The sequence below is a fragment of the Medicago sativa genome, chromosome 4 (assembly GCF_051527215.1).
Source record: "Medicago sativa cultivar Bolivia chromosome 4, Bolivia_mono, whole genome shotgun sequence".
In the NCBI taxonomy this organism is placed as follows: Eukaryota; Viridiplantae; Streptophyta; class Magnoliopsida; order Fabales; family Fabaceae; genus Medicago; species Medicago sativa.
The window spans coordinates 47,820,262-47,892,350 of record NC_140752.1 but is presented as its reverse complement, the minus strand read 5'-3'; the positions used below and the strand labels follow the sequence as shown (position 1 = coordinate 47,892,350).

The window sequence follows — 72,089 nt, the reverse complement described above, 5'->3', positions numbered from 1 at the left end:
AAGATCTTTAACTGAAAACTTTTATATGAACACTTGAGTTTTAAAATACTTTACAGAATCAGCCATCACATATCAGAGCACACAACATGACCAAATCAAAGCGCTTAATTACCAAAACAAATCTTTCGCATGGAATATGTATTCAATTCTCACATCAATATAGCAACAATGAGTCAAAATAGACTTCTACAAAAAGAAAAAGATAAAAATTTAAAACATTCTTAAGTTGAACATTCTTTTCTTGATAAATTATCTATTCTTTTGGATCAAGTTGAACACTCCACATTTTAAGTGAAACACAAATTAAAGTTTTATTAAAATGCAAATAGTAGAGAAACATGAATGCTTACTTCATATAAGTTGAAAGTTAAACATACTGATGCTTATAAACCCCAAAAAGCAGCAATATCTTTTACACTATTTTATTAGACATGTCACAAAAGATACAAATATCTAATGTCATAACCATAGCACCAATGATAAAATATAAAACACTTATGCAGAAATTTCCTCATAAACCATTCACTTCCACAAAATAGACATAAAAATAAATATGCTTAAAAACCATTTACAGTACTTATATTTTGATTAAGCATACCTCATTCTTAATCATGCTCCACTTGTTTTTCTTAAGCCACTTCATCAAAATGTCTCTTTTGCAACAAAGACCTACATAAATAATTCTTGAAGGTCCCATTCACGTAGCGTAATTTCCACTTTCAATGTGAATTTGAGCCCTACATAACAAAACAAAACATGACAATTACGAAAAGAGAGTTTGACCTCTCATGTAACAAATGTGAAAACTATAAGATTTGGAATGATTATTAATATTGAGAGTTATGAGTCAATTATAGTAAGATAAACCCACATACAAAAAAAAAATCATCTAACACCAAATACCTTGACATGAATCTCTACCATCTAGGAATACACAATTTTCTGCACTATCTTCCAAACTTGCAATCAGAAGTGGTAAAATCAAAAGCCTCAATTAGAAAATCTCAAAAATAAAAACTGATAAAAAATTGAGAGGGGACTTATAGAGGGAAGACATAAACACAACAAATAAAGAGCAGAAGAGAATCAAGTCTGATTCCATCCAATTCCTCAAAATGGACAACAATCATTCATTATAAGAACCAAATGTACCAAATCAACATAAAAAAAACGATTAAACGACTTTTTAAATTGCATATCAAAGTAAATTTTGACTTTTAAGCTACCTAATTGCTATAAATTTGCACTGCTTTATAGCTTATAGAGCATCCTCATTGACTACCAAAGAACTAACCAAACATGATTCTTTTATTTACTTTGTGAGATTGCAATAAAAACATGAAAAAGAAAATAAAACTATAGCAACAACAATGGAGAATGATTTATGCAATAATTGCGGCATTGGAAAGAAAAACATAAGTACATGATTGGAAGCCAAATCGAAATCAAATCAAAATCTAAATTGAAACTCCAAAATAGTGAGTTAATTTCAAAACCACAAATTCATAATCATTCGCGTGTTTCACTCACGAACGTCGGTGCCACTCTCGTCAATTTTGTACGGCAAGAACAACAAAACTTCCAATTCTCTCCTTCTATGCTACTGCCTTGCCTCCGAAAAAATTTGTGGCAAGATGGGAGTGATGGAGGCAGTGCCAATGGAGAGTTGGCTAATTTGCGGGTGGATTTATTTTTCTAACAAAAAAAATATCACATTTCCATCCAGTCAATAATTAAATGGACAAAAATAAACATGAAAATCGATAAACTTACCCAGCCAGTCCATAATTAAGAGGACAAAAAAACCTTTATATAAGGCCTCTATTTTGCCACGACCAATGTCTGCGACCTTTATATAGGGTAAAAGTATTGAAGTAGAAAACGGACAATCGATTAGCTGATATCATGTATAGAAAAAAACACAAATGATATCTATATATGATTTAGACCTGTTAGAATAAAGTTGATCAGTCTGTTATAACTATTTATGTTTTTGAAGAGGATCAGTCAGTTATAACTTCTCAGCATGGAATATATTGATTTTTTTTTGAAAGAATGGAATATATTGATTTGATAAAACATTTATAAACTATTTTCAAGACATGGAAGCTAAAAACTCAAACCATAATTGTCATACCCTTAAATTAGAACATCAATAACAAATTTTCATTCACTTAATTAGAAAATGCATTTCACACGTCTCACCTGTTAAAAGTCTGTTTATAACAATTGATCAATCACCACAGCAGCTTCCAATTTATTGCACGTCTAAGTCAAATAAACCAAAAACATAAATAAACCAAGTTACAATAAAATTAACATAAAAAAAGACCAAAAAATTGAATGGTAAAATTATAAAATTGAGTACATCAATCGCGCAAAATCAAAGTTCATAAACTAAAAACATTTGACAGGGTAGAAAAAATAATATTATTGGAACAATCCCAACTAATAAATCATTGATAGAGAAGAGAGTATGTATATGTAAAGTGTACAAATGAAAATCACACCCTACATATCCCAATTGAAGCTATGCATTTTGAGCAATTGTGATTAATCACTAAGGCAGAAACAATATGAACAATATTTGCAATTGAAAACACATTTGAAAACTTAAAATTGTCATGGCGCACCAAAAATACGGAGGTAGGATTTACCCTTCATCAAAGAGGCATACATGTCAATGAAAGGTGCATAGTATCTGTTTATCGGCAAGAAGAAAGGGTTGGGGTTGGAATCAGCACTGGCTGCGGAGGAATCAACACCGGCTGCGGATCGGCCATAGTATCTGTTTATCGGCAACTACCTGCGATAAACCGATTGAGCAAGAAAAAAATTATCAATCAAAGAAAAAAAATCAAAACCGATTCGGCAACAATAACATAACAGAAATCTCAATCGACTAAAACGAAAAGCAGAAAAATAATCGATTATGTGAATAGCATGCATATATTCAGAATCAAATTAGGGATAGAAGAGAAATTAGGGTTAGAGAATAGGAGTTGAAGACTAACAGTGGTGAGATCGAGAAGAAGATGAAATTGTGAGGAGGAGATTGTTTGAGAGAAAGCACAGTTCAACGACTTTTTTAGGGGAAGAAGAAGAAGAATCGCGTGAAAAAAAAGAAGAATCGCGTTGAAGAAGAAGAAGAATGGCGTTTGTGTTGTGTGTTCTGCGGTTTTTTTTTTATTATGTTTATCGGTTTAATTGTTTTGGTTAGGGTAAAACAGTAATTATATTGATTAGGGCTTAGGAAAAATTAGGGCTTCAAAATTGGCATGGGTTAACTTTTATATATAGATAGATAGATTAGGGTAGAAAATATTTGCTTCATAAAAAAAAAAGGCAGGAGGATAGGAATAAAATTGGTGCGATGCATTTTTTTAGATGGAATTTGTTATGTTAAATAATTGCAAACCTAAAAGTGTAGAAAATATTTGCTTAAAACAAAAAGAAGGATAGGAATAAAAAAAAAAGGAGGATAGGAATTCAAACAAAAAATAATAATGATTCGGCCGGCCAAAAGGAGGATAGGAATAAAAAAAAAGGAGGATAGGAGTTAAAAAAAAATAAGGATTTGAAAAAAAAAGGAGGATAGGAATAAAAAAAAAAGGAGGATAGGAATTCAAAAAAAAATAATAAGGATTCGGATGGCCAAAATTATAGCAAACTTGATAACAAAATTCGGCTGGCATTAATTAAGTAAGATGATCAATGGCTAAAATTGAATGACGCCTAAATGTGCAAGATCCAATGGCTCAGAAAAGTGGAGGGAGAAATGGGGGGAAAATATTAGGGTTAGAAATAGCTTTAGGGGTTAAGCTTTATTATATAAGATGGATAAGATGGATATATTAAACTTAATCAATAAGGAAAATAAATTTACAATAATTTGTACTTATATATAATAAAAACGGAAACGAAGAAAATAAAAGCTAAACAATAGATATTTCTATAGTATTTAAAAAAGAGTTATTTATAGAGGTTGAGATTTACAGATTTTAAGAATTAAAATTCATCCATAATTGACAATAAACTAAATATATATGGGAACTTCTACAATACACCTAACAAATTGAGGTGTACCGGTACTCTTGCTTCATAAATTTATAAATTAACAATCATTTTAGGTGGCATTTCACATGGGAAAGGCTAAAACCTTCCCACCATGCGAAAGTTTATTTTGACCTTTAGATCAATCAAAGACCATAATTTTACAATAGACTCTCAACATCAAATCTAACTACCCACACCCTACAACCCATATCTGACTTGCATCCATCTTCTCACTCTCTCTCTCCACAGCTTTCTTCATCTTCATTGCACTCATAACCCCCATTCTAAGAAAATCAACGAAAGAAAAACAAAACCTTCGATTAATTAAATCCTCACACTTTCAAATCCATTCATATTCACTGTATTTCTTGCGTGTAAGTTAAAATTTACATTTGAACCATAATGAGACTAACCATAATTTACTACCATAATTGTTCAAAGATATATTCATATTCCTAATTAATGAAAATGGTAAAAGAATGTTTGCTGGATTGAAACTGTACAAACATGGTTGACAAAACATCAATTTTAGAATGTTGTTACCAATTTTTTATTTTATTTTTACAAATCCTAGTTGTTTGCTTTTTCCCTGACGTAAATCCTTGTTAATTCTTAATGGTCCATTTATTTAATTTAAATCCTATATGTTCAAAGAAAGCCTTAAAAATTGGGGTTGCGATTCTCGGTTTGTTCTCCAATTTTGCAGTAAACTTCTAACAGTGAATTTCATTCATGAACACAAAGGAAAACTAACAACAGTGACCCATTTAACACTAAAAATTGAAGTGAACAAGGTAGAAAGAGAGAAGAAAAATATTGAGAGCATTTTGTGAAGCTTTGTATGATTTAAGTTGTTGGAATGGTAGTCACGGTTGGTCCGATCATACGATATACAAAACTGGTTGCGGGTGAGTGTGTCATGAAGGAGAGAAGAAAAAAAATCTGATGTTGAAAGTCTATGATAAAATCATGGTCTTTAGTTGATCTCATGGTTAAAAAATAGTTTCCTTTGGTGGGAAGATTTTAGCCTTTCCCATGTGAAATGCCACCATCATTTTATGAAATAAAAAGTTATTTGTTAAAATTTGTACTTTAGAAAACATCATTGCATAAGAAAAAACATCATTTCATTGTTTACAAGAATCATATTGAATTTTTAACATTTTCTCATAAAAAATAATCAATATTCTTTATTATGAGTAATTAAAATTCGAAAAACGTAAATTTTATTTTGTCGAAGCTTTTGGTAAATAAGATTTAATTATTATAATTGTCAATGATAGAAAATAATTCTTTTTCTTCAAAAAAAAACAACTCATTTAATTATTAATTTAACGATTTGGTGTACCGGTACACTCAAATTTTAGGGTGTACCATAGAATTTGCCTATATATTATCAGTTTTTGTGTAATATCATCTTCCTTTAAACCAACAAAATTGTTTGGAGTAGACAAATAATATATTAATGAGATAGATACATATCAAATTATACTAGTTCTTTAAGTTATTTTTCTTCTTTCACTAACCGAATATTATCAGGACCTAATATTGCTATCACTAACCGGATGCTTATATCTTGATATTTATATCCCTTTACTGATAACTATCTGAACCGTCAATATATTCCTAAAGACTAAGAAGACCTCCAAAAGGGCTTTTAGACCCTCCCATAGGCCTCAGCGCCCTCAATAAGGGCCTTAAGGCTCAAAGACACGTTTCCCCCAGGACAATGCCTCTATTTCGCTTCCAGAAGCCTCTAGAACGAGCTTAAATACCCAAAACACCCCCGTTACTTGCTTCCTAAGTAACCACAAAACAGTCCCATAGAAGGCTATAAATACCACCCTTGGGAGCAATCTCAATGCGTCGAATAAACAGTCTAAACCCTAGATTCTATCACCGTACTTTTGCAAGTATAGTTGGCGCCCTCTATAGGAAAAGGTAAAATTAACCTAGACCACTCCTCTGAATCGCAAATCGCGATTTAGAAACCCATAAACCAAAAAAACTCTGAATCGTAGCCGTTGTAGCTGCGATCAGAAAACCTTTCACATCTAAACCCTATATCTCCCCGATTTAGGAATTCACTCACGCCATCCTCATGGCAACCGCTGAAGAAGTCGAGACGTTGAGAACCCAAATTGCTTAACTTATGGAGCAGAACGAAGCTCTGCACGCCTCAATGGAAACTATCCAACAGAAGCAACAAGAGGAGAGAGACGAGTCTCATCATGGCGATATGGATGATCCCGAGCCTCAACCCCTCTTGGCTGAAGTATGGAACGCACCAGTCCCGGAGAACTTCAAACCGCTTCACATGTCACCCTTCGACGGGAAGAGCGATCCTGTAGAGCACATCACAACTTTCAACACTCGTATGGCCGTCGTTGGAGCCATTGACTCCCTCAAATGCAAACTCATAGTCGGAACCTTCACTGATGTTGCTCTACGCTGGTACATGAACCTCCCTCGTTTCTCTATCGTGGGCTACATCACCAGGAAACTCATCCAACAATTCTCTGCAAGTCGACACTGGAAGGTTTTCTGACCAGCTTGTTCATTGTCCGACAAGGACAGAATGAATAATTGCGAGACTATCTGGCTAGATTCAACGATGCCACCATCAAAGTTATCAATCCAAATCAAGAAGTATTTGTAGGAGCTTTTCAAAATGGTTTAAGGGCTAGATAGTTTAATGAATCTCTGGCTCACAACCCTGCAGACTCCATGGATGAAATCATAGCCAGAGCCGAATGTTACATTAAGGCCGAGGATAGCAACGCGGAGGAAAAAGCCAGAGACTTGAAGGAGCGCAACACCAACAACTTAGAACAAAGAAACTACTACCCGCCAGTAAACAAAGATCATGCGACTTTCAGGAAGCAGAAAAGGCGACCTTATGAACCCTATAGCACCAGGTCACGCCAAGACGATTTCACTCCGTTGAATACTCGCCCATAACGCATTCTCAAGGAAATTTATCATTCAAAGCTAATTCCAGATGTACCCAATCCACGAGGCCCCACCATGGGAATAGACAAGGATGGATGGTGAAAATACCTCAGGATTAGAGGTCATGACACCGACTCCTGTATTCACCTCAGTCAAGAAATTGAGAAACTGATACAAAGTGGCAAGCTCCGAGGATACACCAAGGAAACCAAGGGCGAGGACAAGAGGAACTTAGAAAAAGACCAAAAGGCGAGGAAGGAAGGACAAAATGAGGAACAGAGGCACACCCTTCACACTATTCCAGGTGGTTTCGCCAGAGGAGGAGAATCAAGTGCTTCCCGCAAAAAAAAATGTGCGACAAATGATGCTATGTCAGAGGGATAATAATCAGGGTTTGGAGCGCAAGCCCGATAACACTTTTTCACCAAAAGATTATCAAGATATCATGCCACACGACGATGATCCCATGGTCATAATTCTGTAAATCTTTAAGTGGTATGTAAAAAGGGTGTTGATTGATCCGGGAAGTTTAGCTGATATCCTTTTGTTAGCCTGTAAATCTAACAGGCTCATTTAATATGGTCAACATTTGTTTGACCTTTAACTTTGCAGGACTCGAAGGCTTTCTTATTTTAAGTTGAGGATTTTGACAAGATAGCAAGCTAGCGCGCGTGACTTGAAGTTCGATAGAACAAAGCTGAAGGAAGATCGCGTCGAAGTCAAGCAATGAATGCGGGAAAGCACGATTTCAAGCTTGGAAACAGTTTCCATAGTGGAAACGTGGGGGCAAACGGTTGCCCAAGATGGCGGAAGTGTTGATCATGGGATTAGTGGTTTTCCAGTTATTTATTTTAGTATAAATAAGTGTTTCCAAGCTGGAAAATGGGTCACAAATCATTTATAGAATTCTACAACACTCAAACTACCGGCGTATAGGGAAACAAATTATACAGAATGTATGTAAACTGATTTGTAGACCACCTTTATTTTAATGCAATGCATTTTACCTTTCCTTTAAGTTTACATGCTTAAAACCTTTACCTTTTCATTTAACTTTATATTGCTTTTGTTTGCTATCTCAAACCTGTCGAGAGACAGTGCCTTTTTTGTTTATAAAACCGTCCTGCTCTCTAAGTAACCTGAGTGCATCTCGTGGGCCTTTTTCAAAACTTTTTTTGATTAAAACCTTTACACAACATGCTCCTGAGATCTCTAGTTTGGTCTCACTTGTAATAATCAAAACTAGCCCGTAGTTTGCCGAAAACAGTGGCAAACACCTTTATTATGACACATTCGAAAGAATGGGCCTCGATTCTGAACAGTTGCAACCTTTCAAAGGAACTTTGGCTGGGTTCACGGGGGAGCAAGTACACGTATGCGGATACATCACCCTGAAGACAACTTTTGGCATCGGCTCTCAGGTGAAAACAATTCGAGTCAGGTACCTTGTAGTGAACTCGCCCAACTCATACAATATAATTATTGGGCACCCTGCTTTTAATCTCTTGGGAGCATTCCTCTCCACCAAGTTTTTAGTAATGAAATATCCTCTATACAACGGGAAAATAGGAACCATCAGAGGCGACCAGAAAGTCACCAGGGAATGCTATCACAACAGTTTACGTCTACAGAAGGGGGAAGAAGAAAGCAAGAAATGTGGAAGGTCTTAGTGTGAATATGATTGATTTAGATCCCAGAGAAGAATTCCAACACGAACTCCTTGAACCTACTAAGGACCTTAAAGAAATCGACACAGGCCCTGAAACCCACCAAACCATGAAGATTGGGATGTCCTTAGATCCAATGGAAGAAGCAGCCCTTACAGCCTTGTTAAGAAAAAACCTTGATTTATTTGCCTGGCAACCTTCTGATATGCCTGGGATTGATCCAGACGTTGTATGCCATCATCTGTCTGTCAACCCTGGTGGCAAACCGGTATTACAGCGTAAAAGAAAGTTAGGCGAGGAGAGAATAAAAGTTGTTGAAGAAGAAGTAAAGAAGTTGGTCGACGCCCGCTTCGTTAGTGAAATCAAATATCCAACCTGGTTGGCCAATACTGTCTTGGTAAAAAAAGCATCAGTAAAATGGCAAATGTGTGTAGACTACACATATTTAAACATGGCGTGCCTCAAAGATCCATACCCTTTGCCTAACATTGATTATCTCATCGACACCACATCAGGATTCAAAACTCTCAGCTTCATGGACACATACTCCGGTTATAATCAAATAAGGACGGACACTTTGGATGCACCAAAAACAGCATTCATAACCAACAACAAGAACTACCACTATGAAGTCATGCCTTTCGGCCTCAGAAATGCAGGCGCTACTTTTCAATGATGCATGGACACAACCTTTGCTCAACAAATCGGGCAAAACCTCGAAGTATATATGTCATACCCTAATTTTGGACCTAAAAATACTAACTCAATTCTTCTTATCTTGCATTTCAAGTCATTTGATTTGTCTCTGATCAATCACATCTTTCTCTGCATTTTATTTCAATAATTACTTGCAAAATTCATATAAAAGGGTATTTTAGTCATTTCCTGTGTCCAAGCTCATTTTAATCTTTGAAAAATTGTTTGAGTCTTTTCAACTGGTTTGAATAAGTCCTTATTTCAATTCTATGTCAAAATCCCTTTTAAAAATTGCATTGGAAGTCATTTTGAGTCAGTTTAGCCCCTAGGGGCATTTTAGTCTTTTCAAGTGTTGAAGCTCTGTTTAATCTCTTAAAATTGTCTCTGAGTCTTTTAATTTGCTTGTATAAGCTCTTGCTTCAATTCCCTGTTAAAAATCCATTTTAAAATTTGCATCTGAGTCATTTTTAGTCGTTTTAGCCCCAGGGGCATTTTGGTCATTTCACATGAAATTTCGGCAGAGAGAGGTTACTTTAAAGTACCTCATTTAAGTAATTGGTTCCTTTTAGTCCATTTTGTCATTTTTAATTGTTTCACTTTACGTTATTTCCAAATTACGTTTTTTACCAATTTTATTATTAATTACTTTTTAGTCCTTTGTGTCATTTTGCATTTTAGTCCCCAATTTTTAATAATTGCAGATTTGTCCAGAAAGTTTGTTATGAGTCCAAGTCCACGTGTCATCATTTTACTGGTCCAGGTCCATACATGTGTCAGCCTATAAAAAGGCCCAGTCATCACATACACTATTCATTCTGCCAAATCATCACAAACAAAATTCTCATTCTCTCTCCTCCATTCACAAGATCAAAACCGAAAAATCAGTAACAAATTCTGGAAAAACTCAAGAACAATATGAATATTACATGAATCTCCATGAATATTCATACAAGCTCTTCCAAGAACTCATCTCAAATCAATGCAATTTCACCTCAAATCATCACAATTTCATCTCAGGATATCATAATTAGCATGGTTCTGCACTGAACCTTCCTCAACAACAAGGGATTCGACTTGTTTTCAAACAAGCCAGCAACGCGGTGCAAAGAGGAGGAAGAAGAGGCATTTGATTCCAGAAGCTCTTCCGTTTCAGATTCAAAGAAACGAACAAGACTACGGTGAAAGGATCTCGTATCGAAGCCTTCTGACTTCGTCTTCTCCGAATCTCCAATTCAAGACACGGTACGTAACTATTTCGTTTCTTCTTTGTTGTAAAGATTCCGATTGAGTGCATGTGAAAAGTGAGAAACACTTCGAGGCTTTAAAACCCGATCTACTCCGATTCGAGATGTTTTTGTGAAAATAAACTTTGAATTTGGAAAGAGCATAACAAGAGGAATCTAACGATGTAAGAACTTTCGAGATCGGAGTAGAACGAAGTTTGCCGGCGCCGAAAACCACCATCGGAAACCGCCGCCGGCGCTCAAAGCTTCGTCGGAGAAGAAAGGATATATTGCAGAGTCTCTCTCTCTAACTTATGTTAGAGAGAGAAGTGATTTTGATTGTGTGTTAGTTTCCCTTTGGCCAAACGTATATATACCCCCTGTAATCACACGCACGCGCGTCCCTGCTCCATACTGTGTTCTCTTGTGTTTTGACCGTTGGATGAGATGTTATGCCATGTGTATGCTGTTGATCCATTATTTCCATGTACCTGTTGTGCTTTATCATGTGTCATACGTTTTCAACCACTGGATCTAGGGTTTTGGAGGGATTGGATCAATCTAACGCCTCTGAGGCATTTGGATGATCCACATCCAGCATCAACTCTGGGCTTGGGCCTACATTTGTTATGGATTTCGTTTTACCCTATTTTCTTGCTATTTCAACACTGCTTTTAATATTTGCACATCTGTTTCATCAAAAAGGTCCTTTAAAAATTCCTAAAAAATTCCTATGTGTTCTTGATCATTTTCTTGATATTTTTGTGATGTTATTATGTGTTAAATCTTGATTAGAAAATGTGTGGTATTTTCTTGTTAATTGTTTACTATTTTTTGTTAAAAATTGTGAAGTTTTATATGTTCTTGAGTCTAAAAATCTTTTAAAAACTCTAAAAAATTTCATGTATATTTCTTGTTAATTTTGTGGTATTTTTGTGATGATTTTTGCACTTTAAAACTTGATAAAAAATAATATGATGCTTTTCTTGCTATTTTGTGATGTTTTGTGTTAAAAAATTTGTGAAAAGTACATGTTCTTGATCCCTAATCATGATACATGATGTTTGATTTGTGGAGTATGAATTTGCAATGGATTTTCTTGCTGTTTTGAAGTGTTTTAATGCATGTGAATATATTGTGTGAGTTTACTTGTCTTACAAGTTATGTGAATATTGTTTGTGAAAATTAAATGCCAAATATGCCTAAAATATAGCATGATTCTTTGACTTGAATGTGTTCTTGTAATTCTCATTTTGTTGATTGTGATAAGAATCTTTGAACATTGTCATGATATGGGAATTATAGGTCATACACTTGTCTTGTTATCATGATAAATTTTAGGCATACTTTGCTAAGAGTTTAGTCACCTTTTTTAGTTTTTTGCCACTTTGTTTAATGTTCCTTTTGCTTATAATTTTCATGCTATTATACCTTATCCTACTAACCATTTCATTTCATGTTTCATTCATTCATAAGCATTCCTCATCTCACTTCATTTCTATAGCTTTAAAGACTTAGTATGTAAAACCTAGGAATCTTTGTATTTTACTTTTATGCAATTTTAATTTCTTGCAAGACCATAGAATGTATCTAGGCCAATGATGTAAAGGACAATGGACTCTAATGATGTACACCGACACAAGCACCGACACATGCACACACATCACTTTAGGTATATGGCTAGGATATGCATGTTTAGATGTATGTTTAGGATTGTATGCTTAGATGAATGCTTAGGATTTACACTTAGAAAAACCTCTTTTCAAAAAAATATGAACAAACTTCACTCAAATCATTTTCTTAATAAACCTTGGGATCAAAATCCCATTGTATTCTCTTTTATTTTCTTAATCAAAATTTCAATGAATCTTAATCATACTTGACTTTTTTTTGCAAAATAACTAATTCCACCTCACTTTTTTTTCCAATCTTATGCCCTTGAGGCCTCTTTTCCTCATTCTTCAAAATCCCATTTTCAAACTTAAAATCAACCAACAAAAACAAAAACATTTTTGGAAGAGAACTACGGTGGATTTGATCCCTTAAACGGGTACGTAGGCAAGGAACAAAATTCCTTCAATTCAAATAAAATAAAAATTCAAACACTTTCTTCTCCCTCCAATTCTTCACTTAGAATATTCTTAGGTTTAATATCACTTTTCAAAATAGCATTTAAAAATAAAGCGCGCGCGTAGAAATTAAAGACGGTTCCTATAGGATACTATAGTCGTTATGGGTGCCTAACACCTTCCCGTGGCGAAAACAACTCCCGGACCTCGATTCTCAAGGGTTTTGCTTACTTTTTCCCTTCCCAAGAAAAAATAAGATATCACCGGTTAAAAAGGTTCAAACGTAATCAATGTTTGACCCCCGAAAACCAAGATAAAATAGCTGGCGACTTCACTGGGGACATTCGAGAGTTACGCCTAGTCTTTATTTCCACGCTTGCGCTCTTTTTACTTGTTTCTTTTACTTGCTTTCCTATGTGAATAAATGTTTAATTTCTTGCAAACGTGTGGGGTGAGAATATCAAAAGTCCTGCACCCGGGCTGAGTGAACTTAGGATTTAGGAGGGATATAATCGACAATTCATTCCGGGGGTTGCCTCGTGTTTTGGATTATGCGATCAATCCCACATAGCTAAGGCATTTTGGGGGTGATGTTGTCGGCGCGTGTTGTCGCGTTTAGGCACTTTACTTCTAATTGTTCTATGACGCTATGAACCGTAGATAACCGAACCCATCCATGGCCATTTTCTAGGACGTAGTGCGGAGGCTAAACCGAGTGTTGTCTCGAGTTTTAGTCGTCACGCGATACTACACTCAAGTTAGACCTTCTTATGTATAATCATGGAGCGAGTGTTGTCTCGTGACACCATGATATACGTCGGAGAGGTTGCAACTTGGGAACCTTTTAAGAACCCGGTTACTATTTCCTAAAGCCTTAGTTTCACCGGACGCCGTGTCCACCCATGACTCCTCGACTTTGAACTTCAACCCACCATGTTTTCTCCGAACTTGAACATAATCATGCATTCATGCATACATGCATACATGCATAAACTTTTTCCATGCATTGTTATCGAAAGGCTTAGACAAGTTGAATTTGTAAACATTGTAGGAATGGGGAAGACTAAGTCCTACAAGTTCAAGGAAGTGGATTTGGCTAGTTTAAGAGATTTGGCACTCAAGGTTGAGGATCCGACTGGTTTCCGACATCGTTACGGGGCTTTACTTACTATTCTCCAGACTAATGTGGATGAGAAGCTTGTGCACACTCTAGTGCAATTCTATGATCGGGAGTATCGGTGCTTTACTTTCCCCGACTTTCAGTTGGTGCCTACTCTAGAGGCTTATTCTCACTTGATGGGTCTATCTATTGCTAAGGGGGTGCCCTTCGCGGGACTTGAGAATCCTCCTACTCCATTGGTTATTGCTAAAGATCTCTATCTCAAGACCACTGATGTCTCCAAGAATCTTATCACTAAGGCACGTATCCGAGGGTTCACTTCAAAGTATCTTCTTGAGAAAGCCAACCTCAATACCACTTGTCAGGACACTCTTGAGGCTATTCTTGCACTTCTCATCTATGGGCTTATTCTCTTTCCAAATCTTGATGACTTCGTGGACATGAATGCTATTATGATCTTCCACTCCAAGAATCCGGTTCCTACTTTACTAGCTGACACATACCATGCTATTCACGATCGATTCGGCAAGGGTCGTGGATACATTCTTTGTTGTGTGCCTCTCCTCTATAGGTGGTTTATTTCGCACCTTCCGAAGTCTTTCCACGACAATCCGGAGAATTGGTCTATTTCACAGAGGATTATGGCTCTCACTCCCAATGAAGTGGTTTGGCTCACTCCCGCTTCTAGGGTCAAGGAAATTATCTTTGGTGGTGGAAAGTTTCTTAATGTACCTCTTCTTGGTACCCGGGGTGGAATCAACTATAACCCGGAGCTCGCTTTGCGACAATTTGGTTTCCCGATGAAAGAAAAGCCCATCAATCTTGCTACATCTCCTTACTTCTTTCACTACTCCAATGCACCCACAGGAATAAGAGAGGATTTCATGGAAGCTTGGTCCAAGCTTCGGAAGAAAGAGGTGAAGCATATGGGTGTAAGGTCCGGTGTTGCTCATGAGGCCTATACACAGTGGGTGATAAACCAAGCTGAGGAGATTGGTATGCCTTACCCCTCTATGAGATATGTGTCTGCATCTGTTCCTACCATGCCTTTGCCTCTACTCCCACCTACCCAGGAGATGTATCAGGAGCATCTAGCTATGGAGAGTCGGGAGAAGCATCAGTGGAGGGCTAGATACTATGAGGCTGAGAACTTGATCATGACTTTGGATGGAAAGGATGAGCAGCAGACTCATGAGGTCTTGACACTGAAGAAAGAGTTAGCTAAGGCTAGGAGAGAGATTGAAGAGAAGGATAGATTGCTTATGAGGGACTCCAAGAGGGCTAGGGGTGCCCGTGACTTCTATGCACGATACTGTAGCTATGAGTCTGGGTCTGAGTCCGAGGATGATGCTTCCACTTCCTATGCTTGAGGATTTCCATTTCCCGTTGTTATTTCCAGTTGTTATTGCTGCTTTACATTTCAAAGTCTATCCCTTGGCTTAGTATTTCAAAGGGAATTATCTTGTAACACTTTATGATGTTTGATTGTTTCAATTGTTTAGTAATGTTTACAAATTTCTAATTTGTCTAAAACCCTTCGATAACATAAAAAGAGTCGTTTTGCATATGCATTAACACATTTCATGCATCATAATACATTCATCGGTCACAAAAGACTTCTCTCATGCTCATTGCCTCCTGGTTTTGTCCGCCGCAGTCTGAAAAGTGGCTCGTGTTCGCAAGATTTACCAACCAGACAGAGTTCATCAAACAAGATTTCACAAGAGAAGGATCATGGCTAACTTTGAAGAGGAAAATGCTCAGCTCCGTGCCGAATTGGCTGCTATGAAAGAAGACTTGGCTAAGGCTCATGACGCTATGTCCACTATGATGGCTGCACAAGAACAACCAGCCACATCTGTTCCAGTTTCTTCTGAAGGGATTCCCTCTATCCCACTGTCTACTGTGGCTACTGATGCTCAGTTTGTTATGCCCAATGGGCGTCCTTATGGGCTCTCAGCTTACTATTCTCCTAATACTGTTGCTGGTGTCTCTGGTTTTGCTGGTCAAGGACAGATTCCTGTATCCACCTCTATGCCTCAAGTGACTACCGTTGTACCAATCCTATTGTCCACACTGTGCAACAGGTGATTGATGTCGATACTCCGCGTGGACAGAACCCTGCAATGGAGGCTATGAAACAACAGTTAAGGGAATTGGCTGGAGAACTCCGCGAGGTCAAAGCTAGTCGTGGAAACAATGTCTCTGCTAAGGCTTGTGATCTGTGCTTGGTATCCCGATTTGAGATTCCTAAGAAGTTTAAGGTGCCAGATTTTGACAAATACAATGGATCTTCTTGTCCACATAGCCATGTCATTCGGTACGTCCGAAAGATGGCCAATTATGCAGATAATGATGCACTGATGATACACTGCTTCCAAGACAGCCTAGCAGAAGATGCGGCAGATTGGTACACTGGTTTGAGCAAAGACAATATCCATACTTTCGAGGATCTTGCTGCTGCTTTTGAAAGTCATTATGAGTTCAACACCCGTCTGAAGCCAAATAGAGACTCTCTTAAGTCTTTGTCTCAGAAGTCAGATGAAACCTTCCGTGAGTATGCCCAGAGATGGAGAGGGGCAGCTGCCCGTGTTTCCCCTCGAATCGATGAGGAAGAATTAACACAGACATTCCTGAAGACTCTGAAGAAGGAATATAAGGAAAGAATGATAGTCTCTGCTCCAAACAACTTCTCCGACATGGTTACTATGGGAACTCGTCTAGAGGAGGCTGTCAGAGAGGGTATCATTGTTCTTGAAAAGGGTGAATCTTCAGCCAGTGCACCAAAGAAGTATGGTAATGGCCACCATAAGAGGAAAGAATTTGAAGTAGGGATGGTATCCGGTAATCAGTCTATGCCTGCTAATGCTACTCAGTTACCTTTGCCCTACCAATACATGCAGTACTCTCAACATCCTTTCTTCCCATCATTCTACCAGCAATATCCTTTGCCACCGGGTCAACCACCAGTGCCCGTTAATGCCATTGCTCAACAAGTACAACACCAGCCTCCTGCTCAACAACAACAGCAGCAACAACAGGGTCCTCGGCCCAAGACTTATTTTCCACCAATACCTATGCGGTATGCTGAGCTGCTCCCTACCTTACTTGCTAAAGGACACTGCGTCACTAGACCAGGCAAGCCTCCACCTAATCCTTTGCCTCCCAGGTTCCGACAGGATCTTACATGTGAATTCCATCAGGGCGCTCAAGGCCACGATGTTGAAGGGTGCTATGCTCTGAAGTATATTGTAAAAGACCTGATAGAAAAAGGACGGTTGACTTTTGAAAATAGTGTTCCTCATGTCCTTGACAATCCATTTCCAAACCATGCTGCTGTTAACATGATCGAGGCTTTTGAAAGAGCTCCTGTTCCTCAAGAGGATCCCATGTTGGATGTCCGTAATGTTGTTACTCCCTTGGTACCGCTACATGTCAAACTTTGCCAGGCTTCTTTGTTCAATCACGATCATGCTTCTTGTTCAGAATGTCTCCAAAATCCTATGGGTTGTTGTGTGGTGCAAGATGATATACAGAGCCTGATGGACGACAAGCACTTGATTGCCAGTGATGTATGTGTGATTGTGCCAGTGTTTCATGATTCTCCTGTTGAAACGGTATCCCAGACAAGGAATGTTGAGCCCTTAGTGATCAGGTTACCTGGTCCAGTATCTTACGCCTCTACAAAAGCAATCCCTTACAAGTACAATGCAACCATGATTGAGAATGGAGTGGAGGTGCCTCTGGTATCCCCAGCTACAGTTGATAATGTTGCGGGAGAAATTACAGCCCTAAGAAGCGAAAAAGTCCGTCCACCCTTGTTCCAAAAGAAGGTGGTTACACCTATTGCCACAGTAACTCCACCAATTGCTCCTCCTGTTGACAAAAGCCCCGGCCCATCAGGCCAGTCTATTGAAGAGTCTAATCTGGACGAAATTCTGAGGCTTATCAAAAAGAACGACTATAAAATTGTTGACCAGCTGTTGCAAACTCCGTCAAAGATATCCATCTTGTCTCTGCTTATGAGCTCAGAGGCTCACAGGAAAGTGTTGATGAAAGTACTGGAACAAGCTTATGTTGATCATGAAGTCTCTGTGGATCAGTTTGATGGAATAGTGGGTAACATTACTGCTTGCAATAACTTGGGGTTTGGTGACGATGAACTCCCCGAAGCAGGGAAACACCACAACTTGGCTCTGCATATCTCGGTACACTGCAAGTCTGACATGATATCCAATGTGTTGGTGGACACTGGATCATCCTTAAATGTAATGCCTGAATCTACACTAAGGCAGTTGAGTCATCATGGAATTTCTCTGAGGGGAAGTAGCTATTTGGTTAAGGCTTTTGACGGATCTCGCAAAGATGTTCTTGGGGAAGTAGACTTGCCAATCACCATTGGTCCTGAGACATTCCAGATCACTTTCCAGGTCATGGACATCAATGCTTCTTACAGTTGTCTCCTCGGAAGACCGTGGATTCACGACGCTGGGGCAGTAACTTCTACTTTGCATCAAAAGCTCAAGTTTGTGAAGAACGGTAAGATTGTCACTGTGCATGGTGAAGAAGCATATCTGGTTAGCCAAGTGTCATCTTTCTCTTGTGTTGAAGCAGGGTCCGATGAAGGGACGTCATTTCAAGGCTTGACTGTTGAAGGTGCGGAGCCTCAAAGAACTGGTACTGCTATGGCTTCATTGAAAGACGCCCAGAAAGCTGTTCAAGAAGGGCAAGCTGCTGGCTGGGGCAAAGTGATTCAGATTTTGGAAAACAAGCGTAAAGAGGGCCTTGGATTCTCCCCAACCTCTGGCGTTTCAACATGAACTTTCTACAGTGCTGGGTTTATCAATGCTATTGCTGAAGATGCTGCTGAGAATAGTTATGTGCCTACATTTGTTGTACCAGGAGGCACCGTGAGAAATTGGGAGGCCATTGATGTTCCTTTAGTCATGCATGCTTCCATGTAATGTGTCTTGTTGCTCATGTTTTTCTTTGTTTTCAAAATAACAATCCTTTCACTCTGCCCAAGGCGAAAGTGATATCATTGTAAGGGCATGTTTGTTTCGGCATTGCCGTTATCAATAAAAGTTGTCGTCTTTCTCGCGACTCTTTGTTTCTTAGTTTTTAGTGCATTTTCTTGGAAATAATGGTAATGCCAGAAAAAACCAAAACATCTATATTTTTCTTATTAATTTCAAAAATCTACATGAAAAAACATTTTTCTAAAATCATCCCAATCATATTATGCAGATTGAACCATAATAAACCCGTTGAACGCAATGACCCTATGGTTCCTCCAAATTTTGAATTCCCTGTATATGAAGCTGAAGATGAGGAAGGTGATGAAGAGATACCGTATGAGATCACTCGACTACTTGAGCAAGAAAGAAGAGCCATTCAGCCTCACTAGGAAGAGATTGAGCTCATCAACCTGGGTACTGAAGAGAACAAGCGAGAGATCAAGATCGGTGCTGCACTCGAGCCAGAAGTGAAAAAGAAGATTACTCAGCTTCTCCATGATTATCCAAATGTCTTTGCATGGTCCTATGAAGATATGCCGGGTCTAGATCCCAAGATTGTGGAACATCGGATACCGACAAGACCTGAATGTCCTCCTGTCAAACAGAAATTGAGAAGGTCTCGTCCAGACATGGCTCTTAAGATCAAGGCTGACGTACAAAAACAAATTGATGCAGGTTTCCTCATGACAACTGAATACCCTGAGTGGATTGCCAATATCGTACCAGTACCAAAGAAAGATGGGAAAGTTCGAATGTGTGTTGATTACAGAGATTTGAATAAAGCCAGTCCGAAAGATAACTTCCCACTGCCTCATATTGATGTGCTTGTTGACAGTACTGCTCAATCCAAAGTGTTCTCCTTCATGGATGGTTTCTCTGGCTACAACCAGATACGGATGTAACCTGAAGATAGAGAAAAGACGTCCTTCATTACTCCATGGGGAACATTCTGTTATAAAGTGATGTCGTTTGGCTTGATAAATGCTGGGGCTACCTATCAAAGGGGTATGACTACTCTGTTTCATGATATGATTCACAAAGAGATTGAAGTATATGTTGATGATATGATTGTGAAATCAAGTGATGAAGAGCAACATGTTGTAAAAGATGTTTGAAAGACTGAGAAAGTACAAGCTGCGGTTGAATCCTAATAAATGCACATTTGGTGTAAGATCTGGAAAGCTGCTAGGCTTCATTGTTAGCCAGAGAGGCATTGAAGTTGATCCTGACAAAGTCCGAGCCATCAGAGAGATGCCGACCCCTCAAACTGAAAAGCAAGTCAGAGGTTTCCTCGGACGGCTGAATTATATTTCAAGATTCATATCTCACATGACTACTACCTGTGGACCAATTTTCAAATTGCTCAGAAAGAATCAACCTGTGGTGTGGAATGATGAATGCCAGGAAGCTTTTGATAGCATTAAAGAATACCTGTTAGAGCCACCTATCCTTGTTCCGCCAGTGGAAGGAAGGCCTTTGATTATGTATCTATCAGTGTTAGATGATTCAGTGGGTTATGTTCTCGGTCAGCAAGATGAGACTGGTAAGAAAGAGCATGCTATCTACTATCTGAGCAAGAATTTCATCGACTGTGAGACTCGGTATACAATGCTTGAAAAGACATGTTGTGCCTTAGCTTGGGCTGCCAAACGCCTGCGTCATTATATGGTGAATCATACAACTTGGTTGATATCCCGAATGGATCCAATCAAGTACATCTTTGAAAAGCCTGCTGTTACTGGAAAGATTGCACGTTGGCAAATGCTGTTGTCTGAATATGATATTGTGTACAAAGCTCAGAAAGCAATCAAAGGAAGCGTCCTTGCTGAGCATCTTGCTTGTCAACCTCTTGATGATTACCAGCCAATTAAGTTTGATTTCCCTGATGAAGAGATTATGTATCTGAAAGCAAAAGACTGTGAAGAGCCACTGATCAATGAAGGGCCGGACCCCAATAGCAAATGGGGATTGGTGTTTGATGGTGCTGTTAATGCTTATGGTAAAGGAATTGGAGCCATCATTGTAACTCCGCAGGGGCACCACATTCCTTTCACTGCTCGAATAACTTTCGAATGCACAAACAACATAGCTGAATATGAAGCATGCATCTTGGGCATTGAAGAAGCCATTGATCTGAGAATTAAGCACCTTGACATCTATGGAGATTCTGCGCTTGTTATTAATCAGATAAAGGGTGAATGGGAAACTCATCATGAGAAGCTGATCCCATACCGCGACTATGCAAGACGTCTGTTGACATACTTTACCAAGGTTGAGCCGCACCATATCCCTCGGGATGAGAATCAGATGGCTGACGCTCTTGCTACTTTGTCTTCCATGTTTCGTGTCAATCACTGGAATGATGTGCCCGTAATCAAAGTGCAGCGTCTCGATAGACCTGCACATATGTTTACTATTGAAAATATGCCGGATCAGGCTGATGAAGATGTGAATGATAAAAGGCCTTGGTATTACAACATCAAACAATTCTTGCGGAATCATGAATATCCAACTGGTGCTTCCAACAGGGATAAAAAGACTTTGAGAAGATGGGCTAGCAGATTCCTTCTGGACGGAGAAATCCTATACAAGAGGAACTATGACATGGTCTTGCTGAGATGTGTTGATAAGCAAGAAGCTGAGAAATTGATGCATGATGTACATGATGGTACTTTTGGAACCCATGCTTCGGGCCACACCATGTCAAGAAAACTGTTAAGATCCGGCTATTACTGGATAACTATGGAGCGTGATTGCCACAAACATGCTAAGAGATGCCACAAATGTCAAATTTATGCTGACAAGATTCATGTGCCTCCACATGCCCTCAATGTTATATCTTCCCCATGGCCTTTCTCTATGTGGGGCATTGACATGATCGGAAGAATTGAACCAAAAGCTTCCAACGGACATCGTTTCATTCTAGTGGCAATTGACTACTTCACCAAGTGGGTTGAGGCTGCCTCCTATGCAAATGTGACCAAGCAAGTGGTAGTGAAGTTTATCAAGAATAACATCATCTGTCGATATGGTGTTCCCAACAAAATCATCACTGACAATGGCTCCAATCTGAACAATAGCATGATGCAAGCTTTATGTGAAGAATTCAAAATTGAACATCACAACTCTTCTCCTTATAGACCTCAGATGAATGGTGCAGTTGAGGCCGCTAACAAGAACATCAAGAAGATTGTTCAGAAGATGGTCACTACTTACAAAGACTGGCATGAAATGCTACCTTTTGTCTTGCATGGTTACCGTACTACAGTGCGTAGTTCAACTGGGGCAACTCCTTTCTCTCTTGTGTATGGCATGGAAGCAGTTCTCCCTCTGGAAGTGGAGATTCCATCTCTTCGAGTAATCATGGAAGCAAAATTAACTGAGGCTGAATGGTGTCAAAGTCGGTACGATCAATTGAATCTGATTGAAGAGAAACGTATGGATGCTATGACTCATGGACAGTTGTATCAAGTGCGAATGAAGAATGCTTTTGACAAGAAAGTCCGACCTCGAGAATTCAAGGAAGGCGAACTTATGTTGTCAAGAAGGCTTTCTCTGGTGGTGCTTTGATTCTTACACACATGGATGGTGTTGAACTCCCAAATCCTGTTAATGCCGATATAGTCAAGAAATACTTTTTCTAAAAAGAAAAGAACAGCGTGGTAGGTCGAAAACCCGAAAGGGCGGCCTAGGCAAAAATGCGCTTCCCGGTGGATCGAAAACCCAAAAGGGCGATCCAGGCAAAAGTTAGGGACAAAAAAAATGAATATGAACAAGCTCGCTGAGACTATACGCAACTCAGGCAAGAATGAGTGCCTCGATGAGCCGAAAACCCGAAAGGGCGGTTCATGCAAAAATGAGGTTGACAATAAAAGACAAGTAACTATATCTGGCAAATCACCATCACTCCTTGGAGCATCTGCAACTGTCAATGATCGTCTTCATCAGAAGTTTCTGTACTTGTGAATTCAAAATTTCTATGAAATGTAGCGGTCATCGTGTTCAATGTATCACCAACCAATAAAGATTACCATTTTCCAAGCTTTGTAAATCTGTGAAGTCATGCCCTTGGTTGACTCTCACTCTTATACATCAATTTGAGCCTGTGTTATTTGTTTGAAACTCTATTTTTCTTTCTACTTTCAATGCTATATACAAAATATTTCCTTTCTATTTGATAATGTCAATGCCTGAAGCAAACATTTTTAAAATTGAAACACCTTTTCCTGTCTATTTTGAAAGCAAACCTGAGCAATAGGGTACATTTCAATGAAACATGCATGAATGAATGAGTAACAATGTCTATTTCAATACATGTTACAAGCAGGTTACTCCCCAGGATGATCTGTGGTCAATGGCAAAAATGAAAAAAATGAAAAATTGAAAAATGTAAACAAAAAGCTCGCTAAGTTGAAAACCCGAAAGGGCGACTTAGGCAAAAATGAGCACCCCGCTGATTGACAACCTATGAAGGCAATTCAGGCAAAAATGGGGCAATGAAAAGAACTTTATTCCCTGGTGAATCGAAAACCCGAAAGGGCGGTTCAGGCAAAAATGGGATTGAAAAATGAAAAATGAAAATGATATGAAAAGCATTGACCACAGATGCGAACATCCAATGTTTACCCAGCACTGACACGCCTAGCAACGGCGACCTGTATCTAAGAATCTTCCAAGGCTACTTTCTCTACAAGTTTCGTTGCCCTCAGCCATGGTCTTGATACGTCTCTCAACGACGATCTCTCCAAAGAGGATTTCTATGTGAATACGTTGCAGCACGAGCCACTACGTGCCCAATCTTCCAATGTTTTATCTATCTCTGTGAAACTTTCTTGTCAAGTTATAAACCAATCATGCATTTCGAGCATTCATACATGCATAATCATGCATTTTATGTGCTCATACATTAAATAATCTTGTTATACCATACATACATGCTGCATTTCCAATTTCGAATTTCAACCCAATCTCAATTTCAACTCAATTCCAATTTCAATTCAATCTCAATTTCAACTCAATCCAATTTCAACTGTCAAATTCAATTCCAATTTCAACTGTCAAATTCAATTCAATTTCAACCTTCAATTTTAATTTCAACTGTCAAATTCAATCCAATCCCAACTTTCAATCCAATCTCGATGTCAATTTAACACAATCTCAATTTCCAATTCAATTTCAATCTCCAATTCAATCCAATTTCAACTTCCAATTCAATTCAATTTCAATCTCCAATTCAATTCAATTTCAAACTCTCAATTCAATGTCTATGTCTATGACTCTGATTAGTTTCAACTTTCAATCTCTCTTTCAATCTCAAACTTTCAATCCAATGTCTTTGTCAATATTAATCAACTCTCAATTTACTCTTGGGCCAACAAAATGGTCATGTCTACTTTCAAGTCAAGTCAATATCAACTTACTCTCAATTTGTATCTTTCCAAATCAAACTTCCAATACATATCTTGTTACCGGTCAAGTGGCTAGTTCGATCCAAAGAACAACTTGTACCTGCTTATATACCTATACTTCCGGACAAACAACATGTTCGATCCAAAGAACAGTTTGTACCCAGCTTATGCTTTGTTATCAGTCAAACGACAAGTTCAATCCAAAGAACAGTTTGTACCTACCCACATGATGTGGTGATGATCCAACGGCAAGTTTGATCCAAAGAACAGTTTGTATCCACCCTTTTGTCTATATCTCCAACCAAACAGCCAGTTCGATCCAAAGAACAGTTTGTGCCTGTTTATCTGTTTGTATCTTCGATCAAGTGTCAAGTTCGATCCCAAGAACAGCTTGTACCTATCTCTTGTTTTGTATTCCTTGGTCAAGTGGCCAATTCGATCCAAAGAACAGCTTGTACCCTATTTTCTATCCCCTGGTCTGTCTACCCTGTCAATGTCCACCTGAATCCCCAGTGACATGACATGCTCCATAGACTCCAGTCGTTTGTCTTGTATCCATAATCAAAATATTGCATGGCATTCATGATTCTGAAAATCCGAGAGCGTATTTTTATGTCCAAAAACAGTGCAAATGTTAATATTTAAGTATCTTCGTCCCGTCAAATCAAAGACTTCGTCTCTTGACTCTCCGGACAAAGAAACTTAAATAGGGGCAGCTGTCATACCCTAATTTTGGACCTAAAAATACTAACTCAATTCTTCTTATCTTGCATTTCAAGTCATTTGATTTGTCTCTGATCAATCACATCTTTCTCTGCATTTTATTTCAATAATTACTTGCAAAATTCATATAAAAGGGTATTTTAGTCATTTCCTGTGTCCAAGCTCATTTTAATCTTTGAAAAATTGTTTGAGTCTTTTCAACTGGTTTGAATAAGTCCTTATTTCAATTCTATGTCAAAATCCCTTTTAAAAATTGCATTGGAAGTCATTTTGAGTCAGTTTAGCCCCTAGGGGCATTTTAGTCTTTTCAAGTGTTAAAGCTCTGTTTAATCTCTTAAAATTGTCTCTGAGTCTTTTAATTTGCTTGTATAAGCTCTTGCTTCAATTCCCTGTTAAAAATCCATTTTAAAATTTGCATCTGAGTCATTTTTAGTCGTTTTAGCCCCAGGGGCATTTTGGTCATTTCACATGAAATTTCGGCAGAGAGAGGTTACTTTAAAGTACCTCATTTAAGTAATTGGTTCCTTTTAGTCCATTTTGTCATTTTTAATTGTTTCACTTTACGTTATTTCCAAATTACGTTTTTTACCAATTTTATTTTTAATTACTTTTTAGTCCTTTGTGTCATTTTGCATTTTAGTCCCCAATTTTTAATAATTGCAGATTTGTCCAGAAAGTTTGTTATGAGTCCAAGTCCACGTGTCATCATTTTACTGGTCCAGGTCCATACATGTGTCAGCCTATAAAAAGGCCCAGTCATCACATACACTATTCATTCTGCCAAATCATCACAAACAAAATTCTCATTCTCTCTCCTCCATTCACAAGATCAAAACCGAAAAATCAGTAACAAATTCTGGAAAAACTCAAGAACAATATGAATATTACATGAATCTCCATGAATATTCATACAAGCTCTTCCAAGAACTCATCTCAAATCAATGCAATTTCACCTCAAATCATCACAATTTCATCTCAGGATATCATAATTAGCATGGTTCTGCACTGAACCTGTCTCAACAACAAGGGATTCGACTTGTTTTCAAACAAGCCAGCAACGCGGTGCAAAGAGGAGGAAGAAGAGGCATTCGATTCCAGAAGCTCTTCCGTTTCAGATTCAAAGAAACGAACAAGACTACGGTGAAAGGATCTCGTATCGAAGCCTTCTGACTTCGTCTTCTCCGAATCTCCAATTCAAGACACGGTACGTAACTATTTCATTTCTTCTTCGTTGTAAAGATTCCGATTGAGTGCATGTGAAAAGTGAGAAACACTTCGAGGCTTTAAAACCCGATCTACTCCGATTCGAGATGTTTTTGTGAAAATAAACTTTGAATTTGGAAAGAGCATAACAAGAGGAATCTAACGATGTAAGAACTTTCGAGATCGGATTAGAACGAAGTTCGCCGGCGCCGGAAACCACCACCGGAAACCGCCGCCGGCGCTCAAAGCTTCGTCGAAGAAGAAAGGATATATTGCAGAGTCTCTCTCTCTAACTTATGTTAGAGAGAGAAGTGATTTTGATTGTGTGTTAGTTTCCCTTTGGCCAAACGTATATATACCCCCTGTAATCACACGCACGCGCGTCCCTGCTCCATACTGTGTTCTCTTGTGTTTTGACCGTTGGATGAGATGTTATGCCATGTGTATGCTGTTGATCCATTATTTCCATGTACCTGTTGTGCTTTATCATGTGTCATACGTTTTCAACCACTGGATCTAGGGTTTTGGAGGGATTGGATCAATCTAACGCCTCTGAGGCATTTGGATGATCCACATCCAACATCAACTCTGGGCTTGGGCCTACATTTGTTATCGATTTCGTTTTACCCTATTTTCTTGCTATTTCAACACTGCTTTTAATATTTGCACATCTGTTTCATCAAAAAGGTCCTTTAAAAATTCCCAAAAAATTCCTATGTGTTCTTGATCATTTTCTTGATATTTTTGTGATGTTATTATGTGTTAAATCTTGATTAGAAAATGTGTGGTATTTTCTTGTTAATTGTTTACTATTTTTTGTTAAAAATTGTGAAGTTTTATATGTTCTTGAGTCTAAAAATCTTTTAAAAACTCTAAAAAATTTCATGTATATTTCTTGTTAATTTTGTGGTATTTTTGTGATGATTTTTGCACTTTAAAACTTGATAAAAAATAATATGATGCTTTTCTTGCTATTTTGTGATGTTTTGTGTTAAAAAATTTGTGAAAAGTACATGTTCTTGATCCCTAATCATGATACATGATGTTTGATTTGTGGAGTATGAATTTGCAATGGATTTTCTTGCTGTTTTGAAGTGTTTTAATGCATGTGAATATATTGTGTGAGTTTACTTGTCTTACAAGTTATGTGAATATTGTTTGTGAAAATTAAATGCCAAATATGCCTAAAATATAGCATGATTCTTTGACTTGAATGTGTTCTTGTAATTCTCATTTTGTTGATTGTGATAAGAATCTTTGAACATTGTCATGATATGGGAATTATAGGTCATACACTTGTCTTGTTATCATGATAAATTTTAGGCATACTTTGCTAAGAGTTTAGTCACCTTTTTTAGTTTTTTGCCACTTTGTTTAATGTTCCTTTTGCTTATAATTTTCATGCTATTATACCTTATCCTACTAACCATTTCATTTCATGTTTCATTCATTCATAAGCATTCCTCATCTCACTTCATTTCTATAGCTTTAAAGACTTAGTATGTAAAACCTAGGAATCTTTGTATTTTACTTTTATGCAATTTTAATTTCTTGCAAGACCATAGAATGTATCTAGGCCAATGATGTAAAGGACAATGGACTCTAATGATGTACACCGACACAAGCACCGACACATGCACACACCTCACTTTAGGTATATGGCTAGGATATGCATGTTTAGATGTATGTTTAGGATTGTATGCTTAGGATTTACACTTAGAAAAACCTCTTTTCAAAAAAATATGAACAAACTTCACTCAAATCATTTTCTTAATAAACCTTGGGATCAAAATCCCATTGTATTCTCTTTTATTTTCTTAATCAAAATTTCAATGAATCTTAATCATACTTGACTTTTTTTTGCAAAATAACTAATTCCACCTCACTTTTTTTCCAATCTTATGCCCTTGAGGCCTCTTTTCCTCATTCTTCAAAATCCCATTTTCAAACTTAAAATCAACCAACAAAAACAAAAACATTTTTGGAAGAGAACTACGGTGGATTTGATCCCTTAAACGGGTACGTAGGCAAGGAACAAAATTCCTTCAATTCAAATAAAATAAAAATTCAAACACTTTCTTCTCCCTCCAATTCTTCACTTAGAATATTCTTAGGTTTAATATCACTTTTCAAAATAGCATTTAAAAATAAAGCGCGCGCGTAGAAATTAAAGACGGTTCCTATAGGATACTATAGTCGTTATGGGTGCCTAACACCTTCCCGTGGCGAAAACAACTCCCGGACCTCGATTCTCAAGGGTTTTGCTTACTTTTTCCCTTCCCAAGAAAAAATAAGATATCACCGGTTAAAAAGTTCAAACGTAATCAATGTTTGACACCCGAAAACCAAGATAAAACAATATATAGATGATCTAGTGGCAAAAACCAGAGAAGGATCCAACCATGCAGATGATTTGATAGAAATGCTGGGACAGGTGAGAAAATATAACATGCGTTTAAACCCAACAAAATGCTTGTTTAGGGTGCAAGCACAAAATGCGTTTAAATTAATGGGGCTCAGAGCCATAAATACTATACATCTACTCCCCCTTTTGTCGTCAACAAAAAGATACAATAAAGACAAAACAAAGGGATGAGAAAAACATAGTGAAAAAATTCTATATATATAAGACAATTAAAGTTAGTTCAGAGGCAAAATATGATGATCAGAAGCATAAACAATGTCAGAGGCACAAAATATTCAGAAGCACAAACATAAGACTAAACAAGCTAGAAAATGGTGTGTGCAACTAAGGCTTGGCTTGTCTCTGAACCATGTCCATCAGATCTCTGATTAAGCTGTTTGTTGTTTCTGATTGCTTCTACATGTCTTCCTTCATTTCATTGTAACTCTTTATCAGATTTTCCTCTCTGATTCTTGCTTCTTCCTGCTGTTCAATCATCTTTCTTTGAAGTTCAGCAGCAAGTAATTTGTGCTCAAAGAGTTCTTTCTTCAACTGCTTATTTTCCTTCTCCAATTCAGAAACTCCTTTTAGCTTCTTAAGGATAGGAGCATCAGTTTGGATCTTCAATTTTGTTAACCAGTTGAGATCAGGTTCATTAGCTTGAACACCAACAGTGATAATGCTAGAAGCATCCAAGAAGATAGGTGCATCAGAGATGTATAACTTGATATTTTCTTCATTCCTCTTGATTTCCACTTCCTTCATGCTATTCACAACTTCCTTGAACCAGTCATTAAGAGTGCGTTGAGCTTGATTATGTGCTTCAAGAGAAGTGTTCTGAAGTTCACACATGACAAAGTCTACTCTTTCTCTCAGCTTTGCCCAACTGTTGACATACTCTTCTTCATGAACAAAGTTGTTCCTTGTCTTAACTAACTTGTTCAAGTCCTTAAAAATATTCTCACACACCTCTTTTAATATAATAAAATCTAGTAAAAGGGTAGGTGGGAAAGGAATATTTGTGGTTTGGACAGGTGGACAGGTTTGATTGGAGAATGAAGGCAAGTATAAGGACATGTTGTCAGCAGGTTGTATAAATTCAGTAGTTAAAGTGGTTGAAGTACTGGCTTCAAAAGCAGGAACAATGTTGGAGATAAAGGGAGGATCATCAACACGTTCTAAAACATATGGTAAAGATGGGTCTAAACTCATTCAAGTTTGAATAGGAATCCCATCTTCAGCATTTAAATTAGATTCTATGACAACAAGAGATGATGTGCTTGATGATGGATTCAAAAATCCAGGTTTAAGCCATTGATTAGGTTGTTCAGGTTCATGAGTGACTTCTGAATGTAAAACTACACTCAAAGGGTGTACAACAAGGATTTGTTCTTCTGATACTGAAGAGTCAACATCAGTCAAAGATTGATTAGGGTGATGAGATAAGTTGGGTGAATATGGTCTTTGTTCAGGTTGTTGTTGGGGGTTTTCTGAAACAATTTCATCAGAAGCAATTTCAGAGGCTTTCTCTAGATTAGGTTCAAAACCTGGTAATTCACTTGAGTAGTGATTAGCCAGTTCATCCAAAACAGATGGATCAGAAGTTTGGGTTGCTGGTTGAGGTTGAGATGTTGATGTAGAAGCAGGGATGTTAGAATCAGGCACTGCTTGCTCTCTTTCAACTTCTGCATCAGCAGGAATAGATTGAAGAGGCTGAATAAATGGTGGTTGAAAAGGGTGTTCAGCAGGCAATCTAGCACAGACATCAATTCTCATTTGAGCCATCTCAAATATTCTCGCTACAATAGATGGGTACATTGGCATAAATTCATCAGCAACAGGATTTTTCTGGTGCTTGGTAGATGATGATGGGGATAAGGCTTTTTGTACATTTGTGTAGACTCTATTCAAGGGAATATCATCTATGTTTGAAGAGGTTGAAAGTGTGTTTGAGGTAGGACTAGATTCTATTTCTATTGCATGATTAGAAGTAGTGTGAGAATCAGTGTTACCTCTAGTTGCTTCTGAAGCATCAGCTTCTGAACAAGTAACTTCTTTCCTCTGAACATCTTTAGCAGTATTCAGTATCTCATCTGCCACCACCAGCTCTTGTAGACTCCCAGTTAGCTCAACTACTTTCTGAGCAGATTCAATTGTTGATTGCTTCATCAATGATTTAGCAGGAACCACAATTTCTCTGGCAATTGCAAGTGCCTTCTAGAGAGCATCTACATCAGCAGCTTTCTTCCTTCTGACTTCTCTAGTGACCAACTTAGTTGAAGCTTCTACTTGGTCATCATCTTCCACCACATATGTTGATTCCTTCAACTTCCTTACATTATGTTTCCACTTATTCTTAGGAATTGATGGTTGAGGAGGTTGTGATTGTGAAGAGCCAGCTGTCTTGCCACTTCTAGTTCTTTTGTTCAGAACCTTATCAGATTCTAAGTCTAGAATTTCTTCTTGAATAGTTGGTACGTCCGAACAAACTCTTTGAGCACAAGATGCAACTTTTTCTTTCTTAGCCCTCTTTGGATTTGGTTCAGAAGCTTCTTCATCATCATCAGCTTCTGAAGTTGCTTTCTTCTTTGATTTCCTTTTCCTTGCAACAGGAAGAGCACCACCATACATGGTTTCTGGAATTTCATCAAGCTTGATGGTTTCTCCAGTTCTTTGATAGTGCTCAAGGATGAAGTTAACTCTTACTTCAAGAGGATCTTGCTTGCAGATTAGGGGAAAGTTATCCATTAAGTTAGATACAGTCCAAGATTCCTTCAAGTCAGTGCTCAACTCCTTGAAGTCTTCTTTCTTGATCAGATGCATATTTCTTAAGGTGTGTCCATTGATGATTTTTCCAGTTACTATGCCCAGTTGTTTATCATCTGCAATCTTGGATGTTCTGATAGCTTCCAGAATTCCTCCTTGATAGAAGATTTCAGACAGCAATCTTCCCTAAGGAACCCAGCTTCTATTGCTAACTTGACTTTCCTTCAGAGCCCACATCATATGGTTGAAGATGTACTTAGGGATGTTAGCCTTCTCTTTAGTCATGACAAAGTGTAGAAAAACTCTGTGATCTAAAAAGGGTTGATCTCCACCACCACCCTTTGGTAGAAGATTCTCATTTTGGATCTTCAAAAGCAACTTGAAGTCCATTTTCAGGTCACATTACTTCACTTTCTTAGTACTGTTGAACATAGTCATGTTCACCACCTCATTCCAGGGGCTTGTCTTGTTGTTGTCCAGACCTTCTTCAAAAGAACCTTCAGTTGTTCTTCTGATTGCTCTTGCAATAGTTTCTTCAGAGATAATAATGGGGATTCCCAAGATGCTTGAATGAATCTCTGTACAAGTGAAGGGCTTCAAACCAAGTTGTTCTCTTGTTTTCCCTGACAGACTAGGATTGATCAGCACTTTCTCGTGCTCTTCCATCTTAGCAGCATGACTGTCGTAGATTTCTGCCTTAACCTAGAAGTGCTTGATCAGGTTTAAGTATGATGGACCATTCAGCATGAAGAAGTAATCATCTATGTCCTGAGCTTGATAGTAGACTCTGAGCTCGCAACCATGATAAGCTAGAGAAATAAAATCTACTGGATTCTCCGCTTGAACATTTAAATCCCATTCTTCCAAAGACATCGTTCTTGCTTTGATTTGATATGATTCACCAGTAGCTACTTTCAAGGAGGTTTCTTGATTTGATTTGATTTGATTTTGAAGAAGATGAAGTTTTTGCAGAGAATCAGTCTAAAAACAGAATGTGTAGGTTGTAAAGTGAGAAGTGTGTGTTTTTGTCTAAGTGATTTAAGCAAAAATGATTGCAATTCAGAAGGGGACGAACAAACACAAAATTAATGACTAGGGGGCAGGAGATAGTACATTCAAAGCATAAAACATCATTGCCCTCTTACGTTATACACCAACACACTTAAGCCACGTCAGAATTTTTCAGAGTAACTGCCAAGTTAGTGGGACAGGTGCTACCAAAAAGTAACTTCCAACGTTTCCACTAACTCTACTATCCAGGAGCACAAAATCCATCTTCTGGAGTTCAGATGCTGATGTCATCTTCAGAAGCACATTTTCCTCAAAACCTCAGTGAAGAGCTTCTGATGGACTATAGCTTCTGAACGACTTCATGACCTAAATTCCTATTCAGAGACAAGAAATTTATTCAGACACAAAGTGCATGTTCAAATTTTTCTTTATAAAATCAAATCTTTCAACAGTTAAAGGCTTAGTAAATATATCAGCCCATTGATGTTCAGTATCAATGAATTGTATATCTAAAATTCCTTTTTGAACATAATCTCTAATAAAGTCGTGTTTGATTTCAATATGCTTGGCTCTTGAATGTAGAATTGGATTCTTTGACAAACAAATAGCAACATTATTATCACAATAAATGGGAATACTGTTAGCATTAATTTGATAATCTTCCAACATATGTTTCATCCAAAGTAGTTGTGTACAAAAACTTGCAGCTGAGATGTATTCTGCCTCTGCTGTAGACATAGCAATAGTTACTTGTCTTTTGCTAGCCCAGGAGATCAGATTCTCACCCAAAAACTGGCAATTGCCACTGGTTGATTTCCTTTCAATCCTGTCACCAGCAAAGTCAGCATCACAGAATCCAACCAATTTATAATCTAAGGATTTCCTATAGAGGAGTCTAAAATTTGTTATTCCTTTTAGATACCTGAAGATTCTCTTAACAGTAGTTAAATGAGATTCTCTAGGATCTGATTGAAATCATGCACACAAACATACACTGAATAAAATATCTGGCCTAGATGCAGTGAGGTATAACAAAGAACCAATCATACCTGTATACAACTTCTGGTCTACCTTTGTTCCATTATCTTCTTTGCTTAAGGTGCAGGTTGGATGCATTGGAGTGTTCATCACTTTTTCAGTCTTCCAACTTGAACTTCTTCAGAAGCTCCTTTGTATATTTTGTTTGATGAACATATACTCCATCTTTGCATTAATTGATTTGAATTCCAAGGAAGAACTTTAACTCTCAAATCATGCACATTTTAAATTCATCCTGCATTAACTTGGAAAATTCCTTGCAAACAGATGCATTAGTAGAACCAAATATTATATCATCAACATATATCTGCACAATAAGAATGTCATTCTCAAGAGTCCTTCTGAAGAGTGTTGTGTCAACCTGACCTCTTTTAAAATTATTTTAATCAGGAAATTACTCAGTCTATCATACCAAGCTCTGGGAGCTTGTTTAAGACCATATAGTGATTTCTTAAGTTTGTAAACATGGTTAGGATGCTTAAGATCCTCAAAACGAGGAGGTTGTTTGACAAACACTTCTTCTAATATTACTCCATTGAGAAATGCACTGTTTCCATCCATTTGATATAATATAATGCCATGGTTTACTGCATAGGATAGAAGTAACCTAATTGCTTCCAATCTTGCAACTGGAGCAAATGTTTCAGTATAGTCAATGCCTTCTTGTTGACTATAACCTTGAGCAACAAGTCTTGCTTTGTTTCTGACTACTTCACCTTGTTCATTTAACTTGTTTTTGAATACCCATTTTGTTCCAATAATGTTCTTTTGTGAGGTTTGGGTACCAGATCCCACACATCATTTCTCTAAAATTGATTGAGTTCTTCTTCATAGCTATTATCCATCAATCATCTGAAATTACTTCATCAACTGTAGTAGGTTCTATCAATGATAACAATCCTATCATTGACTCTTATTGTCTGAAATATGATCTTGTTCTTCTAGGACTTTCTTTGTTTCCAATGATTTCATCCTCAGGATGTGAAGACTTGTACTTGAATGTATTCTTGGATTGATTTGCTTGCTGAGAACCATTTTGAGCTTCATAATAAGCTTTTTCATCTTGAGCTTCTAGGGTGGGTTCAGCTTCTGGACTATCTTCAGATTCAAAATTTTTAATCAGGTTCTGAAGTATCTTTAGGCACCTGTATATCTTCAAAACTTTCACTTTGCTCTAGAGTTTCATTTCCAGGCTCTTTTTCATCAAATTTAATGTCAATTGATTCTTCAACACAGAGTGTCTCTGAATTATACACTCTGTATGCCTTTGACCTTTCATAGTAACCTAAAAAGATTCCTCTTTGGGCCTTGGTATCAAATTTCTTTAGGTAGAGCTTGTTATTTAGATTGTAACAGGTACATCCAAATTGATGAAAGTAAGAGATATAGGGTCTTCTTCCCTTAAAGAGTTCATATGCTGTTTTCTCCAAGATAGGTCTGATATAGATTCTATTTTGGACATAATATGCTGTATTCACTCCTTCTGACAGAAATGTTTAGCCAAATTATTTTCATGAATCATGGTTCTTGCCATTTCCTGTAAAGTTCTATTATTTCTTTCTACAATCCCATTTTGTTGTGTAGTTCTAGGGGAAGAGAATTCATGGATGATTCCATGTTTTTCACAAAAGGTTTCAAATGGATCATTTTCAAATTCTCCACCATGATCACTTCTTACTTTTAAAATCTTCATTTCTTTTTCAGACTGTATTTGAGTGCAGAAGTTACTGAATACATCATATGCATTATCCTTACTTTTCAGGAATTTAACCCAAGTCCATCTGCTATAATCATCAACAATGACTAATCCATATTTACTTCCATATAAGGATGCAGTGCTAACTGGTCCAAAAAATTCAATATGGAGTAATTATAAGGGTCTGGAGGTTGAGACAATGTCTTTAGTTTTAAAAGATGATTTCACAATCTTCCCTTTCTGGCATGCACCACAAAGTGTATCTGAATGATAGTCAATGTTAGGTAAGCCTTTGACAAGTTGTAACTTGCTAAGCTTAGAGATTAATCTCCAGTTAGCATGCCTCAACCTTTTGTGCCACACCCATTTCTTATCATTCACTAATAGAAGGCAAATTACCTTCTTATCAACCAGTTCAGAGAAGTTGATTTTATAGACATTTTCAGTCCTCTTTCCCTTGAACATTATGGAGTTGTCATCCTTGTTAATTACTGTGCAGTTGGTCTTACCAAAAATCACATCATAACCATTGTCACAAAACTGACTAATAATCAAAAGGTTATGTTCAAGACCATCTACCAACCACACATTATTAATAGAAATAAAGGAGTTACCAATAGTTCCTGTACCAATGATCTTGCCAGATTGATTGCCTCCAAACGTCACATTTCTTCCTTCTTTCATTGTGAGGGTGAGGAACATAGACTTCTCCCCTGTCATATGTCTTGAGCAACCGCTGTCTAGGTACCATGATTTTTTCTTTTCCTTTGCTCTTAAGCATATCTGCAGTATTCACAATTTCATATTTAGGTACCCATTGTTTTATGGGTCCTTTGATGTTAGTACTAGAGGTTTTACTTTTCACTTCTTGTACCTTGTGCTGTGAGTTTGACAACTTCTGTTTAATCAGTACCTTGGGTTTAGCACCTTTTGGTTTTGATTTACAAGAAGTAACAACTGTCTTGTTCTCCTGAACCTTAGACTTTAAGATACCAGACTCTGATTTCAACAGACTCAAAGGGATGAGAAAAACATAGTGAAAAAATTCTATATATATAAGACAATTAAAGTTAGTTCAGAAGCAAAATATGATGATCAGAAGCATAAACAATGTCAGAGGCACAAAATATTCAGAAGCACAAACATAAGACTAAACAAGCTAGAAAATGGTGTGTGCAACTAAGGCTTGGCTTGTCTCTGAACCATGTCCATCAGATCTCTGATTAAGCTGTTTGTTGTTTCTGATTGCTTCTGCATGTCTTCCTTCTGTTCATTGTAACTCTTTATCAGATTTTCCTCTCTGATTCTTGCTTCTTCCTGCTGTTCAATCATCTTTCTTTGAAGTTCAGCAGCAGGTAATTTGTGCTCAAAGAGTTCTTTCTTCAACTGCTTATTTTCCTTCTCCAATTCAGAATCACCTTTTACCTTCTTAAGGATAGGAGCATCAGTTTGGATCTTCAATTTTGTTAACCAGTTGAGATCAGGTTCATTAGCTTGAACACCAACAGTGATAATGCTAGAAGCATCCAAGAAGATAGGTGCATCAGAGATGTATAACTTGATATTTTCTTCATTCCTCTTGATTTCCACTTCCTTCATGCTATTCACAACTTCCTTGAACCAGTCATTAAGAGTGCTTTGAGCTTGATTATGTGCTTCAAGAGAAGTGTTCTGAAGTTCACACATGACAAAGTCTACTCTTTCTCTCAGCTTTGCCCAACTGTTGACATACTCTTCTTCATGAACAAAGTTGTTCCTTGTCTTAACTAACTTGTTCAAGTCCTTAAAAATATTCTCACACACCTCTTTTAATATAATAAAATCTAGTAAAAGGGTAGGTGGGAAAGGAATATTTGTGGTTTGGACAGGTGGACAGGTTTGATTGGAGAATGAAGGCAAGTATAAGGACATGTTGTCAGCAGGTTGTATAAATTCAGTAGTTAAAGTGGTTGAAGTACTGGCTTCAAAAGCAGGAACAATGTTGGAGATAAAGGGAGGATCATCAACACGTTCTAAAACATATGGTAAAGATGGGTCTAAACTCATTCAAGTTTGAATAGGAATCCCATCTTCAGCATTTAAATTAGATTCTATGACAACAAGAGATGATGTGCTTGATGATGGATTCAAAAATCCAGGTTTAAGCCATTGATTAGGTTGTTCAGGTTCATGAGTGACTTCTGAATGTAAAACTACACTCAAAGGGTGTACAACAAGGATTTGTTCTTCTGATACTGAAGAGTCAACATCAGTCAAGGATTGATTAGGGTGATGAGATAAGTTGGGTGAATATGGTCTTTGTTCAGGTTGTTGTTGGGGGTTTTCTGAAACAATTTCATCAGAAGCAATTTCAGAGGCTTTCTCTAGATTAGGTTCAAAACCTGGTAATTCACTTGAGTAGTGATTAGCCAGTTCATCCAAAACAGATGGATCAGAAGTTTGGGTTGCTGGTTGAGGTTGAGATGTTGATGTAGAAGCAGGGATGTTAGAATCAGGCACTGCTTGCTCTCTTTCAACTTCTGCATCAGCAGGAATAGATTGCAGAGGCTGAATAAATGGTGGTTGAAAAGGGTGTTCAGCAGGCAATCTAGCACATACATCAATTCTCATTTGAGCCATCTCAAATATTCTCGCTACAATAGATGGGTACATTGGCATAAATTCATCAGCAACAGGATTTTTCTGGTGCTTGGTAGATGATGATGGGGATAAGGCTTTTTGTACATTTGTGTAGACTCTATTCAAGGGAATATCATCTATGTTTGAAGAGGTTGAAAGTGTGTTTGAGGTAGGACTAGATTCTATTTCTATTGCATGATTAGAAGTAGTGTGAGAATCAGTGTTACCTCTAGTTGCTTCTGAAGCATCAGCTTCTGAACAAGTAACTTCTTTCCTCTGAACATCTTTAGCAGTATTCAGTATCTCATCTGCCACCACCAGCTCTTGTAGACTCCCAGTTAGCTCAACTACTTTCTGAGCAGATTCAATTGTTGATTGCTTCATCAATGATTTAGCAGGAACCACAATTTCTCTGGCAATTGCAAGTGCCTTCTAGAGAGCATCTACATCAGCAGCTTTCTTCCTTCTGACTTCTCTAGTGACCAACTTAGTTGAAGCTTCTACTTGGTCATCATCTTCCACCACATATGTTGATTCCTTCAACTTCCTTACATTATGTTTCCACTTATTCTTAGGAATTGATGGTTGAGGAGGTTGTGATTGTGAAGAGCCAGCTGTCTTGCCACTTCTAGTTCTTTTGTTCAGAACCTTATCAGATTCTAAGTCTAGAATTTCTTCTTGAATAGTTGGTACGTCCGAACAAACTCTTTGAGCACAAGATGCAACTTTTTCTTTCTTAGCCCTCTTTGGATTTGGTTCAGAAGCTTCTTCATCATCATCAGCTTCTGAAGTTGCTTTCTTCTTTGATTTCCTTTTCCTTGCAACAGGAAGAGCACCACCATACATGGTTTCTGGAATTTCATCAAGCTTGATGGTTTCTCCAGTTCTTTGATAGTGCTCAAGGATGAAGTTAACTCTTACTTCAAGAGGATCTTGCTTGCAGATTAGGGGAAAGTTATCCATTAAGTTAGATACAGTCCAAGATTCCTTCAAGTCAGTGCTCAACTCCTTGAAGTCTTCTTTCTTGATCAGATGCATCTTTCTTAAGGTGTGTCCATTGATGATTTTTCCAGTTACTATGCCCAGTTGTTTATCATCTGCAATCTTGGATGTTCTGATAGCTTCCAGAATTCCTCCTTGATAGAAGATTTCAGACAGCAATCTTCCCTAAGGAACCCAGCTTCTATTGCTAACTTGACTTTCCTTCAGAGCCCACATCATATGGTTGAAGATGTACTTAGGGATGTTAGCCTTCTCTTTAGTCATGACAAAGTGTAGAAAAACTCTGTGATCTAAAAAGGGTTGATCTCCACCACCACCCTTTGGTAGAAGATTCTCATTTTGGATCTTCAAAAGCAACTTGAAGTCCATTTTCAGGTCACATTACTTCACTTTCTTAGTACTGTTGAACATAGTCATGTTCACCACCTCATTCCAGGGGCTTGTCTTGTTGTTGTCCAGACCTTCTTCAAAAGAACCTTCAGTTGTTCTTCTGATTGCTCTTGCAATAGTTTCTTCAGAGATAATAATGGGGATTCCCAAGATGCTTGAATGAATCTCTGTACAAGTGAAGGGCTTCAAACCAAGTTGTTCTCTTGTTTTCCCTGACAGACTAGGATTGATCAGCACTTTCTCGTGCTCTTCCATCTTAGCAGCATGACTGTCGTAGATTTCTGCCTTAACCTAGAAGTGCTTGATCAGGTTTAAGTATGATGGACCATTCAGCATGAAGAAGTAATCATCTATGTCCTGAGCTTGATAGTAGCCTCTGAGCTCGCAACCATGATAAGCTAGAGAAATAAAATCTACTGGATTCTCCGCTTGAACATTTAAATCCCATTCTTCCAAAGACATCGTTCTTGCTTTGATTTGATATGATTCACCAGTAGCTACTTTCAAGGAGGTTTCTTGATTTGATTTGATTTGATTTTGAAGAAGATGAAGTTTTTGCAGAGAATCAGTCTAAAAACAGAATGTGTAGGTTGTAAAGTGAGAAGTGTGTGTTTTTGTCTAAGTGATTTAAGCAAAAATGATTGCAATTCAGAAGGGGACGAACAAACACAAAATTAATGACTAGGGGGCAGGAGATAGTACATTCAAAGCATAAAACATCATTGCCCTCTTACGTTATACACCAACACACTTAAGCCACGTCAGAATTTTTCAGAGTAACTGCCAAGTTAGTGGGACAGGTGCTACCAAAAAGTAACTTCCAACGTTTCCACTAACTCTACTATCCAGGAGCACAAAATCCATCTTCTGGAGTTCAGATGCTGATGTCATCTTTAGAAGCACATTTTCCTCAAAACCTCAGTGAAGAGCTTCTGATGGACTATAGCTTCTGAACGACTTCATGACCTAAATTCCTATTCAGAGACAAGAAATTTATTCAGACACAAAGTGCATGTTCAAATTTTTCTTTATAAAATCAAATCTTTCAACAGTTAAAGGCTTAGTAAATATATCAGCCCATTGATGTTCAGTATCAATGAATTGTATATCTAAAATTCCTTTTTGAACATAATCTCTAATAAAGTCGTGTTTGATTTCAATATGCTTGGCTCTTGAATGTAGAATTGGATTCTTTGACAAACAAATAGCAGCATTATTATCACAATAAATGGGAATACTGTTAGCATTAATTTGATAATCTTCCAACATATGTTTCATCCAAAGTAGTTGTGTACAACAACTTGCAGCTGAGATGTATTCTGCCTCTGCTGTAGACATAGCAATAGTTACTTGTCTTTTGCTAGCCCAGGAGATCAGATTCTCACCCAAAAACTGGCAATTGCCACTGGTTGATTTCCTTTCAATCCTGTCACCAGCAAAGTCAGCATCACAGAATCCAACCAATTTATAATCTAAGGATTTCCTATAGAGGAGTCTAAAATTTGTTATTCCTTTTAGATACCTGAAGATTCTCTTAACAGTAGTTAAATGAGATTCTCTAGGATCTGATTGAAATCATGCACACAAACATACACTGAATAAAATATCTGGCCTAGATGCAGTGAGGTATAACAAAGAACCAATCATACCTGTATACAACTTCTGGTCTACCTTTGTTCCATTATCTTCTTTGCTTAAGGTGCAGGTTGGATGCATTGGAGTGTTCATCACTTTTCAGTCTTCCAACTTGAACTTCTTCAGAAGCTCCTTTGTATATTTTGTTTGATGAACATATAATCCATCTTTGCATTAATTGATTTGAATTCCAAGGAAGAACTTTAACTCTCAAATCATGCACATTTTAAATTCATCCTGCATTAACTTGGAAAATTCCTTGCAAACAGATGCATTAGTAGAACCAAATATTATATCATCAACATATATCTGCACAATAAGAATGTCATTCTCAAGAGTCCTTCTGAAGAGTGTTGTGTCAACCTGACCTCTTTTAAAATTATTTTAATTAGGAAATTACTCAGTCTATCATACCAAGCTCTGGGAGCTTGTTTAAGACCATATAGTGATTTCTTAAGTTTGTAAACATGGTTAGGATGCTTAAGATCCTCAAAACGAGGAGGTTGTTTGACAAACACTTCTTCTAATATTACTCCATTGAGAAATGCACTGTTTCCATCCATTTGATATAATATAATGCCATGGTTTACTGCATAGGATAGAAGTAACCTAATTGCTTCCAATCTTGCAACTGGAGCAAATGTTTCAGTATAGTCAATGCCTTCTTGTTGACTATAACCTTGAGCAACAAGTCTTGCTTTGTTTCTGACTACTTCACCTTGTTCATTTAACTTGTTTTTGAATACCCATTTTGTTCCAATAATGTTCTTTTGTGAGGTTTGGGTACCAGATCCCACACATCATTTCTCTGAAATTGATTGAGTTCTTCTTCATAGCTATTATCCATCAATCATCTGAAAGTACTTCATCAACTGTAGTAGGTTCTATCAATGATAACAATCCTATCATTTACTCTTATTGTCTGAAATATGATCTTGTTCTTCTAGGACTTTCTTTGTTTCCAATGATTTCATCCTCAGGATGTGAAGACTTGTACTTGAATGTATTCTTGGATTGATTTGCTTGCTGAGAACCATTTTGAGCTTCATAATAAGCTTTTTCATCTTGAGCTTCTAGGGTGGGTTCAGCTTCTGGACTATCTTCAGATTCAAAATTTTTAATCAGGTTCTGAAGTATCTTTAGGCACCTGTATATCTTCAAAACTTTCACTTTGCTCTAGAGTTTCATTTCCAGGCTCTTTTTCATCAAATTTAACGTCAATTGATTCTTCAACACAGAGTGTCTCTGAATTATACACTCTGTATGCCTTTGACCTTTCAGAGTAACCTAAAAAGATTCCTCTTTGGGCCTTGGTATCAAATTTCTTTAGGTAGAGCTTGTTATTTAGATTGTAACAGGTACATCCAAATTGATGAAAGTAAGAGATATAGGGTCTTCTTCCCTTAAAGAGTTCATATGCTGTTTTCTCCAAGATAGGTCTGATATAGATTCTATTTTGGACATAATATGCTGTATTCACTCCTTCTGACAGAAATGTTTAGCCAAATTATTTTCATGAATCATGGTTCTTGCCATTTCCTGTAAAGTTCTATTATTTCTTTCTACAATCCCATTTTGTTGTGTAGTTCTAGGGGAAGAGAATTCATGGATGATTCCATGTTTTTCACAAAAGGTTTCAAATGGATCATTTTCAAATTCTCCACCATGATCACTTCTTACTTTTAAAATCTTCATTTCTTTTTCAGACTGTATTTGAGTGCAGAAGTTACTGAATACATCATATGCATTATCCTTACTTTTCAGGAATTTAACCCAAGTCCATCTGCTATAATCATCAACAATGACTAATCCATATTTACTTCCATATAAGGATGCAGTGCTAACTGGTCCAAAAAATTCAATATGGAGTAATTATAAGGGTCTGGAGGTTGAGACAATGTCTTTAGTTTTAAAAGATGATTTCACAATCTTCCCTTTCTGGCATGCACCACAAAGTGTATCTGAATGATAGTCAATGTTAGGTAAGCCTTTGACAAGTTGTAACTTGCTAAGCTTAGAGATTAATCTCCAGTTAGCATGCCTCAACCTTTTGTGCCACACCCATTTCTTATCATTCACTAATAGAAGGCAAATTACCTTCTTATCAACCAGTTCAGAGAAGTTGATTTTATAGACATTTTCAGTCCTCTTTCCCTTGAACATTATGGAGTTGTCATCCTTGTTAATTACTGTGCAGTTGGTCTTACCAAAAATCACATCATAACCATTGTCACAAAACTGACTAATAATCAAAAGGTTATGTTCAAGACCATCTACCAACCACACATTATTAATAGAAATAAAGGAGTTACCAATAGTTCCTGTACCAATGATCTTGCCAGATTGATTGCCTCCAAACGTCACATTTCTTCCTTCTTTCATTGTGAGGGTGAGGAACATAGACTTCTCCCCTGTCATATGTCTTGAGCAACCGCTGTCTAGGTACCATGATTTTTTCTTTTCCTTTGCTCTTAAGCATATCTGCAGTATTCACAATTTCATATTTAGGTACCCATTGTTTTATGGGTCCTTTGATGTTAGTACTAGAGGTTTTACTTTTCACTTCTTGTACCTTGTGCTGTGAGTTTGACAACTTCTGTTTAATCAGTACCTTGGGTTTAGCACCTTTTGGTTTTGATTTACAAGAAGTAACAACTGTCTTGTTCTCCTGAACCTTAGACTTTAAGATACCAGACTCTGATTTCAACAGACTCAAAGGGATGAGAAAAACATAGTGAAAAAATTCTATATATATAAGACAATTAAAGTTAGTTCAGAAGCAAAATATGATGATCAGAAGCATAAACAATGTCAGAGGCACAAAATATTCAGAAGCACAAACATAAGACTAAACAAGCTAGAAAATGGTGTGTGCAACTAAGGCTTGGCTTGTCTCTGAACCATGTCCATCAGATCTCTGATTAAGCTGTTTGTTGTTTCTGATTGCTTCTGCATGTCTTCCTTCTGTTCATTGTAACTCTTTATCAGATTTTCCTCTCTGATTCTTGCTTCTTCCTGCTGTTCAATCATCTTTCTTTGAAGTTCAGCAGCAGGTAATTTGTGCTCAAAGAGTTCTTTCTTCAACTGCTTATTTTCCTTCTCCAATTCAGAATCACCTTTTACCTTCTTAAGGATAGGAGCATCAGTTTGGATCTTCAATTTTGTTAACCAGTTGAGATCAGGTTCATTAGCTTGAACACCAACAGTGATAATGCTAGAAGCATCCAAGAAGATAGGTGCATCAGAGATGTATAACTTGATATTTTCTTCATTCCTCTTGATTTCCACTTCCTTCATGCTATTCACAACTTCCTTGAACCAGTCATTAAGAGTGCTTTGAGCTTGATTATGTGCTTCAAGAGAAGTGTTCTGAAGTTCACACATGACAAAGTCTACTCTTTCTCTCAGCTTTGCCCAACTGTTGACATACTCTTCTTCATGAACAAAGTTGTTCCTTGTCTTAACTAACTTGTTCAAGTCCTTAAAAATATTCTCACACACCTCTTTTAATATAATAAAATCTAGTAAAAGGGTAGGTGGGAAAGGAATATTTGTGGTTTGGACAGGTGGACATGTTTGATTGGAGAATGAAGGCAAGTATAAGGACATGTTGTCAGCAGGTTGTATAAATTCAGTAGTTAAAGTGGTTGAAGTACTGGCTTCAAAAGCAGGAACAATGTTGGAGATAAAGGGAGGATCATCAACACGTTCTAAAACATATGGTAAAGATGGGTCTAAACTCATTCAAGTTTGAATAGGAATCCCATCTTCAGCATTTAAATTAGATTCTATGACAACAAGAGATGATGTGCTTGATGATGGATTCAAAAATCCAGGTTTAAGCCATTGATTAGGTTGTTCAGGTTCATGAGTGACTTCTGAATGTAAAACTACACTCAAAGGGTGTACAACAAGGATTTGTTCTTCTGATACTGAAGAGTCAACATCAGTCAAGGATTGATTAGGGTGATGAGATAAGTTGGGTGAATATGGTCTTTGTTCAGGTTGTTGTTGGGGGTTTTCTGAAACAATTTCATCAGAAGCAATTTCAGAGGCTTTCTCTAGATTAGGTTCAAAACCTGGTAATTCACTTGAGTAGTGATTAGCCAGTTCATCCAAAACAGATGGATCAGAAGTTTGGGTTGCTGGTTGAGGTTGAGATGTTGATGTAGAAGCAGGGATGTTAGAATCAGGCACTGCTTGCTCTCTTTCAACTTCTGCATCAGCAGGAATAGATTGCAGAGGCTGAATAAATGGTGGTTGAAAAGGGTGTTCAGCAGGCAATCTAGCACATACATCAATTCTCATTTGAGCCATCTCAAATATTCTCGCTACAATAGATGGGTACATTGGCATAAATTCATCAGCAACAGGATTTTTCTGGTGCTTGGTAGATGATGATGGGGATAAGGCTTTTTGTACATTTGTGTAGACTCTATTCAAGGGAATATCATCTATGTTTGAAGAGGTTGAAAGTGTGTTTGAGGTAGGACTAGATTCTATTTCTATTGCATGATTAGAAGTAGTGTGAGAATCAGTGTTACCTCTAGTTGCTTCTGAAGCATCAGCTTCTGAACAAGTAACTTCTTTCCTCTGAACATCTTTAGCAGTATTCAGTATCTCATCTGCCACCACCAGCTCTTGTAGACTCCCAGTTAGCTCAACTACTTTCTGAGCAGATTCAATTGTTGATTGCTTCATCAATGATTTAGCAGGAACCACAATTTCTCTGGCAATTGCAAGTGCCTTCTAGAGAGCATCTACATCAGCAGCTTTCTTCCTTCTGACTTCTCTAGTGACCAACTTAGTTGAAGCTTCTACTTGGTCATCATCTTCCACCACATATGTTGATTCCTTCAACTTCCTTACATTATGTTTCCACTTATTCTTAGGAATTGATGGTTGAGGAGGTTGTGATTGTGAAGAGCCAGCTGTCTTGCCACTTCTAGTTCTTTTGTTCAGAACCTTATCAGATTCTAAGTCTAGAATTTCTTCTTGAATAGTTGGTACGTCCGAACAAACTCTTTGAGCACAAGATGCAACTTTTTCTTTCTTAGCCCTCTTTGGATTTGGTTCAGAAGCTTCTTCATCATCATCAGCTTCTGAAGTTGTTTTCTTCTTTGATTTCCTTTTCCTTGCAACAGGAAGAGCACCACCATACATGGTTTCTGGAATTTCATCAAGCTTGATGGTTTCTCCAGTTCTTTGATAGTGCTCAAGGATGAAGTTAACTCTTACTTCAAGAGGATCTTGCTTGCAGATTAGGGGAAAGTTATCCATTAAGTTAGATACAGTCCAAGATTCCTTCAAGTCAGTGCTCAACTCCTTGAAGTCTTCTTTCTTGATCAGATGCATCTTTCTTAAGGTGTGTCCATTGATGATTTTTCCAGTTACTATGCCCAGTTGTTTATCATCTGCAATCTTGGATGTTCTGATAGCTTCCAGAATTCCTCCTTGATAGAAGATTTCAGACAGCAATCTTCCCTAAGGAACCCAGCTTCTATTGCTAACTTGACTTTCCTTCAGAGCCCACATCATATGGTTGAAGATGTACTTAGGGATGTTAGCCTTCTCTTTAGTCATGACAAAGTGTAGAAAAACTCTGTGATCTAAAAAGGGTTGATCTCCACCACCACCCTTTGGTAGAAGATTCTCATTTTGGATCTTCAAAAGCAACTTGAAGTCCATTTTCAGGTCACATTACTTCACTTTCTTAGTACTGTTGAACATAGTCATGTTCACCACCTCATTCCAGGGGCTTGTCTTGTTGTTGTCCAGACCTTCTTCAAAAGAACCTTCAGTTGTTCTTCTGATTGCTCTTGCAATAGTTTCTTCAGAGATAATAATGGGGATTCCCAAGATGCTTGAATGAATCTCTGTACAAGTGAAGGGCTTCAAACCAAGTTGTTCTCTTGTTTTCCCTGACAGACTAGGATTGATCAGCACTTTCTCGTGCTCTTCCATCTTAGCAGCATGACTGTCGTAGATTTCTGCCTTAACCTAGAAGTGCTTGATCAGGTTTAAGTATGATGGACCATTCAGCATGAAGAAGTAATCATCTATGTCCTGAGCTTGATAGTAGCCTCTGAGCTCGCAACCATGATAAGCTAGAGAAATAAAATCTACTGGATTCTCCGCTTGAACATTTAAATCCCATTCTTCCAAAGACATCGTTCTTGCTTTGATTTGATATGATTCACCAGTAGCTACTTTCAAGGAGGTTTCTTGATTTGATTTGATTTGATTTTGAAGAAGATGAAGTTTTTGCAGAGAATCAGTCTAAAAACAGAATGTGTAGGTTGTAAAGTGAGAAGTGTGTGTTTTTGTCTAAGTGATTTAAGCAAAAATGATTGCAATTCAGAAGGGGACGAACAAACACAAAATTAATGACTAGGGGGCAGGAGATAGTACATTCAAAGCATAAAACATCATTGCCCTCTTACGTTATACACCAACACACTTAAGCCACGTCAGAATTTTTCAGAGTAACTGCCAAGTTAGTGGGACAGGTGCTACCAAAAAGTAACTTCCAACGTTTCCACTAACTCTACTATCCAGGAGCACAAAATCCATCTTCTGGAGTTCAGATGCTGATGTCATCTTCAGAAGCACATTTTCCTCAAAACCTCAGTGAAGAGCTTCTGATGGACTATAGCTTCTGAACGACTTCATGACCTAAATTCCTATTCAGAGACAAGAAATTTATTCAGACACAAAGTGCATGTTCAAATTTTTCTTTATAAAATCAAATCTTTCAACAGTTAAAGGCTTAGTAAATATATCAGCCCATTGATGTTCAGTATCAATGAATTGTATATCTAAAATTCCTTTTTGAACATAATCTCTAATAAAGTCGTGTTTGATTTCAATATGCTTGGCTCTTGAATGTAGAATTGGATTCTTTGACAAACAAATAGCAACATTATTATCACAATAAATGGGAATACTGTTAGCATTAATTTGATAATCTTCCAACATATGTTTCATCCAAAGTAGTTGTGTACAACAACTTGCAGCTGAGATGTATTCTGCCTCTGCTGTAGACATAGCAATAGTTACTTGTCTTTTGCTAGCCCAGGAGATCAGATTCTCACCCAAAAACTGGCAATTGCCACTGGTTGATTTCCTTTCAATCCTGTCACCAGCAAAGTCAGCATCACAGAATCCAACCAATTTATAATCTAAGGATTTCCTATAGAGGAGTCTAAAATTTGTTATTCCTTTTAGATACCTGAAGATTCTCTTAACAGTAGTTAAATGAGATTCTCTAGGATCTGATTGAAATCATGCACACAAACATACACTGAATAAAATATCTGGCCTAGATGCAGTGAGGTATAACAAAGAACCAATCATACCTGTATACAACTTCTGGTCTACCTTTGTTCCATTATCTTCTTTGCTTAAGGTGCAGGTTGGATGCATTGGAGTGTTCATCACTTTTCAGTCTTCCAACTTGAACTTCTTCAGAAGCTCCTTTGTATATTTTGTTTGATGAACATATACTCCATCTTTGCATTAATTGATTTGAATTCCAAGGAAGAACTTTAACTCTCAAATCATGCACATTTTAAATTCATCCTGCATTAACTTGGAAAATTCCTTGCAAACAGATGCATTAGTAGAACCAAATATTATATCATCAACATATATCTGCACAATAAGAATGTCATTCTCAAGAGTCCTTCTGAAGAGTGTTGTGTCAACCTGACCTCTTTTAAAATTATTTTAATCAGGAAATTACTCAGTCTATCATACCAAGCTCTGGGAGCTTGTTTAAGACCATATAGTGATTTCTTAAGTTTGTAAACATGGTTAGGATGCTTAAGATCCTCAAAACGAGGAGGTTGTTTGACAAACACTTCTTCTAATATTACTCCATTGAGAAATGCACTGTTTCCATCCATTTGATATAATATAATGCCATGGTTTACTGCATAGGATAGAAGTAACCTAATTGCTTCCAATCTTGCAACTGGAGCAAATGTTTCAGTATAGTCAATGCCTTCTTGTTGACTATAACCTTGAGCAACAAGTCTTGCTTTGTTTCTGACTACTTCACCTTGTTCATTTAACTTGTTTTTGAATACCCATTTTGTTCCAATAATGTTCTTTTGTGAGGTTTGGGTACCAGATCCCACACATCATTTCTCTGAAATTGATTGAGTTCTTCTTCATAGCTATTATCCATCAATCATCTGAAAGTACTTCATCAACTGTAGTAGGTTCTATCAATGATAACAATCCTATCATTGACTCTTATTGTCTGAAATATGATCTTGTTCTTCTAGGACTTTCTTTGTTTCCAATGATTTCATCCTCAGGATGTGAAGACTTGTACTTGAATGTATTCTTGGATTGATTTGCTTGCTGAGAACCATTTTGAGCTTCATAATAAGCTTTTTCATCTTGAGCTTCTAGGGTGGGTTCAGCTTCTGGACTATCTTCAGATTCAAAATTTTTAATCAGGTTCTGAAGTATCTTTAGGCACCTGTATATCTTCAAAACTTTCACTTTGCTCTAGAGTTTCATTTCCAGGCTCTTTTTCATCAAATTTAACGTCAATTGATTCTTCAACACAGAGTGTCTCTGAATTATACACTCTGTATGCCTTTGACCTTTCAGAGTAACCTAAGAAGATTCCTCTTTGGGCCTTGGTATCAAATTTCTTTAGGTAGAGCTTGTTATTTAGATTGTAACAGGTACATCCAAATTGATGAAAGTAAGAGATATAGGGTCTTCTTCCCTTAAAGAGTTCATATGTTGTTTTCTCCAAGATAGGTCTGATATAGATTCTATTTTGGACATAATATGTTGTATTCACTCATTCTGACAGAAATTTTTAGCCAAATTATTTTCATGAATCATGGTTCTTGCCATTTCCTGTAAAGTTCTATTATTTCTTTCTACAATCCCATTTTGTTGTGTAGTTCTAGGGGAAGAGAATTCATGGATGATTCCATGTTTTTCACAAAAGGTTTCAAATGGATCATTTTCAAATTCTCCACCATGATCACTTCTTACTTTTAAAATCTTCATTTCTTTTTCAGACTGTATTTGAGTGCAGAAGTTACTGAATACATCATATGCATTATCCTTACTTTTCAGGAATTTAACCCAAGTCCATCTGCTATAATCATCAACAATGACTAATCCATATTTACTTCCATATAAGGATGCAGTGCTAACTGGTCCAAAAAAATCAATATGGAGTAATTATAAGGGTCTGGAGGTTGAGACAATGTCTTTAGTTTTAAAAGATGATTTCACAATCTTCCCTTTCTGGCATGCACCACAAAGTGTATCTGAATGATAGTCAATGTTAGGTAAGCCTTTGACAAGTTGTACATTGCTAAGCTTAGAGATTAATCTCCAGTTAGCATGCCTCAACCGTCTGTGCCACACCCATTTCTTATCATTCACTGATAGAAGGCAAATTACCTTCTGATCAACCAGTTCAGAGAAGTTGATTTTATAGACATTTTCAGTCCTCTTTCCCTTGAACATTATGGAGTTGTCATCCTTGTTAATTACTGTGCAGTTGGTCTTACCAAAAATCACATCATAACCATTGTCACAGAACTGACTAATAATCAAAAGGTTATGTTCAAGACCATCTACCAACCACACATTATTAATAGAAATAAAGGAGTTACCAATAGTTCCTGTACCAATGATCTTGCCAGATTGATTGCCTCCAAACTTCACATTTCTTCCTTCTTTCATTGTGAGGGTGAGGAACATAGACTTCTCCCCTGTCATATGTCTTGAGCAACCGCTGTCTAGGTACCATGATTTTTTCTTTTCCTTTGCTCTTAAGCATATCTGCAGTATTCACAATTTCATATTTAGGTACCCATTGTTTTATGGGTCCTTTGATGTTAGTACTAGAGGTTTTACTTTTCACTTCTTGTACCTTGTGCTGTGAGTTTGACAACTTCTGTTTAATCAGTACCTTGGGTTTAGCACCTTTTGGTTTTGATTTACAAGAAGTAACAACTGTCTTGTTCTCCTGAACCTTAGACTTTAAGATACCAGACTCTGATTTCAACAGACTCTAAGGAACAGGTTCTGATCTCTTCAGAATCTTGATCTTTGAAGTCTTAGAATCAGAGTTTGTCATTACCTTGGGCTTAGAGTTCTTTAGCCTTGAAATATTCTTAGCCTTAGAGCTGAAAGCTTCAGGTTCTGACTGAACCACAGTTTCAAACTTAGCACCTTTAGGTACAAAGAAGGTTTTCAACCCTTCCTTAGGTTTCCCTTCTGAAAATCCAATCCCTTTACCATTGTTTCTGTAAATGTTGTAAATCATAGAAGTCACTTTGCTTCTGTCAATACCAGACATAATAAAATCTTCAAGAGCAATATCATGTTTACTTAAAGATTTTCCATTACACTTTTCTTGTAGATTCTGACAAAGAAACTTGAGCTTCTCTTCATAGGTTTTACAGATGAAGTCAAAGCCTCTAAGTCATTCTTCAGATGCTTTCAGATCCAATAAAGTTGATTCTTGTTGTTTTATTAAATCAACATATTTTTATTTTAAATCTTTCAACTCATTGGTTCAAAGTTCAAAATGTGTAAGGAGTTATTTAAGAGACTCAATAAGTTCTTCTCTGGGAATTTTAGAGTATACCTCATTTTCATCTTCAGATTCTGAGTCAGGTTCAGCTTCAGATGTCACTGTAGCTACTAACCCCATAGCCACATTTGCTTCATCTCCAGCTTCTTCCTTTTCAGACCCAGATTCACTGTCTAAATCTTCTCAGGTTGCCATTAAACTCTTCTTAATCTGCTTCCTGAATTTTCTTGAGTTTAAGCTTGATTTCTTTGACTTATCCTTTGATTTTTCCTTCTGAAGATCAGGGCAATCAGTAATGAAATGTTCAGGCTTCTTACAGTTGAAGCATCCCTTCTCATCTTCTTTCTTGGAGTTTTTATAACCACCTCTCTTACTCAGAAACTTCCTATTCTTCCTTGCCAGATACTCAAGCTTGTTAGAGAGCATAACCAACTTCTCAGTAGGATCTTCATCAGAATCTCCATCAGGTGATTCTTCTTCAGATTCAAGAACTTTAAGAGCTTTTGATGACTTCCCTTTAGATGGAAGGGCAATAGTTTACTCTTCTTAGCAAGTTCATGTTCATTTAGACTTATCTCATGAACTTTGAGAGAGCTGACAAGATCTTCAACATTTAAAGTGTTTAAATCTTTAGCTTCCTCAATAGCAGTAACCTTAGGTCTCCATCTAGCAGGCAAGCTTCTTAGTATCTTGCTCACATGACCAGAAGCAACATAGCTTTTCTTCAGTATTTGTAGTCCAGAGACTAGGGTCTAAAATCTTGAGTACATTTCCTCAATACTTTCATCATCCTTCATCTTGAACAACTCATACTGATGAACAAGCATAAGAGATTTTGCTTCTCTGACTTTCTTGCTACCTTCATAGTTTGCACAGAGAGAAGCAAACATTGTCTTTGCAGTAGACTTATCACTCATTTTCATATACTCTGCTTTAGGTATAGTAGTGACAAGTGCTCCTCTGATCGTGTGATGCTTCTTGTAGAGTTTCTTCTGAGCTGGAGTATGTTTCCTTCTATCAATAGCATCTCCTTCTTCATCAAGGACTAAGTCACCAACACCATCTTCTAGAATGTCCCATAGTTCTTCATCTAAACCCATGACATAGCTGTAGAAGTTGGTTTTCCACCAAGAGAATTCTTCAGCATCTCCATTAAACTTATGAACTTTACCAGAGTCAGCCTTTTTGTTGTTACCATAATCATATGGAACATCATTGTTGTTCCCAGATCCAGAAGTGGAGTCTTCACCAGACATGTTTTTCTCAGATCTTTTTCTGTTACACTATTAAGTGTTGAGACAACAGACCAAGGATCTAGATCCCAATTGAAGGTGAGAAAAACACAAGAAGGGGGGTTGAATTGTGTTAGATTTTTCTTCGTTTCCTCTTACAGAAATCACTGGTCAGAAGCAGATAGAGTTCAGCTTCTGAAGTGATGTTCAGATTCTAAATGCAGCGGATAAAGACAAAGAGAGAGAGAGAGAAGAAAGACACAAAGCAATTATACAAGTTTCTTCCACAAACCGGAAGTAGTCATGTCCCCCTTGCACTTCCAATGAGAGTTCACTAAAATGTAATACCTGATTACAACAACTCACTACTAAAACTAGCAAGAGAATTCAAACTTACTCAAGCACAACTGCAAGAGACTTCTATTCAAACAGAATTACAAAGAAATTTGTTTGAGGTTGAACACTTGAAATACAATCAGTGGTGTTCACAATACAAATCAGATACAGACTCTTAAGACTCTAGAATTTCTAAGATATGAAAGTGGTTAACAAATTTTAAGTGAACTTTTGATGCAGAACAATTTCAGCAGAGTTTTGGCACTTGTAAATTGTTGTTGAGTCACTTCAATTCTCTAAGTCTTCATTCCTTTATATAGAGATGTGAAAGAGACGTTGTGAAATTGCCAGCACATCAAAAAGAGTCATTTATAGCTTGATCAAATCACCAATGATCTTTTGCCTGATATGGTTATTGTCCTATGAAGGATCAATTTCAAATCCATTCCAAGTCTGGAGAAACACTGGTGCAGGCATAGCTGTTGTATTTGTCTTGTTGCAGAGACAAAACAGAGTAGTGGAGGTAGTGGTTGTACAATTCGTACAATTGTCCTTTTTCAACGCTCTTCAAGAAACCAACATCCAATGCCTTCAAATCCTTTTGAATTAGCCGTTGCTTCACTCTTCTTGTCTTCTGCAATACTAGACTTGATTTAAACCTTTTGAACATCATTTGTGAAGCTTTGATTCTTCTAAGCTTCTGATGGTCTTTAGCTCCTGATGATCTTCAGAGCTTCTGTTGAAAATGTGCTTCTGGTGAACTTGCTTCTGATGAGGTGCTTTTGATGACGTCATCACTTCAGGATCACTTGTCTTCAGAACCTCTTTTCTTCAGATGCTTCAAGCTTAATTCTTGTTGATTTCATTTCTCTCTTTTGTTCTTTCAGAACCTAATAAAGATACCAAATTTTTGTCTATGGTCCTGTACACTTGAACAAATATTAGCATATCCAATTGACAATTTTTTAATACCTTGTTATCATCAAAACTCTAAAGGGTAATGTTAAACACATTTTGTTCCAACACAATTGAAGTTATTTGCCAGCTTATTAAATGATAAGCTTGATGCTTGTATTCAAAAGATGAATATGCTAAAAGGATATCATAAGGGAAAAGCAATAGCCCATGAATCACACAAGGTTGATAAACTTATTAGTACTCCTCACTTAGCCTCAAATCCAAGTAATTGCTTCAATCTCATGCAAAACATGCCTCAAGCAAAAATTTACCCTCCATTCATTAATATTAGTGATGAAACCCACTCAAGGTTTTGGCGACTTCAATTGGGACAAAGCTCCCAGCCTTGTTATATGGTTTCAAGTGCACAAAGGTCTTACCCGGTGGTGTTCGAGGAGGGCAGACATGCGCAATCTCACTCCTTCAAGTATATTGGGGGTAATTTGATCAATCAAGCTGATTTTATTGCTATCTATGATCCCAAAATTGGTACAGAAAAGAAAGATATAGCTGAAAATGATGAAAGCTTGTCACCACCATGGTTGTCAAAATCGAGACTTAAGTCCCGTAATCCAGGTGTTTGCGACGTTGCGTAGCTTCAACGACTCAAATCCATAGCAGAATCTAAAAAACAGACAAAATCATATCAAAATCGCACAAAATGGTGAAATCCGTTCAAAATCACAAGATTTTGATGGATTTTGTAGGATTTTGTTCATTTTTTTTATAAGGGTCAATTTTTTACTCAGTTCGTCAATTGACCCGATTTGAATCCATGACTCGGTTCTATAAATACCCATAAGGCCAAAAAATTTCATTCTTTCACTTCCCCCACACTTCCTCATCACCTCATGGGCATCTAAGTTGTATAGGTTGTTTAGCATTATTATGACTGCTAAAGAATATTTGCATCTAGGCTTTGAGTCATTTATGTATATGTATTTTGTGGACTGACTTTAAGTCATTTATGACTATATGCAATTTATAACATATATTTATCATTATTTGTTTTAATTTGGTAGAATCCTCGTAATTGCGATTTTTCGAGTACCGATTTTGCTATCTTATATCGATTCTACAAAAGTCCTTGAGTAAAATCCTTCGATCTGATTGCAATTTTATGAGTCCCGATTTTGCTATTTCCTTTCGACTTGAAGTAATTGACAACCTTGGTCACCACACTATTATAATGGAAATGCAATGACAATGCAATCATATCCTATCGCAATGCATATTGTTCCTTTCAACAATCTTCCAAGTCTATCACATGTATTTCAACCCAATGGATTCTATGATATGCATGTTCTTCAAGCTCATATGTTTAACCACATGAATGGAAGGAAGTAGCTCATAATACTCTAAAGATTCATGCTAGCTTCTTAATATTGGATTGTTGAATCTGGTTTTAATTTTGTAGACTTTATTATCGTTCATTTTTTAGATTTTTGAATTAATATGGATTTCTTTTCTTGATTTTTAAGTGGAAGAGATAACTTCTTGTTTTTTTTAGGGGAAGTGGAACAGATAGCTTCGTAATTATTATATTTTAATGTTATGTTATTACACATCAAAATGTTAGCTTGTTATTGTTGTCTATGATACTCTTGAATTGCTCTACTTTGAATAATGTTGCTATTTTTTGTCCATGATACCATAGGGAGAAAGTCATGGTTCTGATAATGGCAAGTTGTGCTTAACTTTAAAATGTTTGTTGTTGATCTAATATAATTTGGAGTTTGCAATAATGTTTCATGACCTTAACTTTTAACTAAGCTTCAAGATTTTTTTTTTTTCTCTTGAAAAATATGTGCAATAATGGGTGTGAGGGTGAGGGTTAAGATGTGTAGGGTTGTTTTGAGTTTCGTTGGTTAGGCTTGGTAGGTTATTGAAGCAATACTCCAAGGTGAGGCTTTGGTAAGCTTTTCCGGATGATTCTTTTTGTGATTCTTTCTAAATAGGAGTTTCATCATCTGAGCAGGTTTTTTTTTTTAAGGAAAATGATGTTCCTCGTGAAAAATTGCATTCCGAAAGCATCACGAGATAAATTGTTATGTACAATAAGTAATTATTTTACTAATAACACCACCCCCATGTATGGTTATTGGGGTGCTTTTTAACAGCTTTTCTCAGTTCGGGACAAAATCGTTGGATAGTTTAGCTGGAATCACCAAATTAGCGCTATCAATTTTTGGTTTGATGAGTGCAATATTCCAAAAATGGTCATTTTTCCTCCAAACTCACGAAATTGCTTTGATAATTTGAACTTTAAAATTCTTGTGATTCAAAATGCAATAAAACAGAATGAAAAATGGATATTTGGGCTAAAATGGATATATGGCAGAATTTTGACCCAAACAGATTTTGTGGATAAAATGGAGAAATGGAATGGAAAGAAAGGGACGCCACACTTTCTAATCCAAGAAAGTGATAAGTCTATGGGATTGATGATCACCACAAGAAAGGATTCTTGATATGATCAAAATTGGTCCAATCCAGAACCAAAGAGCAATTGCTCAAAAACACACATAGTGTAGTTTTTCACTCAAAATAGTCTTGTTTTATTCATAATTTTCGTGTCCTATATATAGGTAGGAGGGACACTTGCTGAATTACAAAGGAAAAGGCAAATAACTCTTAAAATTCCTTCAGCCAAATTAATCTATCATTATTTCCTATGGCTGAAGTAAATTAACATGAATATAAGAAATGGTTACAAGACAAATCAATAAATGAGGGTGGCTGCTCTTGATGTTTATGATTATGGACGTGATTTTGATGATGACAGTGGTTTCATATGCTGAAATGAAATGCCTTCATTGTCTCATTGAAGTCTTGTCTCTTTCTTTTTCAATTCTGCCTTCTTTCCTCCATCAGATTAAATGCTCTTAATGCTTTGTTTTTCTTTTGTCTTCAGCACTCCTTTGCACGAAATAAACACACAAAACACTCCATTTAAAGCTTTGGAAGCTTTAAAATGGATTAAACACACAAAATAACCATACTTAGTGTTTTTGGGCCAATTTTTATTCATTTTTTCATGTATTTTTTTTATATGTTTCCCTCCACATGCTTAATGAGCTCTTGATCTCATCATTCTTCCCCTCTTTAAGAGGATTTGACCTCAAATCCAGACCTGCATAAAATTGAAGTGAGCTATGTAGAAATTTTTCTCCTTGTGATTTTGGGACATAATCATTTTTCCAAAGAACATGACTGTTTTCTACTTGTTGAGAAAAAACTTCTTCATTTGCTTGGTTTCCTTCATGAGTTAAAGAAGAAAGGTTAGGAGATTGCAAAATATTAGAAGAATCCCAACATTTAACTACACATACCAACTTTGATGAAGGTACTAGTGTAATAGTAGGCCAAAACTTCCCAACATTTTTCTCTTCATTTACCTTCTCACTCACCTTTTTCTCTTCTTTTTCCTTCTTGAAGTCTTTCTCATGACTTTCTTTTACAATGAGATCCTCTATTTTTTCAACATCTCTTTCACGCTTTTTATAATCATTTTGAATTTGAAGGAGCTCTTCCTCAAATGTTTTAAAAATAGCAGCAATCCCTCTCTCAATCCTTAGAGCGCTTTCTTCTTTTCTCACTCTTCTTTTCAAGATTTGATCATGACCGACCTTATCATGTGCAATAATGATTTGACAATTTTTAAATGAAAATGTGTATGTGTTGCTGTGTTGGTCATGCTTCGCTCGACGTTGATGCTGCCATGGAAGCCCAAGTAACAAATCTCTTGTTTTGGAAGGCACCACATCACATAGTACCTCATCTTCATATTCTCCAATTTTGAATGACAATCTCACTTGTTTGGTCACCAAAACATCAGCCATGTCTTTAAATTCTGGATCCTCAAGACTATAAAGAATATATGGATCTGGATGCTCCAGAACCGGAAGTCTCCATTTCTCCAGCATTGATGTGCTTGCCATGTTGATCCAATATTTTCTATCAATGAACAACTCACAAACTTTATCATTAACAAGACATCTTGTAAAGAAAAGATTCATTTGTTTGGCTTCCATGAAGGGCCACTAGGAAACAAAATGTTGAAACTTATGAATTTTTTTTTCCTTTGGAATTTTTTTTCTTCTCACTTTTTTTTAATGGTGATTTTTTTTTTTCACACAAAATAAAACAAAGAGGATATAATGAAAGAAAGAAAAATGATATATAACACCTGATTTGTACCAAAGCTCTGATTACCAAATGATGAGTGCAATATTCCAAAAATGGTCATTTTTCCTCCAAACTCACGAAATTGCTTTGATAATTTGAACTTTAAAATTCTTGTGATTCAAAATGCAATAAAACAGAATGAAAAATGGATATTTGGGCTAAAATGGATATATGGCAGAATTTTGACCCAAACAGATTTTGTGGATAAAATGGAGAAATGGAATGGAAAGAAAGGGACGCCACACTTTCTAATCCAAGAAAGTGATAAGTCTATGGGATTGATGATCACCACAAGAAAGGATTCTTGATATGATCAAAATTGGTCCAATCCAGAACCAAAGAGCAATTGCTCAAAAACACACATAGTGTAGTTTTTCACTCAAAATAGTCTTGTTTTATTCATAATTTTCGTGTCCTATATATAGGTAGGAGGGACACTTGCTGAATTACAAAGGAAAAGGCAAATAACTCTTAAAATTCCTTCAGCCAAATTAATCTATCATTATTTCCTATGGCTGAAGTAAATTAACATGAATATAAGAAATGGTTACAAGACAAATCAATAAATGAGGGTGGCTGCTCTTGATGTTTATGATTATGGACGTGATTTTGATGATGACAGTGGTTTCATATGCTGAAATGAAATGCCTTCATTGTCTCATTGAAGTCTTGTCTCTTTCTTTTTCAATTCTGCCTTCTTTCCTCCATCAGATTAAATGCTCTTAATGCTTTGTTTTTCTTTTGTCTTCAGCACTCCTTTGCACGAAATAAACACACAAAACACTCCATTTAAAGCTTTGGAAGCTTTAAAATGGATTAAACACACAAAATAACCATACTTAGTGTTTTTGGGCCAATTTTTATTCATTTTTTCATGTATTTTTTTTATATGTTTCCCTCCACATGCTTAATGAGCTCTTGATCTCATCATTCTTCCCCTCTTTAAGAGGATTTGACCTCAAATCCAGACCTGCATAAAATTGAAGTGAGCTATGTAGAAATTTTTCTCCTTGTGATTTTGGGACATAATCATTTTTCCAAAGAACATGACTGTTTTCTACTTGTTGAGAAAAAACTTCTTCATTTGCTTGGTTTCCTTCATGAGTTAAAGAAGAAAGGTTAGGAGATTGCAAAATATTAGAAGAATCCCAACATTTAACTACACATACCAACTTTGATGAAGGTACTAGTGTAATAGTAGGCCAAAACTTCCCAACATTTTTCTCTTCATTTACCTTCTCACTCACCTTTTTCTCTTCTTTTTCCTTCTTGAAGTCTTTCTCATGACTTTCTTTTACAATGAGATCCTCTATTTTTTCAACATCTCTTTCACGCTTTTTATAATCATTTTGAATTTGAAGGAGCTCTTCCTCAAATGTTTTAAAAATAGCAGCAATCCCTCTCTCAATCCTTAGAGCGCTTTCTTCTTTTCTCACTCTTCTTTTCAAGATTTGATCATGACCGACCTTATCATGTGCAATAATGATTTGACAATTTTTAAATGAAAATGTGTATGTGTTGCTGTGTTGGTCATGCTTCGCTCGACGTTGATGCTGCCATGGAAGCCCAAGTAACAAATCTCTTGTTTTGGAAGGCACCACATCACATAGTACCTCATCTTCATATTCTCCAATTTTGAATGACAATCTCACTTGTTTGGTCACCAAAACATCAGCCATGTCTTTAAATTCTGGATCCTCAAGACTATAAAGAATATATGGATCTGGATGCTCCAGAACCGGAAGTCTCCATTTCTCCAGCATTGATGTGCTTGCCATGTTGATCCAATATTTTCTATCAATGAACAACTCACAAACTTTATCATTAACAAGACATCTTGTAAAGAAAAGATTCATTTGTTTGGCTTCCATGAAGGGCCACTAGGAAACAAAATGTTGAAACTTATGAATTTTTTTTTCCTTTGGAATTTTTTTTCTTCTCACTTTTTTTTAATGGTGATTTTTTTTTTCACACAAAATAAAACAAAGAGGATATAATGAAAGAAAGAAAAATGATATATAACACCTGATTTGTACCAAAGCTCTGATTACCAAATGATGAGTGCAATATTCCAAAAATGGTCATTTTTCCTCCAAACTCACGAAATTGCTTTGATAATTTGAACTTTAAAATTCTTGTGATTCAAAATGCAATAAAACAGAATGAAAAATGGATATTTGGGCTAAAATGGATATATGGCAGAATTTTGACCCAAACAGATTTTGTGGATAAAATGGAGAAATGGAATGGAAAGAAAGGGACGCCACACTTTCTAATCCAAGAAAGTGATAAGTCTATGGGATTGATGATCACCACAAGAAAGGATTCTTGATATGATCAAAATTGGTCCAATCCAGAACCAAAGAGCAATTGCTCAAAAACACACATAGTGTAGTTTTTCACTCAAAATAGTCTTGTTTTATTCATAATTTTCGTGTCCTATATATAGGTAGGAGGGACACTTGCTGAATTACAAAGGAAAAGGCAAATAACTCTTAAAATTCCTTCAGCCAAATTAATCTATCATTATTTCCTATGGCTGAAGTAAATTAACATGAATATAAGAAATGGTTACAAGACAAATCAATAAATGAGGGTGGCTGCTCTTGATGTTTATGATTATGGACGTGATTTTGATGATGACAGTGGTTTCATATGCTGAAATGAAATGCCTTCATTGTCTCATTGAAGTCTTGTCTCTTTCTTTTTCAATTCTGCCTTCTTTCCTCCATCAGATTAAATGCTCTTAATGCTTTGTTTTTCTTTTGTCTTCAGCACTCCTTTGCACGAAATAAACACACAAAACACTCCATTTAAAGCTTTGGAAGCTTTAAAATGGATTAAACACACAAAATAACCATACTTAGTGTTTTTGGGCCAATTTTTATTCATTTTTTCATGTATTTTTTTTATATGTTTCCCTCCACATGCTTAATGAGCTCTTGATCTCATCATTCTTCCCCTCTTTAAGAGGATTTGACCTCAAATCCAGACCTGCATAAAATTGAAGTGAGCTATGTAGAAATTTTTCTCCTTGTGATTTTGGGACATAATCATTTTTCCAAAGAACATGACTGTTTTCTACTTGTTGAGAAAAAACTTCTTCATTTGCTTGGTTTCCTTCATGAGTTAAAGAAGAAAGGTTAGGAGATTGCAAAATATTAGAAGAATCCCAACATTTAACTACACATACCAACTTTGATGAAGGTACTAGTGTAATAGTAGGCCAAAACTTCCCAACATTTTTCTCTTCATTTACCTTCTCACTCACCTTTTTCTCTTCTTTTTCCTTCTTGAAGTCTTTCTCATGACTTTCTTTTACAATGAGATCCTCTATTTTTTCAACATCTCTTTCACGCTTTTTATAATCATTTTGAATTTGAAGGAGCTCTTCCTCAAATGTTTTAAAAATAGCAGCAATCCCTCTCTCAATCCTTAGAGCGCTTTCTTCTTTTCTCACTCTTCTTTTCAAGATTTGATCATGACCGACCTTATCATGTGCAATAATGATTTGACAATTTTTAAATGAAAATGTGTATGTGTTGCTGTGTTGGTCATGCTTCGCTCGACGTTGATGCTGCCATGGAAGCCCAAGTAACAAATCTCTTGTTTTGGAAGGCACCACATCACATAGTACCTCATCTTCATATTCTCCAATTTTGAATGACAATCTCACTTGTTTGGTCACCAAAACATCAGCCATGTCTTTAAATTCTGGATCCTCAAGACTATAAAGAATATATGGATCTGGATGCTCCAGAACCGGAAGTCTCCATTTCTCCAGCATTGATGTGCTTGCCATGTTGATCCAATATTTTCTATCAATGAACAACTCACAAACTTTATCATTAACAAGACATCTTGTAAAGAAAAGATTCATTTGTTTGGCTTCCATGAAGGGCCACTAGGAAACAAAATGTTGAAACTTATGAATTTTTTTTTCCTTTGGAATTTTTTTTCTTCTCACTTTTTTTTAATGGTGATTTTTTTTTTCACACAAAATAAAACAAAGAGGATATAATGAAAGAAAGAAAAATGATATATAACACCTGATTTGTACCAAAGCTCTGATTACCAAATGATGAGTGCAATATTCCAAAAATGGTCATTTTTCCTCCAAACTCACGAAATTGCTTTGATAATTTGAACTTTAAAATTCTTGTGATTCAAAATGCAATAAAACAGAATGAAAAATGGATATTTGGGCTAAAATGGATATATGGCAGAATTTTGACCCAAACAGATTTTGTGGATAAAATGGAGAAATGGAATGGAAAGAAAGGGACGTCACACTTTCTAATCCAAGAAAGTGATAAGTCTATGGGATTGATGATCACCACAAGAAGGATTCTTGATATGATCAAAATTGGTCCAATCCAGAACCAAAGAGCAATTGCTCAAAAACACACATAGTGTAGTTTTTCACTCAAAATAGTCTTGTTTTATTCATAATTTTCGTGTCCTATATATAGGTAGGAGGGACACTTGCTGAATTACAAAGGAAAATGCAAATAACTCTTAAAATTCCTTCAGCCAAATTAATCTATCATTATTTCCTATGGCTGAAGTAAATTAACATGAATATAAGAAATGGTTACAAGACAAATCAATAAATGAGGGTGGCTGCTCTTGATGTTCATGATTATGGACGTGATTTTGATGATGACAGTGGTTTCATATGCTGAAATGAAATGCCTTCATTGTCTCATTGAAGTCTTGTCTCTTTCTTTTTCAATTCTGCCTTCTTTCCTCCATCAGATTAAATGCTCTTAATGCTTTGTTTTTCTTTTGTCTTCAGCACTCCTTTGCACGAAATAAACACACAAAACACTCCATTTAAAGCTTTGGAAGCTTTAAAATGGATTAAACACACAAAATAACCATACTTAGTGTTTTTGGGCCAATTTTTATTCATTTTTTCATGTATTTTTTTTATATGTTTCCTTCCACATGCTTAATGAGCTCTTGATCTCATCATTCTTCCCCTCTTTAAGAGGATTTGACCTCAAATCCAGACCTGCATAAAATTGAAGTGAGCTATGTAGAAATTTTTCTCCTTGTGATTTTGGGACATAATCATTTTTCCAAAGAACATGACTGTTTTCTACTTGTTGAGAAAAAACTTCTTCATTTGCTTGGTTTCCTTCATGAGTTAAAGAAGAAAGGTTAGGAGATTGCAAAATATTAGAAGAATCCCAACATTTAACTACACATACCAACTTTGATGAAGGTACTAGTGTAATAGTAGGCCAAAACTTCCCAACATTTTTCTCTTCATTTACCTTCTCACTCACCTTTTTCTCTTCTTTTTCCTTCTTGAAGTCTTTCTCATGACTTTCTTTTACAATGAGATCCTCTATTTTTTCAACATCTCTTTCACGCTTTTTATAATCATTTTGAATTTGAAGGAGCTCTTCCTCAAATGTTTTAAAAATAGCAGCAATCCCTCTCTCAATCCTTAGAGCGCTTTCTTCTTTTCTCACTCTTCTTTTCAAGATTTGATCATGACCGACCTTATCATGTGCAATAATGATTTGACAATTTTTAAATGAAAATGTGTATGTGTTGCTGTGTTGGTCATGCTTCGCTCGACGTTGATGCTGCCATGGAAGCCCAAGTAACAAATCTCTTGTTTTGGAAGGCACCACATCACATAGTACCTCATCTTCATATTCTCCAATTTTGAATGACAATCTCACTTGTTTGGTCACCAAAACATCAGCCATGTCTTTAAATTCTGGATCCTCAAGACTATAAAGAATATATGGATCTGGATGCTCCAGAACCGGAAGTCTCCATTTCTCCAGCATTGATGTGCTTGCCATGTTGATCCAATATTTTCTATCAATGAACAACTCACAAACTTTATCATTAACAAGACATCTTGTAAAGAAAAGATTCATTTGTTTGGCTTCCATGAAGGGCCACTAGGAAACAAAATGTTGAAACTTATGAATTTTTTTTTCCTTTGGAATTTTTTTTCTTCTCACTTTTTTTTAATGGTGATTTTTTTTTTCACACAAAATAAAACAAAGAGGATATAATGAAAGAAAGAAAAATGATATATAACACCTGATTTGTACCAAAGCTCTGATTACCAAATGATGAGTGCAATATTCCAAAAATGGTCATTTTTCCTCCAAACTCACGAAATTGCTTTGATAATTTGAACTTTAAAATTCTTGTGATTCAAAATGCAATAAAACAGAATGAAAAATGGATATTTGGGCTAAAATGGATATATGGCAGAATTTTGACCCAAACAGATTTTGTGGATAAAATGGAGAAATGGAATGGAAAGAAAGGGACGTCACACTTTCTAATCCAAGAAAGTGATAAGTCTATGGGATTGATGATCACCACAAGAAGGATTCTTGATATGATCAAAATTGGTCCAATCCAGAACCAAAGAGCAATTGCTCAAAAACACACATAGTGTAGTTTTTCACTCAAAATAGTCTTGTTTTATTCATAATTTTCGTGTCCTATATATAGGTAGGAGGGACACTTGCTGAATTACAAAGGAAAATGCAAATAACTCTTAAAATTCCTTCAGCCAAATTAATCTATCATTATTTCCTATGGCTGAAGTAAATTAACATGAATATAAGAAATGGTTACAAGACAAATCAATAAATGAGGGTGGCTGCTCTTGATGTTCATGATTATGGACGTGATTTTGATGATGACAGTGGTTTCATATGCTGAAATGAAATGCCTTCATTGTCTCATTGAAGTCTTGTCTCTTTCTTTTTCAATTCTGCCTTCTTTCCTCCATCAGATTAAATGCTCTTAATGCTTTGTTTTTCTTTTGTCTTCAGCACTCCTTTGCACGAAATAAACACACAAAACACTCCATTTAAAGCTTTGGAAGCTTTAAAATGGATTAAACACACAAAATAACCATACTTAGTGTTTTTGGGCCAATTTTTATTCATTTTTTCATGTATTTTTTTTATATGTTTCCTTCCACATGCTTAATGAGCTCTTGATCTCATCATTCTTCCCCTCTTTAAGAGGATTTGACCTCAAATCCAGACCTGCATAAAATTGAAGTGAGCTATGTAGAAATTTTTCTCCTTGTGATTTTGGGACATAATCATTTTTCCAAAGAACATGACTGTTTTCTACTTGTTGAGAAAAAACTTCTTCATTTGCTTGGTTTCCTTCATGAGTTAAAGAAGAAAGGTTAGGAGATTGCAAAATATTAGAAGAATCCCAACATTTAACTACACATACCAACTTTGATGAAGGTACTAGTGTAATAGTAGGCCAAAACTTCCCAACATTTTTCTCTTCATTTACCTTCTCACTCACCTTTTTCTCTTCTTTTTCCTTCTTGAAGTCTTTCTCATGACTTTCTTTTACAATGAGATCCTCTATTTTTTCAACATCTCTTTCACGCTTTTTATAATCATTTTGAATTTGAAGGAGCTCTTCCTCAAATGTTTTAAAAATAGCAGCAATCCCTCTCTCAATCCTTAGAGCGCTTTCTTCTTTTCTCACTCTTCTTTTCAAGATTTGATCATGACCGACCTTATCATGTGCAATAATGATTTGACAATTTTTAAATGAAAATGTGTATGTGTTGCTGTGTTGGTCATGCTTCGCTCGACGTTGATGCTGCCATGGAAGCCCAAGTAACAAATCTCTTGTTTTGGAAGGCACCACATCACATAGTACCTCATCTTCATATTCTCCAATTTTGAATGACAATCTCACTTGTTTGGTCACCAAAACATCAGCCATGTCTTTAAATTCTGGATCCTCAAGACTATAAAGAATATATGGATCTGGATGCTCCAGAACCGGAAGTCTCCATTTCTCCAGCATTGATGTGCTTGCCATGTTGATCCAATATTTTCTATCAATGAACAACTCACAAACTTTATCATTAACAAGACATCTTGTAAAGAAAAGATTCATTTGTTTGGCTTCCATGAAGGGCCACTAGGAAACAAAATGTTGAAACTTATGAATTTTTTTTTCCTTTGGAATTTTTTTTCTTCTCACTTTTTTTTAATGGTGATTTTTTTTTTCACACAAAATAAAACAAAGAGGATATAATGAAAGAAAGAAAAATGATATATAACACCTGATTTGTACCAAAGCTCTGATTACCAAATGATGAGTGCAATATTCCAAAAATGGTCATTTTTCCTCCAAACTCACGAAATTGCTTTGATAATTTGAACTTTAAAATTCTTGTGATTCAAAATGCAATAAAACAGAATGAAAAATGGATATTTGGGCTAAAATGGATATATGGCAGAATTTTGACCCAAACAGATTTTGTGGATAAAATGGAGAAATGGAATGGAAAGAAAGGGACGTCACACTTTCTAATCCAAGAAAGTGATAAGTCTATGGGATTGATGATCACCACAAGAAGGATTCTTGATATGATCAAAATTGGTCCAATCCAGAACCAAAGAGCAATTGCTCAAAAACACACATAGTGTAGTTTTTCACTCAAAATAGTCTTGTTTTATTCATAATTTTCGTGTCCTATATATAGGTAGGAGGGACACTTGCTGAATTACAAAGGAAAATGCAAATAACTCTTAAAATTCCTTCAGCCAAATTAATCTATCATTATTTCCTATGGCTGAAGTAAATTAACATGAATATAAGAAATGGTTACAAGACAAATCAATAAATGAGGGTGGCTGCTCTTGATGTTCATGATTATGGACGTGATTTTGATGATGACAGTGGTTTCATATGCTGAAATGAAATGCCTTCATTGTCTCATTGAAGTCTTGTCTCTTTCTTTTTCAATTCTGCCTTCTTTCCTCCATCAGATTAAATGCTCTTAATGCTTTGTTTTTCTTTTGTCTTCAGCACTCCTTTGCACGAAATAAACACACAAAACACTCCATTTAAAGCTTTGGAAGCTTTAAAATGGATTAAACACACAAAATAACCATACTTAGTGTTTTTGGGCCAATTTTTATTCATTTTTTCATGTATTTTTTTTATATGTTTCCTTCCACATGCTTAATGAGCTCTTGATCTCATCATTCTTCCCCTCTTTAAGAGGATTTGACCTCAAATCCAGACCTGCATAAAATTGAAGTGAGCTATGTAGAAATTTTTCTCCTTGTGATTTTGGGACATAATCATTTTTCCAAAGAACATGACTGTTTTCTACTTGTTGAGAAAAAACTTCTTCATTTGCTTGGTTTCCTTCATGAGTTAAAGAAGAAAGGTTAGGAGATTGCAAAATATTAGAAGAATCCCAACATTTAACTACACATACCAACTTTGATGAAGGTACTAGTGTAATAGTAGGCCAAAACTTCCCAACATTTTTCTCTTCATTTACCTTCTCACTCACCTTTTTCTCTTCTTTTTCCTTCTTGAAGTCTTTCTCATGACTTTCTTTTACAATGAGATCCTCTATTTTTTCAACATCTCTTTCACGCTTTTTATAATCATTTTGAATTTGAAGGAGCTCTTCCTCAAATGTTTTAAAAATAGCAGCAATCCCTCTCTCAATCCTTAGAGCGCTTTCTTCTTTTCTCACTCTTCTTTTCAAGATTTGATCATGACCGACCTTATCATGTGCAATAATGATTTGACAATTTTTAAATGAAAATGTGTATGTGTTGCTGTGTTGGTCATGCTTCGCTCGACGTTGATGCTGCCATGGAAGCCCAAGTAACAAATCTCTTGTTTTGGAAGGCACCACATCACATAGTACCTCATCTTCATATTCTCCAATTTTGAATGACAATCTCACTTGTTTGGTCACCAAAACATCAGCCATGTCTTTAAATTCTGGATCCTCAAGACTATAAAGAATATATGGATCTGGATGCTCCAGAACCGGAAGTCTCCATTTCTCCAGCATTGATGTGCTTGCCATGTTGATCCAATATTTTCTATCAATGAACAACTCACAAACTTTATCATTAACAAGACATCTTGTAAAGAAAAGATTCATTTGTTTGGCTTCCATGAAGGGCCACTAGGAAACAAAATGTTGAAACTTATGAATTTTTTTTTCCTTTGGAATTTTTTTTCTTCTCACTTTTTTTTAATGGTGATTTTTTTTTTCACACAAAATAAAACAAAGAGGATATAATGAAAGAAAGAAAAATGATATATAACACCTGATTTGTACCAAAGCTCTGATTACCAAATGATGAGTGCAATATTCCAAAAATGGTCATTTTTCCTCCAAACTCACGAAATTGCTTTGATAATTTGAACTTTAAAATTCTTGTGATTCAAAATGCAATAAAACAGAATGAAAAATGGATATTTGGGCTAAAATGGATATATGGCAGAATTTTGACCCAAACAGATTTTGTGGATAAAATGGAGAAATGGAATGGAAAGAAAGGGACGTCACACTTTCTAATCCAAGAAAGTGATAAGTCTATGGGATTGATGATCACCACAAGAAGGATTCTTGATATGATCAAAATTGGTCCAATCCAGAACCAAAGAGCAATTGCTCAAAAACACACATAGTGTAGTTTTTCACTCAAAATAGTCTTGTTTTATTCATAATTTTCGTGTCCTATATATAGGTAGGAGGGACACTTGCTGAATTACAAAGGAAAATGCAAATAACTCTTAAAATTCCTTCAGCCAAATTAATCTATCATTATTTCCTATGGCTGAAGTAAATTAACATGAATATAAGAAATGGTTACAAGACAAATCAATAAATGAGGGTGGCTGCTCTTGATGTTCATGATTATGGACGTGATTTTGATGATGACAGTGGTTTCATATGCTGAAATGAAATGCCTTCATTGTCTCATTGAAGTCTTGTCTCTTTCTTTTTCAATTCTGCCTTCTTTCCTCCATCAGATTAAATGCTCTTAATGCTTTGTTTTTCTTTTGTCTTCAGCACTCCTTTGCACGAAATAAACACACAAAACACTCCATTTAAAGCTTTGGAAGCTTTAAAATGGATTAAACACACAAAATAACCATACTTAGTGTTTTTGGGCCAATTTTTATTCATTTTTTCATGTATTTTTTTTATATGTTTCCTTCCACATGCTTAATGAGCTCTTGATCTCATCATTCTTCCCCTCTTTAAGAGGATTTGACCTCAAATCCAGACCTGCATAAAATTGAAGTGAGCTATGTAGAAATTTTTCTCCTTGTGATTTTGGGACATAATCATTTTTCCAAAGAACATGACTGTTTTCTACTTGTTGAGAAAAAACTTCTTCATTTGCTTGGTTTCCTTCATGAGTTAAAGAAGAAAGGTTAGGAGATTGCAAAATATTAGAAGAATCCCAACATTTAACTACACATACCAACTTTGATGAAGGTACTAGTGTAATAGTAGGCCAAAACTTCCCAACATTTTTCTCTTCATTTACCTTCTCACTCACCTTTTTCTCTTCTTTTTCCTTCTTGAAGTCTTTCTCATGACTTTCTTTTACAATGAGATCCTCTATTTTTTCAACATCTCTTTCACGCTTTTTATAATCATTTTGAATTTGAAGGAGCTCTTCCTCAAATGTTTTAAAAATAGCAGCAATCCCTCTCTCAATCCTTAGAGCGCTTTCTTCTTTTCTCACTCTTCTTTTCAAGATTTGATCATGACCGACCTTATCATGTGCAATAATGATTTGACAATTTTTAAATGAAAATGTGTATGTGTTGCTGTGTTGGTCATGCTTCGCTCGACGTTGATGCTGCCATGGAAGCCCAAGTAACAAATCTCTTGTTTTGGAAGGCACCACATCACATAGTACCTCATCTTCATATTCTCCAATTTTGAATGACAATCTCACTTGTTTGGTCACCAAAACATCAGCCATGTCTTTAAATTCTGGATCCTCAAGACTATAAAGAATATATGGATCTGGATGCTCCAGAACCGGAAGTCTCCATTTCTCCAGCATTGATGTGCTTGCCATGTTGATCCAATATTTTCTATCAATGAACAACTCACAAACTTTATCATTAACAAGACATCTTGTAAAGAAAAGATTCATTTGTTTGGCTTCCATGAAGGGCCACTAGGAAACAAAATGTTGAAACTTATGAATTTTTTTTTCCTTTGGAATTTTTTTCTTCTCACTTTTTTCTAATGGTGATTTTTTTTTTCACACAAAATAAAACAAAGAGGATATAATGAAAGAAAGAAAAATGATATATAACACCTGATTTGTACCAAAGCTCTGATTACCAAATGATGAGTGCAATATTCCAAAAATGGTCATTTTTCCTCCAAACTCACGAAATTGCTTTGATAATTTGAACTTTAAAATTCTTGTGATTCAAAATGCAATAAAACAGAATGAAAAATGGATATTTGGGCTAAAATGGATATATGGCAGAATTTTGACCCAAACAGATTTTGTGGATAAAATGGAGAAATGGAATGGAAAGAAAGGGACGTCACACTTTCTAATCCAAGAAAGTGATAAGTCTATGGGATTGATGATCACCACAAGAAGGATTCTTGATATGATCAAAATTGGTCCAATCCAGAACCAAAGAGCAATTGCTCAAAAACACACATAGTGTAGTTTTTCACTCAAAATAGTCTTGTTTTATTCATAATTTTCGTGTCCTATATATAGGTAGGAGGGACACTTGCTGAATTACAAAGGAAAATGCAAATAACTCTTAAAATTCCTTCAGCCAAATTAATCTATCATTATTTCCTATGGCTGAAGTAAATTAACATGAATATAAGAAATGGTTACAAGACAAATCAATAAATGAGGGTGGCTGCTCTTGATGTTCATGATTATGGACGTGATTTTGATGATGACAGTGGTTTCATATGCTGAAATGAAATGCCTTCATTGTCTCATTGAAGTCTTGTCTCTTTCTTTTTCAATTCTGCCTTCTTTCCTCCATCAGATTAAATGCTCTTAATGCTTTGTTTTTCTTTTGTCTTCAGCACTCCTTTGCACGAAATAAACACACAAAACACTCCATTTAAAGCTTTGGAAGCTTTAAAATGGATTAAACACACAAAATAACCATACTTAGTGTTTTTGGGCCAATTTTTATTCATTTTTTCATGTATTTTTTTTATATGTTTCCTTCCACATGCTTAATGAGCTCTTGATCTCATCATTCTTCCCCTCTTTAAGAGGATTTGACCTCAAATCCAGACCTGCATAAAATTGAAGTGAGCTATGTAGAAATTTTTCTCCTTGTGATTTTGGGACATAATCATTTTTCCAAAGAACATGACTGTTTTCTACTTGTTGAGAAAAAACTTCTTCATTTGCTTGGTTTCCTTCATGAGTTAAAGAAGAAAGGTTAGGAGATTGAAAAATATTAGAAGAATCCCAACATTTAACTACACATACCAACTTTGATGAAGGTACTAGTGTAATAGTAGGCCAAAACTTCCCAACATTTTTCTCTTCATTTACCTTCTCACTCACCTTTTTCTCTTCTTTTTCCTTCTTGAAGTCTTTCTCATGACTTTCTTTTACAATGAGATCCTCTATTTTTTCAACATCTCTTTCACGCTTTTTATAATCATTTTGAATTTGAAGGAGCTCTTCCTCAAATGTTTTAAAAATAGCAGCAATCCCTCTCTCAATCCTTAGAGCGCTTTCTTCTTTTCTCACTCTTCTTTTCAAGATTTGATCATGACCGACCTTATCATGTGCAATAATGATTTGACAATTTTTAAATGAAAATGTGTATGTGTTGCTGTGTTGGTCATGCTTCGCTCGACGTTGATGCTGCCATGGAAGCCCAAGTAACAAATCTCTTGTTTTGGAAGGCACCACATCACATAGTACCTCATCTTCATATTCTCCAATTTTGAATGACAATCTCACTTGTTTGGTCACCAAAACATCAGCCATGTCTTTAAATTCTGGATCCTCAAGACTATAAAGAATATATGGATCTGGATGCTCCAGAACCGGAAGTCTCCATTTCTCCAGCATTGATGTGCTTGCCATGTTGATCCAATATTTTCTATCAATGAACAACTCACAAACTTTATCATTAACAAGACATCTTGTAAAGAAAAGATTCATTTGTTTGGCTTCCATGAAGGGCCACTAGGAAACAAAATGTTGAAACTTATGAATTTTTTTTTCCTTTGGAATTTTTTTCTTCTCAATTTTTTCTAATGGTGATT

General features: G+C 36.3%; 1 protein-coding gene, 1 long non-coding RNA gene and 3 pseudogenes across 2 annotated transcripts in view; 1 reads left to right on the top strand and 4 right to left on the bottom strand.

Moving 5' to 3' along the window:
• Window positions 1-2,258, bottom strand: part of LOC146929433 (uncharacterized) — a 4,902-nt gene extending 2,644 nt beyond the window's left edge. The window contains exons 1-2 of the long non-coding RNA XR_015006039.1: window positions 904-2,258; window positions 599-737 (exon numbers count right to left, since the gene is read on the bottom strand). This is a non-coding gene — a long non-coding RNA (uncharacterized LOC146929433). The remainder of the gene's footprint in view (window positions 1-598; window positions 738-903) is intronic.
• Window positions 2,259-32,709: 30,451 nt separating this feature from the next.
• On the bottom strand, window positions 32,710-33,432 carry LOC146929432 (secreted RxLR effector protein 161-like; annotated as a pseudogene).
• Window positions 33,433-40,054: 6,622 nt separating this feature from the next.
• Window positions 40,055-40,777, bottom strand: LOC146929431 (secreted RxLR effector protein 161 pseudogene; annotated as a pseudogene).
• Window positions 40,778-47,398: 6,621 nt separating this feature from the next.
• LOC146929430 (secreted RxLR effector protein 161 pseudogene) lies at window positions 47,399-48,121 on the bottom strand (annotated as a pseudogene).
• Window positions 48,122-53,928: 5,807 nt separating this feature from the next.
• On the top strand, window positions 53,929-54,399 carry LOC146929429 (uncharacterized). Its single transcript, XM_085707320.1, has one exon. It carries the CDS (start codon window positions 53,929-53,931, stop codon window positions 54,397-54,399), a length of 471 nt encoding a protein of 156 aa, XP_085563446.1.
• Window positions 54,400-72,089: the final 17,690 nt, after the last annotated feature.

What these genes read in the sequence shown, in the direction of transcription:
- LOC146929429 (XM_085707320.1), top strand. Translation starts at nt 53,929, where the DNA reads ATGAATATGCTAAAAGGATATCATAAGGGAAAAGCAATAGCCCATGAA.